Genomic DNA, 72,089 nt, shown 5'->3' on the forward strand with positions numbered 1-72,089 from the left:
GAAGGTTGATTGATACAAATAGACTGGGTTGATTAATCTGGAATGCACGACATGATCGTTGGAATCGGTTATATCATTCAGATAAGTTCTTTCCTTTCCTTTTCCCTAGCATTTGTTCAGAAAGACTTCTTTTTTTTCTATTTTTTGAAATCATCACTTTTTCATTTCTTGGTTTAAAAGACTTACCTTCCCAGCAGTTTGTTTTTGAAAAGAATTTTCAGAGCTTACTACCAATTGCCAAAATGATGCAAAGCAAAATGCGAATAGGACACGCCAAAGATAAGGCGATAAAGAGAAAAGAAGTTGGTCGCAAGACCAAATGATGAAAGGGGCCTAGATCCCAATAAGACCAAATTTCCAGGGGAAGTTGGAGAAAAACAGGAAAACAACAGTTGAGAAAATTGTGGACCTAATTCCAAGAGGGCCCCCGGCAGATCATCGAGATGTAGGAGCATCCCCGACAGATTTTCGACCAAGTTCCAAGAGGGTCGGACAACATAGAGTGGGGAAGGGAGAAAGGGAAAAACCATCCCAGTAGGAGTATCATAACCAACCACCGGGTTTTTAAACTAACAAATTTTGTTTGGTTTGAAACAGGTAAATGGAATGGCAGTGAAGACCATAAGGGAAAATGCAAACTGGGGCAGAAAATTTTCTTTTCAGTTAGAAAATTTTCTGGAAATCAGGTACCCATTTGGGGAAGAATAAAGATAGCACCAAGGAAGTGGTCTTTGAACCAGGGTTTCCCCCAACATAATAAGCTTCTAATGGAGGAAGTTGATCCCCAGCAGACAAAACAAAGAGATGACATTTGTGCTCAGAAAAGCAAAGAGCCATTATCCTCCCCAGCAACTTCCAGAAGAATGAAGCATTGATTTGAAGGGAAGCAGCGTTATCCTCAACAACGTTATCCCAAGAAGATAACACTTTTATCCCCAGCAGTTTTAAGAAAGAAAAAAAAATTGAATTTGAAGGAAGGAAAGAAAGGAGACTCCCCCAGTGGTATTATCCCCAGCAATCAGGCATCCACCTGGAGAACAAGGATGAGTAGTTGAAGTATTAGTAATCAGGCATCCACCTGGAGAACAAGGAAGAGCAATGAAATATCAGAAATCAGGCGTCCACCTGGAGAACAAGGAAGAGCAATGAAAGAAACAGCAATCAGGCATCCACCTGGAGAACAAGGATGAGTAGTTGAAGTATTAGTAATCAGGCATCCACCTGGAGAACAAGGAAGAGCAATGAAATATCAGAAATCAGGCGTCCACCTGGAGAACAAGGAAGAGCAATGAAAGAAACAACAATCAGGCGTCCACCTGGAGAACAAGGATGAAGAAAAGAAATAGCAATCATCTGGAGAACAAGGATGAAGAATTGAATTAACAGTCAGGCGTCCACGTGGAGAACAAGGAAGAACAGTTGAAATATCAGAAGTCAGGCGTCCACCTGGAGAACAAGGAAAAGCATCAAAACTGGGGCAGAAGATTTTCTGCCATGGTCGAAAATTTTCTCAGAAGAACAAGGAAATCAATTCAAGTTTTAAGAGATAGCAAGACAACAAGAGTTGGAGAAAAACAGTCGGAGGTAAGACAATTCCAAGATGTTGAAAATGGGATCATCCGCCCTCGAATAGGATATTTGGGTTCATCCACCCTCGAATAGGATATTCTGGGATCATCCGCCCTCGAATAGGATATTCTGGGTTCATCCGCCCTCGAATAGGATATTCTGGGTTCATCCGCCCTCGAATAGGATATTCTGGGTTCATCCGCCCTCGAATAGGATATTTTGGGTTCATCCGCCCTCGAATAGGATATTTTGGGTTCATCCGCCCTCGAATAGGATATTTTGGGTTCATCCGCCCTCGAATAGGATATTTTGGGTTCATCCGCCCTCGAATAGGATATTTGGGTTCATCCGCCCTCGAATAGGATATTTTGGGTTCATCCGCCCTCGAATAGGATATTTTGGGTTCATCCGCCCTCGAATAGGATATTTTGGGTTCATCCGCCCTCGAATAGGATATTTTGGGTTCATCCGCCCTCGAATAGGATATTTTGGGTTCATCCGCCCTCGAATAGGATATTTTGGGTTCATCCGCCCTCGAATAGGATATTTGGGTTCATCCGCCCTCGAATAGGATATTTTGGGTTCATCCGCCCTCGAATAAGATATTTTGGGTTCATCCGCCCTCGAATAGGATATTTTGGGTTCATCCTCCATCGAATAGGATATTTGGGTTCATCCGCCCTCGAATAGGATATTTGGGTTCATCCGCCCTCGAATAGGATATTTGGGTTCATCCGCCCTTGAATAGGATATTTTGGGTTCTTTTTTGCTGAATTACGGGGCCCTCACAAAATGTATGGTTTAATTAGAATTCGGAAGGACCGTTTAGCGAATTTCACGGTCTTCCCCAAAATAATAACGCGATAGTCTCTTTAGGCGCGTGTTTAATATTTTACTTTCTTAAGCCTGGGTGTGCATTTCATGTGACCCGAATCCAAATCCCAAAACATCAAATAAAACGTGTTCCGGATTGTGGGTGCATTTCATGTAACGCAGTCCAAAGACGTGTTTTAAGCGATGTTCATATTTCTTTTAAAAACAATAATAATAAAGCGGTTAAAAGATAAAATTTGCACATAAGTTCATATTTGTATAAAATCAGACAATCAAGCCGAATATAACAGTTGAGCGACCGTGCTAGAACCACGGAACTCGGGAATGCCTAACACCTTCTCCCGGGTTAACAGAATTCCTTATCCGGATTTCTGGTACGCAGACTGTAATATGGAGTCATTCTTTTCCTCGATTCGGGATTAAAATTGGTGACTTGGGACACCCTAAATCTCCCAAGTGGCGACTCTGAAATAAATAAACCAATCCCGTCTCGATTGTCCTTTAATTGGAAAAACTCCCCTTGCACCCTCGCGGGTGCGAAAAAGGAGGTGTGACAGCTCTGGCGACTCTGCTGGGGACTTGGCCCAGAACCACTGGTTCAGGGTTAGAAATTCGAGCTTAAAATAACTGTTATAGTTGGCTTTATTTATTATCTGATTTTTACATGTTTATGCTTAATATGCTAAATGATGCTTTTACCGCTTTAATATTATCTGAATTGTGTATAAAACTGCTACGAAACTCTTCTTCTTTCTGAGTCTTCTAAATTTATGGTGTACACGTGCGCGTGACCCACCTTTCTGTTAGAAGTCATACCAAATAAGACGAAGTTGGGACAAGTAACTAGGCCGGGCAGACTTTCGTGCTCCCGGTACGTTGCCCCCATTTCGGCTCAAGCTGTCCACTTGGGTAAGCCAGGGCTAGAACAATATGCCTCAGGTTTTTTTTCACTTAGAATAACTCAGCTTCATGCCGGATCCCTAGTAGGAACGTTTGTTTGCATCACGTGCATTTGACTTTGGAGGCTCAACACAGGGGTTGGGTCTGTCTAGGACAGGTGTACCAAAAAATGAAAATGACCATCCTGATGCATCTTACTTGCTGCTATTTGCGCATTTATTTGATTCGGACTTTTGTGTTGACTGACTTTTGAATATCAGGAATAATATTTTGAAATTGAAAAAAATAGCGGTTAGGGAATTGATTGTTTATTTTTGGAAAAAAAAACAATGCCCAAATAACTGTCAAAACTCTGCCGAAATTTTGAGAAAATGAAAAAAAAATATTTTATTAGTTTGTTTTATTAAAAGCAAAGGAAAAATAGAAAGAAAAAAAAGAGTCGTTGTTCTGTCTTGTTTTTAAAAAACAAATTAGAAAAAAAAATAGTTTGTCTTGCCATAAAAAAAATGAAAATGAAAAAAAGTCTTGTTTTAAAATGAGTTTTTATTTATTTATTTGTTTAGATACCAAAATAAAAATAACTAATAAAATAAAAAGAGTCGCGTCGAAAGTGGTTTTATTATTTGTTGCAAATATGTATATATATAAAAATCCAAAAAAGTTGTTCTTTATTTCCAAAAAATGTATATATATCTTTATTTGTTGCAAAAATATTTGTCGTGCCAAAAGTCTAGAAAAGTTTTTTTTAGACTCTCAATTTTCAAAACAAAAAAAAAATCCAAAATTTTTTTTTCCGTTATTGACTTCTTTAGAAAGTCTTTTTAATTATTAAAATATATATATATATATATATATATATATATATAATAAAATAAAATAAATTCGAAAATATTTTCCTTCTTCTTTAAAAATTGAAAAGAAAATTCAAAATTCAAAAAATATTTTTTTTAGAAAGCGTTTCTTTTATTAAAGGTAAAATTCCAAAAAAAAAATATTTTCTTTCTTCTTAAAATAAGAAAAAAAATATCTTCCTTTTACTTTTGAAATTCTCAAAGTTCAAATCAAAAGAAAAGGAATTCTTAGAAATCTTTCTTTCAAAAAGAAAATCAATCAAAAATCCAAAAAAAATATAAAAATACTTCCTTTCTTCTTTTAAAGCAGTTCTTTTACAAAAAAAAAATCATAATTTAAAATCAGTTTATTTACTTTATTCATAACCGGCCCGAACTACGCGGGTTTGATTCTCACCGGATGTGAGATACGTAGGCAACCCTCATCGGGTCCAACCCCCATTTTTGCTAAAATAGCCAAAAACCATCAAATAAATAAAAAACATGTCAAAATTTTAATTTTTTTTCATAAATAAGTCGGGCAGTGTCCAGCCTCCACTTTTTGCTAAAACAAAATAGCCAAAAAAAAAAAATATATGTCGAATTTTAAGAGTCATAAAGAAGTCGGGTGACGTTGTTTTATCAAGACATAGCCGAATGTTCCCGAATGGGACGCCAGAAGGCCGACTTTGCATAAACAACCACCTTTTGGGTCATGTTTAGGATTTTGGTCTAGTTGACCCACACAGCCTTAAAAATCTTCGTCCCCGAGGCGCTGAAGGGCCGTGTTTGCAACACCAGGTTTTTATTGTAATTTAAAAAAAAAAATAGTCGGCGGTCAGGTGAATACCGTTTGAATTTTGTCATAATAAGCCGAGCCAGCTTCGGCCGCGTCTTAAACCGTTCTTGCCGAAATAGCCTCAGAGTATCTTTCAGTTGTCGAAAGGCTATTTTCGTAAAAGAACGGACAAGTGTGTAAAGTGTCATAAAATAATCCTCTCCGGCCTCAAAATTTGGACGGGGCCACATTTGCAAAAATAACCGTTTGGTTGCATTTGTCAAACGGAGAAAGGAAGCTGGCCGTTTGTTTTGGAGTTTGTAAAACTTTTGACTATAATATGTGGGTCGTTTGTTTTTCTAGTTTGTAGGTCATTTTTAAACCTTTGAAACCCAATATGAAAATTGAAAAAAAAAATGATTAGTATTGCTTATCTTTTATTGATCCGAACTACGCAAGGTCTGATTCATGCGGGGTCATGATACGTAGACAATCTCTATAAGATTCGACCACCACAATAAAATATATATAAGAAAATAAAATAAAATAAAAGTGAATAAAATTTTCAAGAAAGTTGGGACGACACAAGCAGTCGAGCAAATGCATAATAGAAAGGGGATATTTGTCTAGGAGCATTGCATCTCAACGTGTAATTATATATGTGTTAAATTCTCAAAAACTAACAAGTTTGTTCATTTCCAGAATTCAAGCAGTTAGTTTCTCTAAAGAGTATACTGGCATATTATCATTATCACACGAGATCAAAAGGACCAATACCCGAAAGTATGTCTATCCCAGAGGTTGACACAGGTATTGAGCTAGAGGAGATGGATGTCGGGAAGATGAAAGAAGAGATGTTTAAACTCAAGCAGCAAATGGCTGAGATGTACCAAGCCTGGTCTACAGGACAGTTACCCCCATCTTGTCATAAATAGTCGGCGGTCAGGTGAATACCGTTTGAATTTTGTCATAATAAGCCGAGCCAGCTTCGGCCGCGTCTTAAACCGTTCTTGCCGAAATAGCCTTAGAGTATCTTTCAGTTGTCGAAAGGCTATTTTCGTAAAAGAACGGACAAGTTTGTAAAGTGTCAAAATAATCCTCCCCGGCCTCAAAATTCATGTGAGATTTGGAAGGGGCCACATTTGCAAAAATAGCCGTTTGGTTGCATTTGTCAAAACGGGGAAAGGAAACTGGCCTTTTTGTTTTGAGGTTATAAATCTTTTGATTAGAATATATGGGTCGTTTGATTTTCAAGTTTGTAGGTCATCTTTAAACCTTTGAAATCCAGTTGTTTTATTATAAAAATTGATAATTCCAAAGAAAAAATGTGTTTCATTGTTCTTACCCAGTCTATTGGTCCGAACTACGCAAGGTCTGATTCATGCGGGGTCATAATACGTAGGCAATCTCCATAAGATTCGACCACAACAAAAAAAATGAAAAAAAAAATGAGAAAGAATGAAAAAAAAGAATGAAAAAAAAATGATGAAAAAAAAAATGAATGAAAAAAAAAATCGAAAAAAAGAAAAAGAAAAAAAGATGATGTTAATAATGGGGACCGACTGAGTCCATTCTAACCTGTTTTGTTTTGAATCGCAAAGAAAGAAGGTGGTTGGTTTGTGGTAAGCCAGACAATGACAAACAGAATATCGCGCGGAATCCTTTACCTGCACATCATGATACACACTTTGCGGGGATTAGGCCTGATAACAGAAGCACTCGAATCCTATTTGGGAATTGTTGACTAAGGATGATGATATCGAAGTTGGAAATGGTCTGGACAATACTGATGCAAAGCTCAGTGGCTAAAGATGCCAATTTTGATAAAGTGGGAGGACGCTCTCTTCCGTGGTCAGCAAGAGAGAAGCTTGTGGTGGCTTATTTTGTTGTCATTTCTGGTGTTCGGATTATTAGGGTTGTAATTCAGATATTGTCTTGTGTCAAACTGTCTTATCTTTCCGTTTTGTCATAACGGTTTGTTTAAGTTTGTCCAGGCTGTGTTAGGATTTTATTCTGGTTGTTTTGTTTGTTTTGTTATTCAAACCATCTCGCTGGTAGTCTAAAGCAAATCCGGTCCTTTATTATTTCCAGTTTTCTTTTGTTTAGTCCTTTTATCATTTTTGTTCAATGTCGATTCTAGGGACATGACATGCGCACACAGTTTGGGCCTAATCTTAAAAGTTAATCATAAAACCCTGGGAATGGGATCAAAGCATTTAAAGGAAATAAGAACGGTTTGAGATTATTTGAAGCCCGAGTCATGTGGAACTGGGGCAAGTAAAACATAAAGAAAACCGTTAAATGCAAGATTCGCCAAATTGACATGAGGGTCGTTCATGAGAATGAGAGTGTCGCCCAGCAGTGCTTTAGAAATGACAAATGAAAAAACAAGTGTTTAACACAATTGTCAAGTCCAGCACCATCGGAAGAGACTATAAATCTATGATCAATTGTGTTGTTTGCACTTGGCATGTTTTGAAGACTGGAATGACGAAGACATTTTGTTCTGCTACCTAAATACTTTATCCTTCGTTACCCCTTTTGAGCCTTATTTATTTTCTTTCATACCCCTCGTTCGGAATCAATAGCAACGACTAGGAAATAAGGGCCTGAAAAAAAAAACGAAAAAAAAATAAGAAGAGAAAAATGATAAAAAAAAAAAGAAGAAGAAAGTCAAATGAAAAAAAGAGGAAGTGGGAACTACGTTTGACCTGATTCCTCAAAGAGGATACGTAGGCGCTTCACGGCTCGGTCATAGGGTGCATAATGACTACAATGGTCACAGTGTGCATGGTGTAATAAAATTTAATTTTTTTTTTAAATAAATAATCCCCAAGCAAGAAACTGGGGCAAGGGTTGCGCTTGTTGTAAACAAATATGGTTCCGAAGGTTGTAATTTTAAACCCCAAATTTATTTTGTTTTTGAGCCTTTAATACCCTTTCTTTCTAGCCTGTCCAAAAACCCACATTACGGTCCAAAGAAAGACCTTCTGACCAGTCTGCAAAAGATGCCAAGTCAGACAAATGCGAGTCTTACCGGCGAACATAACATTCTGTTCCACAACAGAAAGGACTCTAATCTCCAGCAGAGAGAGTCATACCGGCAACACTCCAAATCCCCAGCTGGAAAGTGATACAAATAAGAGAGTCTTATCGGTGAAAATCTTCACAGACACCATAAGGCGATGAAAGCTGAGAGAAAAACCAAAATGAGAGAGGCTTGATAGTGAAAACCCTTCGGGCACTACAAGTCGAATAAGATTAAGAATCAGATGGGAATTGCCAATTGAAGGTCTTGAAAGACGATTGACGACGGAGAATAGGCCACATATGCATGTCATGACCATTAGAGTCGGTGTCTGCGTTTGATAGGTTTTTATTTATAGTTTCTTTTGTTAAAGAGTCATCTTTTTCCGTTGTCTTTTATTCTGTTCCCTTTTATCTTTTCCTTTCATAGAAAATTCCCCAATAGAGTCTGTCTGGTCAGAACAAGTGGGAAATGACTTCAAAATAGGCCATCAGCTTTCCAATTATGCAAGACGAGATCTGACTAGTACATCCAAGTGGTATAGTCAGCAAGGAACAAGCGCGAGGCCAGTGTCAAGAAAGATATCCCCAGCAAAAGGGAATTGACAAAAGGATCGACGAGTGTCAAGAGGGATATCCTTGCCGAAATCAAAGGTTATTAAACCTCAAGGCCAAGGCCCGTGGACAAATCAGGGAGAGCAATGAGCATGATTTGGGAAATTCATGCGAGACTAAAAGGTCAGGGAAATGCCAGTTTCCGAGCTGTGCCATAAAAGAAGAGGGATATCCCCAGCAGAAAGGGATCATTCCTAGCAAATAATATCATCCCCAACAAGTTATAGAACGCAGAGCAAGGAAGGGGAAAGGGAAAGCCATCCCCAGTAGGAGTATCACAACCAACCACCGCGTTTTAAACTAACAAATTTTGTTTAATTTGAAACAGGTAAAGGAAATGGCATTAATGACAGAAATGCATGCCATAAGGGAGACTGTCAAACTGAGGAAGAAAATTTTCCTTTCATTTAGAAAATTTTCTGGAAGTCAGTTACCCATTCGAGGAAGAATAAAGATAACACCAGACTCAAGGGAAGTGGTTTTTGAACCGGTGTTATCCCCAGCAGTGTTGAAAGAAAGAAAATAATGAGTTTTAATAAAAGGAGTTGTATCCCCAGCGGACAGAACCAAAGAGATGAAACTGGTGTTTAGAAAAAGCAAAAGCCATTATCATCCCCAGCAGCTTCCAGGAGAATGAAGCATCGATTTGAAGGGATAAAATTCCCCAGCAGCGTTATCCTCAACAATGTTATCCCAAGAAGATAACACTTTTGTCCCCAGCAGTGTTGAGAAAAAAAAATTGAAGGAGGGGAAGAAAGGAGACTCCCCTAGTGGTATTATCCTCAGCAATCAGGCGTCCACCTGGAGAACAAGGAAGAACAGTTGAAATATCAGAAGTCAGGCGTCCACCTGGAGAACAAGGAAAAGCACCAAAACTGGGGCAGAAGATTTTCTGCCATTGTCGAAATTTTCTCGGAGGAACGAGGAAATCAATTCAAGTTTTAAGAGATAGCAAGACAACACGATTCGAAGAAAAATAGTCGGAGGTAAGACAATTCCAAGATTTCGAAAATGGGATCATCCGCCCTCGAATAGGATATTTTGGGTTCGTCCGCCCTCGAATAGGATATTTTGGGTTCGTCCGCCCTCGAATAGGATATTTTGGGTTCGTCCGCCCTCGAATAGGATATTTTGGGTTCGTCTGCCCTCGAATAGGATATTTTGGGTTCGTCCGCCCTCGAATAGGATATTTTGGGTTCGTCCGCCCTCGAATAGGATATTTTGGGTTCGTCCGCCCTCGAATAGGATATTTTGGGTTCGTCCGCCCTCGAATAGGATATTTTGGGTTCGTCCGCCCTCGAATAGGATATTTTGGGTTCGTCCGCCCTCGAATAGGATATTTTGGGTTCGTCCGCCCTCGAATAGGATATGTCGGGTTCATCCGCCCTCGAACAGGATATGTCGGGTTCATCCGCCCTCGAACAGGATATGTCGGGTTCATCCGCCCTCGAACAGGATATGTCGGGTTCATCCGCCCTCGAACAGGATATGTCGGGTTCATCCGCCCTCGAACAGGATATGTCGGGTTCATCCGCCCTCGAACAGGATATGTCGGGTTCATCCGCCCTCGAACAGGATATGTCGGGTTCATCCGCCCTCGAATAGGATATGTCGGGTTCATCCGCCCTCGAACAGGATATGTCGGGTTCATCCGCCCTCGAACAGGATATGTCGGGTTCATCCGCCCTCATAGGATATGTCGGGTTCATCCGCCCTCGAATAGGATAAGTCGGGTTCATCCGCCCTCGAATAGGATATGTCGGGTTTATCCTCCCTCGAAAAGGACATGTCGGGTTCATCCGCCCTCGAATAGGATATATCGGGTTCATCCACCCTCGAATAGGATATGTTGGGTTCATCCGCCCTCGAATAGGATATTTTGGGTTCATCCGCCCTCGAATAGGATTTTATTTTTTAAAGTTGTTTAAATCTCGTCAACCTAAAGAAAGGAATGGCATTTCGTTTTCAAAATTGTTGAAGTCAGGAGCCCCTCTGAAGAACAGAATGACGATTTATTGGTTGAAGTCAGGAGCCCCCTGAAGAACAGAATGGCGATTTATTGGTTGAAGTCAGGAGCCCCCCTGAAGAACAGAATGGCGATTTATTGGTGGAAGTCAGGAGCCCCCCTGAAGAATAGAATGGCGATTTATTGGTGGAAGTCAGGAGCCCGCCTGAAGAGAGGAAAGGCGTTTTATTTTTAAAAGTTGTTGAAATCTCGTCAGCCTAAAGAAAGGAATGGCATTTTATTTTCAAAGTTGTTGAAGTCAGGAGCCCGCCTGAAGAGAGGAATTGCGTTTATTTTTAATGTTGTTGTTGAATTCAGGAGCCCCCCTGAAGAACAGAATGACGATTTATTGGTTGAAGTCAGGAGCCCGCCTGAAGAAAGGAAAGGCGTTTTATTTTTAAAAGTTGTTGAAATCTCGCCAACCTAAAGAAAGGAATGGCATTTTTAAAGTTGTTGTTGAAGTCAGGAGCCCCCTGAAGAACAGAATAGCGATTTATTGGTTGAAGTCAGGAGCCCCCCTGAAGAACAGAATGACGATGTATTGGTTGAAGTCAGGAGCCCGCCTGAAGAAAGGAAAGGCGTTTTAAAAAAAAAGGGTTGTTGAAATCTCGCCATCCAAAGAAAGGAATTGCATTTTTTGAAAAGTTGTTGAAGTCAGGAGCCCCCCTGAAGAACAGAATGGCGATTTATAGTTTGAAGTCAGGAGCCCCCATGAAGAACAGAATGGCGATGTATTGGTTGAAGTCAGGAGCCCCCTGAAGAACAGAATGGCGATTTATTGGTTGAAGTCAGGAGCCCCCTGAAGAATAGAATGGCGATGTATTGGTTGAAGTCAGGAGCCCCCTGAAGAACAGAATGACGATTTATTGGTTGAAGTCAGGAGCCCCCCTGAAGAATGGAATGACGTTTATTTTCGAAGTTGTTTGTTGAAATCAGGAGCCCGCCTGAAGAGAGGAATGACGTTTATTTTTAAAGTTGTGTTGAAGTTGGGAGCCCGCCCATAGAACAGAGGCATACATTTCAGTCTTTATATTTTAAGCGTTGAAGTTGGGAGCCCGCCCAGATAACAGAGGCATACATTTCAGTCTTTATATTTTAAGCGTTGAAGTTGGGAGCCCGCCCAGATAACAGAGGCATACATTTCAGTCTTTACATTTCAAGCATTGAAGTTGGGAGCCCGCCCAGATAACAGAGGCATACATTTCAGTCGTTATATTTCAAGCGTTGAAGTTGGGAGCCCGCCCAGATAACAGAGGCATACATTTCAGTCTTTACATTTCAAGCATTGAAGTTGGGAGCTCGCCCAGATAACAGAGGCATACATTTCAGTCTTTACATTTCAAGCATTGAAGTTGGGAGCCCGCCCAGATAACAGAGGCATACATTTCAGTCTTTACATTTCAAGCGTTGAAGTTGGGAGCCCGGCCATATAACAGAGGCATACATTTCAAGATCAAATCATAGGACAATAAAACAGAGGGTTACAATAGGAATCCCCAACAGGAAACAATAAAATTCCCCGGCACCGGGAAGCAGAAGGTTGCAACAAGAGGTCCCATCACAAACTTAAGTGCATGTGTCAAAAAGAAGAAAAGCACCGGAAAAAAAATGCAAGCAGACAAGAAAGCAAGGCAACAAGAAAAATTACAGTCTAGCCTAGCTTCTTGTTTTCTTTTAAGCACGGTGCAACAAGGAGATCGGTAAGCAGTGGTAATAGCATGCAACAACAGTAACATTGCAGTCCTACGGTAGTCCCAGCTACCAAAAACTTCCCGAACTACATTGACCTGATTCCTGTTTAGCCCAGGATATGTAGGAAACCTTTGAAGCAAAGGTTCGGTCAAATCTTTTCCAAAAAAATGCTTCACATGGAGTACTCGGATGGGCAAAAATCGCTCGCTTTATCTTTGCACGAAAACCCTTCGTGTCTTCGCGCAAAGAGGGGCAGCTGTAAGCACGTGATTTTTGCCCTATATGAGAATTACTCCCAAAAAATTCAAAAATAAAATAATTTTTCTTGGTGTGCAATTTTGTGATATTTTTGAATAATTATTTGTATTTGTCTGTGCATGTTTATTTGTTAAATTAATAAAAATACAAAAATATGTCACATTTTGCATGTAGGATTTAATTCTACAATTGTTAGTAATTAAGTTTGTTTTACAAAAAAATAAAAATTACAAAAATAGGCATCGTTTGCATTTTTAGCATTTAATGTCCAAATATACAATTTTATGCTTAATTATTACTTAATTGTGCGTTAATTGTTATTGGGAGTTAATTTGCGCTTTTATAACTTAATTTAGTTCTTAATAATAAATTAAGTATTTTTATAATTTAGTTTTAGAAAAATAAAAGAAGAAAAGAGAGCAAAAATATAAAGAAAGTCGGAATTGAGCCTCTTCTTCGATTTCAAGCCACAGGCCCAAAAAATGACCCAATCTTCCCAAACGACCCAGTCCATTTCGAACTGGGTCGACCCAGTCCAATACCAACAACCCAACTCCCCCTTTTCATTTTCATTTTTCATTTTTACAAAACAAAAACAAAACAAAAAAAGAAGAAGAAGAAAACCCTAGACTTAAGCCATCCGCCCCCCTCCTATCTTCATCTTCTCCAACCTCCAAGCCCCACCTCCCATGGCTGCCCTTCCTCACGCCTCCACCACCTCAACACACACACACACGACATTCTCCATCGTCCCATCGACCCCAACACGAGCAGCCATGGCTGCTTTCCCCCCCATTTCCCGTTGTCGAAGCCAAACGACCATTGGAGTAGCTTCACGTCCGCCATTGTTGCTGCGTTTTCTTCCAGTCGTTGCAGCTGCTACTGCTGTTCCTTCGTCATCCATGGAGGTCCTTATGCTTCCATCTTCTCAACCTCAAGTCCAAACGACCAAGCTGCTCCGTTCTCCAAAACGCAGCAATGAGAGATGCTCGAAACCAGCCCAAAAACGAGCTCACATCGCTGCCTCGTCGCTGCTGCCTTCCTCCTCGCGTCCAGCCATTGCTGCTACTGTTCACGCAGCTGTGCCTGCATCGTCACATCATCTTCTTCGCGAAAACCCTCCCAAACGTACCCCAACTGTTCTGTCTCATCGTTCAGCTGCGTCAACTGCGTATGCTTCAGCTTTCTGCTTCATACTCCTTCATCTTCTTCGTGCTTCGTCGTTGTTTTGAACCGGTTAGTTGGTTTTGAGTCTATTTCGTTTTTATATTTTTCGAAGTAAAAGTCGATAAATGTTCGATCCTTGCTTTTTTCATGTCTATCGTTTGAATTAATTTTTAGTTTGTTCATGTGTTTTGATTGAATTAATTTTCAGATTTCAAATGGAAAGTTAATTAGTGGTTTTTCATGTTTATTTCATGTTTGTTTTATTGTTTAGGTAAGATTTTGTTAGTTTGATGTTTGTTAGATTCGAATTGAAATTTAATTGATTATTTCTTCAATTTGTTTCATGTTGTTATATATTTTCCAGAAATTATTAATGTTGTTTGAGTCATTTAATCTGTCATATTTGTTGTTTTAAAAAAAATGGATTCATTCGTGTTCATACTTTGTTTGGTTGATCTTGAATCCGAAATTTGTATAGTTTGATTTCTTGTTTATTATTTATGATTATTTCTTGAATTTGTCTCATAATCTTGTTTAAGTTTAATATAGGAATTGTTGGTTGTAATGTTGTTAGAGTTGATTTTAAGTTCAATATTATTGAATTTAGAAATCTAAATATACTTGTTTGTTGTTATTATTGTTGAATCTGAAAATAGGTTGTTTGTTGCTAAAAATATTGTTCAATCAATCTTTAGTTGTTCTTTGTTGTTCAATCATGTTCATGTGATTTATTGTTGAAATGTTGAAGAAATCATGTTCATGAGATTTGTTGTTTGAATTTATGTAGAAATTGGTCATATTGACTATATTTTGGTTGAGTTTGATTAATTGATTTGTTATAGCTGATGGGGTAGTTTGGTAATTTGCAGTACGTTCAGGGTTAGTTTGGTAATTTCATTAAGGTCGGAGGGGTAGTTTAGGAATTGTACATTTTTGTAATTTTTTATGTGAAGCATGGGGGACAAAATGTAATGAGGTGGGTTTTTGATATAGTTGTTTAATATAAAGGGGGGACAAGACAAAATTTAGTGGGGAGGAATCTTGTATTTGTTTAGTGAAGCATGGGGGACAAAAGATAATGGGGTGGTGATGATATATTTATTTAATGTAATGGGGATGAGTGGGAAGAATAATGGGTTTGGTAGGAAAAAGTATTGATTTTAATTGATTAAAAGATTTATGGGATGGGATATATATAGAAGTCTTGAATCTGATTTAGATAGACAATAAGAGAGAAGACAGAAGAGAATAATAGAGAGGAACGAATCTGAAGAAAAAAAAGAACAGATAGATAGAACAGAAAAACACAAACAGAGAAAAAAAAAGAGCTGAATATTTAAGAGAGAAAAATTCCGAAAAATCTTCAAACCTTCAAATAAAGAAAAACAAAAAAAATATTCTGCTTTCTTTCATTGTTTGAAATCAGCATTAATTGTTGTTGTTTCATAAAAGTTGGAAGCATTTGTTTTGGGATTACTACTCCACCGGTCTGTTACTGGGTTGTTACTGTTGCTGGGCTGTTGTTGCTGTGTTGTACTGTTGTTACTGCTGCTGATTCTCATCTTCATTTTCTTTTGCTTCCAATATCAGGTACACAACTGAAAAGCTGGTTATTGTAATCCGAATATGAAGCATGAATACGAAAAATGAAGAGTTGAAATTCTGAATTAGCTTTAATTATATTCTGATTTTTATTTATATGTACAAATTATTTAGCTTGCAAAAAATCAGAATCATGTAGCTATTTAATACACATAGTGGAACATTCGACGATAGCTTAACAGTTGAACTATCTGCATATATTGCCTAAATAAATAAATGGTGTAGTAACTTCGTCGAGTCAAAAATCAAACGAATAGGCCATCTAGTAGGAACTTGGTAGAAATATTGTTTAGAGTAAATATTATTGGTTAATTTCAGTATGTAAATAAATTAAGACATTTTTTTATTTTATTTTGTAAAGACAGATTTAATAGAAAATAATGTAGGCATTTTAGGATTGTCTTTTAAAAATAAATGAGATGAGCCTCGCCCAATAAAATGCACCAATTGCGGGGCCCTCAATAAATGTTTAATTGAGTATTTAGAATTCGGGATAGACTGTTTAGTGAATTCCACGGTCTTACCCATAAATAATAATACGTTAATCGCTTTAGGCACGATGTTAATAATAATACATTCTTAAACACGGGTGCGCATTTTTGCGACCCAAATCCAAATCCCAAAACATTGAATAAAATGTGTTCCGGATTGCCGGTGCATTTCATGTGACGTAATCCAAAGACATGTTTTAAACAATGTTCACATTCTTGTAAAAATAATAATAATAACAATAAAAGCGGTTAAAAGTTAAAATTGCACTATAGTTTTTGAACATGTATTAAAATCAGATATTTTAGCCATTACAACAGTTTAAGCGACCGTGCTAGAACCACGGGATTCGGGGGTGCCTAACACCTTCCCTCGGGTCAACAGAATTCCTTACGTAGAATTTCTGGTTCGCATACTTCATTTGGAAAGTCGAATATTTTCCTCGATTCGGGATTAAATTGGTGACTTGGGACACCCTAAATCTCCCAAGTGGCGACTCTGAAATAAATAAACAAATCTCGTTTCGATTGTCCTTTAATTGGAAAAACTCCCTACGCTCCTAGCGGGGCGGAAAATGGAGTTGCGACAGTTACAATACCCTCAAAAACACATTTAGAAACTTTCTGACAAGTAATCAAATGTATGTACCTCTTCCATCTTGAGAGACTTACTCCTCCAAACATAACAAAACGCGGCGGCAGACGGATAGACAACCACTTTTTCTTCGAATAAGGAGTAGGATGCATTGCGGACTTGTATTCTGAAAATTGACATAAAGTGAGCAACAGATAGCCGAGGGGTCAAAATTACGTCATCCAGATAATAAAAAAACCGAGGCTTGAACTGCTTCTCCGCCTGTAAAGTACAAAATATTGCGTCAGTACAAATAAGCAGCGTATCAAATGAATTAAAATAAGATTTACAACAAAGCAGCCTCCCACAAAATGCAGTTGGAATAAGCCATTATCAAGTTTTTATCTACAGAAAATCTCACATCAGCCAGACGTTCATGAAAATTGCAATCGCACCACCACGGCTGTTGTACTCCCCCTACACTCTTTAACAACCCCTTGAAAGGGGGCTCAAAGGAAGTTTCCCAAACTTCTCTTGCACAGCCGCACCTGGGGAACTCCACACGTGATGTGAAGAGAATCAGTGTGTTAGAAAATACAATCTGCCTTCCACAGGCATCGACATATGACCCACTCTCTAGAATCTGTAGGAAAATGTCGTAGAGTGCAGTGTTTGCTTTGTCAACGTTATCAAACACTAACACACAGCTCGAAATAAGACGGACTGTTGAGTCGCTAGCCCCCTCTGACTCGTCAACACTGCAACAAAAGATACGAGTAATAAGCTTATAAATGTTTCAATCCACCCTCTGAAATATGGAAAAGGGAGGAATAGAACACGTACACCAAGAACGGACATGAGAAAAGCCGTACTATAAAATCATTTTCTGTTAAACCAGCCACCTTATATTCGACAATCCTATTATCAAACATCTCTTTTGCAAGCGCCTCAGCAAGTGCTGTCTTTCCATGACCTGAAGGACTTAACAAGAGGAAAGAGTACAAAGGGCGTGATCCAAGCTTATGGATTGACATTGCATTTATTATGGCCCTAAGTTGATTATCCAGACCCACAAGTTTCCTTGACAATCTTTGCACAAGGAGTTCAACGGGCAACTGGAACGGAGCAGGAAAGAAATTTCTTGGAACACCCGTGATTGAGCTAGCAACCTGAAAATTGAAATACTTATTCTTTGTTGGAAACTTCAAGAATAAAAAAGAAAGTATCCACGGTATCATTGACTAGATCGAAGTAGGAAAAACAAACCTCTGCAACGATGCGAGGAGTGACGGTGAGATGCTGTGCAAACCTTATATCTATAGTTTCCGAAAGTGCAGAAAAATCACCATGGAGATCTCGAATGGCCTTGGTGAAACCGTCCCAGTTACCCTGTTCTTGGGCACCATAAAGAATACGGAGCAGATGTGCTAGATGTACTAAATATTTATGTCTAACCACTGTGTTGTGATGTTGACCTTGACCACGTAGAGGGGCAGGCCTGCGGTTTGTAAAAGCTTCCAGGGCACCTTTCACCTCCTCTAGTTCTTTTTTCACCTGGGAAAGTTGGGTAATGAAATGATAAGACATATAGGAAACAATGGACAAGAAAGAGGGAGATATAAGGTGCCTTGTGCAACATGAAGCAGAAAATTTGTCACTTACGCAAGGAAGCATGTCAGACAGTGAAGGATCCTTCTCCTTCATCATCTCCCTTGACTCAACAAAGGCACGATTAAACAGAAACTCGTAGAAATCAAGGTCTTTCTGTTCTGAATCGCAGTCAAAGTCTTTCCTCAACTTAGTGGCAGCTTCTTCCAACAGCTGAACCACTCCAACTTTTGGCGAGATGCGCTCAAGGATTTCACAAGCGGCTTGCATAGCATCGAGGGGAATTTCAACACCGTAACGTAATTCTAAGCTCTTCCGACTGTCTTCGTACTGCGCAGTGGCAGCATGCACAGCAGATGGCACAACATGCTGGGTTGTTTCGTGAGATTCCAAGATCGCATCAAAAATAGTAGACTCAAAAAACTTTGTGCACCGTACAGGGTCCATGTCAATGGCAGCCTTTGGCAGTAGTGTGTAACAAAATCAAACCCTAACCCTAGCCAAAAAAAACAAAGATATCAGCCATTTGGTAGTAATTGAAACAGAAACTCATATCACACGGGGGAGGGAGATCTATGTTCAACTCCAAACAATTGATGCGGGTTCAAGCGATTATTTATATTTAAGGGAAAAACCCTAAACTTCAAGACCTCATGGGAACAAAAACACAAGTTGAGAGAGAACTTCCAATAAACGATGGCGCTGAAAAATAGCAAGGGAAACCGTATCAAATCAAGACAGGGCTTTTGATTTTCTACCCATTATACATTGATTATATACAATTATACACATATAATATATAAGTTATGCATATATTATATATTTATTGGCTATTTTTAATTTAAACATTTGGGTGGTCGGTTATTTCGATTAATTCTTCTACTTTTTTTTGAAATAGATCCAATGTTATTTTTATTAATTTCAACTGATTCTATTCTATTTTTTCCGTTTTTAGTTCATTGGTGAAGATAGTAAGTTTAAAATATGGCCTTGTATCTCTGTATATTGTAGTTTTCACTTATAAATAAAACACTTCTTTTAAAGAGTTCGCTACAGGATTCATTATGATTCCAACTTTAACAAGGTATGCATAAATAGTTTAAAGTTTTGTTCTTCTCTTGATGTAATGGATTTTGTAGTTATTATAATTTTGTTTTCCAGGAATCGCTTATATTTTGAGTTTTTTTTTTATGAGCCAACGAGGTCCAAGTGATATATACATGTTTACATTGTATATAATAGCGGCTAAAACATTTTACACTATAAAAAAAATTATATATTAAGATTAGATATTATTCGCTTTTCTTATTTATTACAGGTTCTTTGATCATGACAAAGCAATCGGATTTGAAGGAATAATGTGTCCCAATAACTAAAACTTTTGAATTTTTTGATTTTCTTTTTTATACTTAAACAAATTTGTATTTTTCAAAAAAATTGACAGTAAAAAATTTATAATTTGTAAAGATAAAAATTTGTAATAATTGAAATGGGATAACATATAAAATTATTTAAGCTGCATTCCTAATATTTAGAATTTTAAAATAGACTAAATTTTTAGTTGGTAAGTCTTTCCTTATTAAAATTATGTAGGAAGTCATAAATAAATCGACTAAGATTCTACCTAATATAAAAAAAAATCTTATTACAAAAAGCTTAAAAAATATATTTCATATTGAAGAAAGGATGTTACAAACCAAAAAAATATGACTAAGAATACTAATTAATCCGTTGAAAGATTAGTCCATGCCGACACCAACTTAGTCTCATAAAGAATTCTCGGTGATTACAGAATACTAACATCCATTGTTGGAGATTAGTCCATGAAAATATAAATATTTGTACGAAATTATTTAAAGTAGAGTTATTTCATAATTAAATAATTACAACTTAAATATAACATAACATTTTATTGGATAAGAATATAAGATTCAAAGCTACAGTTTTATCTCCCTTTTCTAATGACTATTCTAGAAAGTATTTTTTTGGAGTTTGTTTTCAGGTAATGGCTCCAAAAAAATATTTTTGGCATACCAATACATTTTACTGCGTATTTTTTCTTTTATGTTATTTGTGTGTGTTGTTGAATTTGCACAGAACAAATACCTTGAATTTTGTAATATTTTGAGGAGGATTTACGGTACGAATGAGATGAAAGAATGCGTGCACAAGATGATGTACCAACGATAAATTATGATATAAACATGATGGATCGGCTTTGTTGCTTCTAATTCGAGGACTTTTGTTGGCGAATTAATATTCATCAATTTTAAAAACTTTACTTTATAACTTAAATCCATTTTAATATAGTACTATCTAACAATGTAATTTTAAGAAATTTATATTCATTAATATAGGGTACACGTGTAACACGCGTACCCTAAAACTAGTGAATAGAAAAGAAGACGGATGTTTCTACATAGGAAGCGAGCGCTTTAATAAATGCAAAATGACAGTCTTGCACTTGGTCGACAGGTGACACCAAAAAAATAAAAGCTCTATTGTACCCTCTAGGGTGGCGTCGGTCGGTTCGGTCTTTATGAAGTTCGGTTTGTTCGGTTTTCGGCCAATAACCGAACCAAAATTAGTTCGATTTCTTCGGTTTTTGCTTATTCGGTTCGGTCGATTTTCGGTTCCATTCAGCCGGTTTTGAACAAATTACAGTACGTGCTTGCCAGTACAACGAGAAAGTTGCATTCAACTATAATAGCCTTCATTTGGTGTTCGAAATAGAGTCTGGTCGTAGAAATGATTTTAATTGCTCCGTATTCACACGATGCAACGTGACAATGCATGATTTCTGGTAAATATCTGGATATGGTATTACATTTGTATAATTTCTATTTTGTTTCTTCTCTCTTCCCCCTTAGATAAATGTTCAGTAGTTTTCTGGTATTTTATAACAACACATATTTTGAAGTAAACTATCTCAACTTCCGTCCAGGTTGCTATGGTAGGCATTTAGTTTGCTAATGTTCAATGATTCAATGAAGAATACTGCATGAGATTTCATCTAAAGTTGAATAGAAATATTACTACACTACATTTGTTTGAAAGCGGACAGACATGGTCGATAAAAATATGTCCTCTATGAAAACTTCGGTTTTTCGCCGAATTGAATACCGAAATTATAGAAAACATAAACCGCAAACCGACCGAATAAGCCGAAAAACCGAAATTTACGATTCGGTCGGTTTTTTCGGTTCAGTCGGTATTATGCCCACCCCTAATACCCTCCAAGTAGAAAGGAAAACATGTTTCTATCTTGTTTCACAAAGTTAGCGATTTCCTATATAAAATTTAAATTGACTTCATGTGGGATCACATTATATGTCGATTGGGGATGCCCTCTGAGATTGTATGTGCTAATGGGAAGCAATTTATCGGCATCAAACTGACTAAATTTCTCGAGGAACACAAGATCAAAAGAATCCTATCGACGCCTTATCATCCCAGCGGGAATGAACAAGCTGAATCGACCAACAAAACCATCATTCAGAACCTTAAGAAGAGATTGACCGACGCCAAAGGGAAATGGAGAGAGATACTGCCCGAAGTTCTATGGACATACCGCACAACATTGAAATCTAGTACCGGATCAACATCGTTCTCATTAGTTTATCGTGTCGAAGCTCTAATCCCGGTCGGAGAACCCAGCATCGGATTTTGATATGCAACAAAAGAGTAAAATAGCGAGGCCATGAATACGAGCCTAGAAATGTTGGACGGAAGACGCAAAGCTACCCTCATCTGATTGGCCGCTCAACCCTACTTGGTATATATACATGAAAAAACGGTATTTTGAAGGGGGAGGACGTTTTTGAGAGGAAAACACAAGCACAAAGCCGCCGTGGAGGCCGGGTTTCATCTTTTCTTCCATCAAACTTTGTAATTTTTATGTTTCTTTGTATGATTTGTTGTTTTGCTACCATGTCCATGTGGAGCTAAACTTCACGTGCTAGGGTTGTGGTTCTTTCATGACTATTGTTATTCGGATATTGATTTTGATTTCTTAGTTTATCATATTGGTTTATTTATTCAATCATGTACTTAATTATTTGATTGCTTGATCACCAATTAAATACTATCTACGAATCTAGAGTTGAACTCGAAAGTGGGAATTCTAGATTGCATATAGGATTGAGTAGAGCAAGTTCTTGAACCTGGGCATCGGGGAACGGATTCGCGGTTAGGATAGACATATACCTAATTGCCTTGCTTGGTTGATTTACAGGAATTATAAATGCGTTCGTGTTGATTCTAACTCCATAGACATATAGGCGTTAGGTTAGCTTGAATAGGCGAGTAAGAACTCAACAGATTCTTATGAGTAATATTAACCTTATCAACCAATAAACTAAATAAATTAGTTAGTCAATTCAATTGAAGAATACAATAGGAATGTTAGATAGCCCATAACTTTAGATCGTTTTCATTACATTGATATCATAAAAATTTTCTTTTTCTCTGTTCGACGTTCATTATTTGTTTTTCTTTATTTAATTAGTTTAGAATCGAATATTTCTAGGTTTAATTCTTGTTTAGATAATTAGGATAGTCTAATTTAGTTAATAATTAATCACTAGTCCTCGTGGGATCGACATCTGACTTTTAGTCATTTTATTACTTGACGGCCGCGTATACTTGCATGTGCGTTTGGCCGCAACCAGTTTTTAGCGCCGTTGCCGGGGACTTAGAAATTAACTATTTTTCTAGATTAGACTTTTACTTTTATTTTTACAAGTTTTTTTCTTCTTTTTTTGTAAATATTTGTAATTTTATAACTATTTGACTTTTCTCTTAGTGTATTTCTAGTTCTCTCAACATGACATTTGGGGATGAAATAGTCGGAGATAAGGTTATTGATGAAGACGCTTGGTTGACGGAAGACTTTTATGGCCCGTATTTTTGGGCTTGTCATGACCTGAACTCTGGGAGGTCTGAACTTGAATATAGAGTAAAGGTTGGTATTGGAAAGAATAATTCTCAACTAAACGAATATGCAAAAAGACGTTGTCTTCTAACAACGTTGGTGAACGATTGGTCTAAGGAGAGAGATGAACTTGCACATAAAATTGATAATTTTGGCTTGGTTGTACATAACTTAGATGCAGATTTGAGTGCAAAGGTTGATGCGTGTAACACCCAACAATTTAATAATGAGTTGTGTGAAGCTGAAAAAAATCTTCTAGACCAAATTCAGGAGCTAAAATGAGAATACCAATCACTAGACCATGTTTTTCTTGAGGATGCCAATATTGAGAAGAGTGCTCTAAAGTCATATGAGGGAGTAGATAATATTACTTTGGGAGACTTGAGTGTGTGTAAATATGGGGATGCAAATAGTAGTAAATTTCATGAGTTAGGGCGCATTAGACCTCATTCCAATCATTTTTCCACATTGTGCTTAGATAGTAAGATAGTAATCGAGCCATCTGAGCCTATGGAGGAGTCAAAGAGTGAGGATGAAAGTGCTTATATTCTTGAATTTGTTGTGTCGAAAAGCAAAAATTACATTCCCCATTTAAAGGCCAAGAAGTGCAGAATGAAAAAATTATTACTTGGGCGGGTTATCATTGTAGCCCCACCACTTGAGCATAGCCGCAGACTGGATTCCATGTTAGAGGTACAATTCATAAGTTCGAGGTGGAGGAAAAAGTGGTTCGCGTTGTGCCGCGACGTTAAACTAGGCACTTGTTGGGAGACAACCCAGCTTTACTGCTTTCTTTTATTTTTGATTTTTTTTCTTATTGTATTATTCTTGTAGTGTTGTTTTATTTTGTAGGATTTTGAGCATACGGAGTCAAAGCCAATGGGCATGTGCAAAAGCGAGCAGGTGGTTGAAACTAAGTGTGAGGTACCCGCACAAGGGATCATACCTGGGAGAAGTCTGAGTATCTCGTGAACTGTTAATTCTTAGGCCTTTGGCCTACTAGGGAGTCTCTTTTACCTTCTTGTTATTCTCAGTGTGCATTGAGGACATTGCACAATTTTAAGTGTGGGGTGAGGGGACTGTCTGGGTAATTTTCTATGCTATGTTAGCTTAGTTAGAATACTCGTTCTTAGTGTAGTAATTTTTATTTACAAAAATAAAATGGAAAATAAGAAGACTCTTCCTGATGACAGATCCTTTGGACAATTTTCTTGATGGAAGTAAGTCTAAAGAAAATACAAAAATGATTTATTGTTTTGTTTTAGGTAGTATAGTAACTCCCCCTTGGTTTTTCTTTGGGCCACGGTTCTTTTCCAAGGGTTTTATTTGAACCGGGTGTAGTTAGTTTTTTTGGGGAGTTGGAGCCATGGTGTTATGCTTTGAGTTGAAGCAATATCTCTTGACTTGGTTATGCCTTGAGAATAGTAAGTACTTTGGTTGTGACGCTTGGGCTCAGTTTTAGACTCTCGTAGAAGTACCTTAAATTTTATTATCTTAACTTTGCTTAACTGCTTTAACTAGAGTGTCTATGAATCCAATCCTGAGTGAGTTATGTGCCATGTGTGTGTGAGGTTTTGCATTATTCAGTGCATTGTATTTGATGTCTAGAACTTGCCATGTGTGTGGAAAATGCGCGTCAATAGCACGATTGCGCTCAGGTCGCGCTCGTCAGGCAGAACACTGGAACATGCGCGAAGTGTAGCGCGAAGTTAGCGCGAGCTCGCGCTAGTCAACCCGGAAAAAGTGTCATTTTTCACATTGGAGAAGGTATAATTATTTGGGCCCAACCCTACTTGGTATATGTAACAACAAATTTTCGCGTCGAAAAAATTAAATAATCAAGACTGGAAAATTGCATGACAAATATAGTATTTGATTTCAATAAATGAAAATGTTACAATCTCTATGGTATTCCTCTGATTCTTCAAGAATGTAAATTATCTTGATGAGCTTGACTTTGATTTGATTCAAGGGCTTGTAAAGCTTGATCTTGAATCTCCTCCTTGAACTTGAATTTGGATTTGATCACGAACAAGTAATTTGATCTTGAACGCTTTGGTATTTGATTTAGCTTCGTTCTTGATCTTGAACTTGAACTTGTAACTTGTAGAGAAATCTGCGGTGTTTGATCCACGAGCTCTCTGCTTGCTTCTTGTTCTTAATTCTGGTGTCTTCTAGCTTTATGAAGACCTCTATTTATAGTTGTAGGGGTGGTGTGACTCTGCAATTTGATTGGTCAGTTTGAACGGACCAATACCACCTTGACATTTGGCATGATTTAATTACCTCATTTATTTGGTTTGGATTGCCACATCACCTGACACATGGCATGATTTTATTGGCTCATTTATTTGGCTTGGATTGCCACGTCACTTGACATGTGGCATGAGCCTGGGCTTTAAGACGGGCTACTAGCCATTTGGACTTTGGGCTAAGGAAGTGTGCTTATCATTTGATTTGTAGTCCAATTAAATGGACTAGCCCAACACATATATTAAATTTGAGCCAAAGATTATACTTTGTCTAAAGCGAAGACCATTACACCGTCTAAGCTGAAGACTCTATCTTGTTTGAAGATTTAACTTCATTTTATCTGAGGCATAGACCATTACACTGTATGGGCCAAAGATTTATTTTGTCTTAAGCGAAGACCATTACACCGTCTAAGCTAATGACTTCATCTTGTTTGAAGATTTAACTTCATTTTATCTGAGGCATAGACCATTACACCGTCTAAGCGACAGATTTTACTTTATCTTAGGTAAAGATCATTACACCATATAAGCCAAAGAATTTACTTTTATCTGCGGCGAAGATCATTACACTATATGAGCCAAAGATTTATTTTGTCTGAAGCGAAGACCATTACACCGTCTAAGCCAAAGACTGAATTTTATTTGAAGCGAAGACAATCATCCAAGCTGAAGACTTTACTTTGTCGACCATTACACCGTCTAAGATGAAGACTATACATTGTCCAAGGCAAAGACAACCCTCTAGGCTGAAGATTTTACTTTGTCCGAGGATAACACCGTTACACTGTCTAAGCTGGAGACTATATTTTGTCCAAGACGAAGACCAACAAAGTCCATTATACAGTCTAACTTGAAGATTTTACTTCACCACCAAAAGATTTGACCTTTTGGCGCAAAGGAATGAAAACTAATCCTCATTTCGAGATACATGAATCAGAGATTGTATGAAGCATAATTTATTTATTTTCAAAAAGCTGACCATCAAGAATATCTCTTCAACTTCAATCTTCACAGGTAACTTTATGATCTCCTTTATATAGATATATTTCTCCTTTTTTTTTGCAGGTAGAAGAAGAAATCAATTCCAAAGATACTATTTCAGTAAAGATAACCTCACAGTCGAAGAATCCTTTTTACATTTCAACTTGAAGACATGGCAGACTTGAAGATTTCTACTTGAAGACTTGACAGATTAGAAGACTTCGACTTGAACACTTAGTGGATTTGAAGACTTTAACTTGATGATTCAACTTGAAGGTTAAAGTATAAGAGTTAAACTTGAAGATGCAGCCACTTTGAAGAATTCAACTTGAAGACGTGGCATATTAGGATAGTTGAAGACTTAGTGAACTAGAAGAATTTATCTCAACTTCAACTTGAAGATTTAGCATGCAAACTTCAAATCAATGATATAGAAAATATGAAGAATTCAACTTGGCGATTTGGCAAACTTGAAGAATTCAGCTAAAAGACATGAGGGTCTTGAAAACTTTGCAGCATGCTAAAGACTATAATTGTCTTGAAGATACCAATCTCGGTGAAGAGGATCAAGTTATTCTGCAGTTTATAACGAGTGAGCTTCTTTTGTTTTTAACACTGTATGGATTTAATAACTTGACACACTTGAATACTGCAACTTTAAGACCTAGCATGCTTGAATACTTCAAATCGATGATGTAATAGACTTGACAAAATCAACTTGACTTAGAATTGGAGCTTTCAACTTGAATATTTAGCCTCTTATTAAAGAAACTACAATCACTCCATCAAGGACCTCAATTTGACATAGAGAACTTGCTCCCGCTGAGCCATCAAGATAAGACAGAGAGTTCAATGAAAGAATACATATACACCCAATTTTCAAGTGTCAATCAAGTGAATCATATTCCATCATACCTCATTTGAAGAATGACTTGGGTAATATGTACTTTTTGAACTCATATGACTGAACTTAGAATGAAACTCTAAGCTGCCTACGTACCTCGGTAAAGAGAATCAAGTCATTCCGTAGTTCGAAATGGGTGAGTTTTCTTTTTCTTTTCTTTTTTTGCATCCTAACTCTTGCCTAGGCCGCCTCTTTCGAGGTTTTCAACCTAGCGAACTTTTTTTTTATGTCCTAACGTTTGTCTAAGCCGCCTCTTTCGAGGTTTTAAATCTAGCGAACTTTTTTTTTGTTGGACCGTGCAAAGTTTATACTCTTGCGGGCCAGGAGTAACATGCAGTTTATGCTCGTGCTCAAGGAGCATATTTGTTTTCTTCAAGGATAGTATCCCTTCATGAATTTCCATTTATGGGGCCAATCCGCAAACTGTAAGGCCCCGAAAAATGTTTCCAAGTAGTGTGAGATTTCGTCGTGCCAAGGTAGGCTAATTATTTTATTTTGTGTGCAAATGAGGATTCATGATATAATGGGTATCAATTAGATGTGTTAATAAGCATATAAGTCATGTTAGAGGTGAATTGGGGTCTAAGGAGAGGCCTAAGTCTAAGCCAAGTTGGAAAATTTCATATTAGACGAAATTTGTAAATGAGTGCGCACAAGACCTCACTTTGAAAGATCATATCTCCAGTTATATAAGTAGTTGTGTGATTCATAACCTATCAAATTAAATCTCTTTGAGTCTAGTTTCCAACGCAATAAACCGTTCGTCATTTGGAGGTGTATACAGAAAGTTATGATCATTTTACTGGGCATGTGTCACTAGCGCGCCCAAATGCGCGCCCGCGCTAAAATGTGCGCGCCCAAGACAGAACACTGGGAAAATTAGCGCGCCCAGGTGCGCGACCGCGCTGGTAGAGGGCCTCTAAATACCCCAAGACCGGGTCTAGAGAGTTCCCAAGTCATTTTGGGGTAAGGGCTCTCTCTCTCAAGGGGATTTCGTCCCAAACTTCATTCCTATGATCCAAGGTAAGGTTTTTTGGAGTACTTTGAGTGATTTCTACCCCTAAACACTTATACTAACAAGGATTAATCTTCAAAATCTTTAGATTTTCCTTCAAATCCTTGAATTCATCAAGAACACCACAAGTGGGGATTCTTAAAAATTCTTACTACAAAAGGTATGTTTATCATCTCTAACTACTCTATGGTGATTATTCATGTATGGTATATACATTAGAACTCATGGGATGGTGATTGGGAGCCATAGGTGCCTAACCTAGGTTGTGTTGGTATTGTAGAGATTGTGAGATGGGTCATTGAGGTATGATTCTTGGTATAATAGTATTATGTGTGCATGCATGTGCAAATAGGGTTGTGAGAAGATTGATGAACATAAATAGGTAAAGATTGGGTTGGGAAATTAAGAAAATCTTGTAAAAGAGAGTTAAAAATGAAGATGCTCAACTAGTGTTTGATAAAAAGCTCCAATGAGCTGAAACCATGAATACCTTCCTAATCTGTGTTAATTTTGTTATGTCTCAAGTAGATTGGGATTGCTAGAATTTCCGAAACGTCGTAGTAACTTAAGGAAAGCTTAAACGAGGTATGTATGGCTAAACCTCCGTCTTTTAGAAATCAAGCTTCATCGATGTTGTGTGAATATGGTAAGATTAAAGTTGAATTGTTGAGTCGATTATTATTTTCCATGAATTGGTGTTGTACCTCATAGGTGTGAAATATGTGTCTCAACATGATTAACGTGTTATCTTGTTAACTTGAAAGGGGCAAAAGATATGAATTATGTATTGGAATGCTAAAACCTTAAATTTAAATTGGAGTTGCATATATTATGTCAAACTATGTGAAATCCTATGTGTATAGAGATGTTGAAATAAGTCAAATGAGTTTGGAAAATAGAGTGTGGCCAATGTGCCGAGAACTTTAACTGAAATTGTATATTGTCATGAATGGAAAACAAGGATTCAAGAATAATTGGTGTAGTTGCTTTCTTGTTCCTTGATCTGTTTTATTATGGGTTGGTGTATCCCCTCTATTGATTGGGAAGAATCCCTTATGTTTGATGATTCTATTTCTATTGAATTTGAAAATATGTGATCCATGGAGTATTTGTTACATTGATATTGATTGGTGAACCTTGGAAATAAAGTGATGAAAATGTGAAAAACCGAATACGGCCGCCGTGCCAGGAATAAAGAATTTTGTGAATGGCCAAATGAGCCAAGGAAATACTGTTGTTGTTGGTGACCAAAAATACTAATTGAAATCTATAAAATGTGAAGGATATTGAGGTAAGCGTGGTTGCATTCATGCTATATTTGTATACTTGTGTTCATATCACAACTGCGTGCAATATTAAATTGAACCAAATTTTTTTTTGGGGAGGTATCATTAGTAACACCGAGGAAGGGTGTGTCATAAGGCTCACTCCTGAAACTACATGTGCTGGTGTAGGGATGTATCATGGCTATTCCCCTTAATTGAGATGAACCTGGTAACATTTCTGAATTTGTAACGCCAACCCACACGGCATAAGTGGGAAGGCAGCCTAGCCGATCGGGTCGTGATCGGACGCCATGCCGCACACATAGTGGTATTGTGCTGGGAATCAAAAAAACTAGAAATTCAAAAACTGGAAATTGTGATTGTGGTACATGTCTCCAAAGGGACGACCTAGCCGATCGGGTCGTGATCGGACTCCGTGCTAACAAAGGCGGTGGTATAACTCATATCGGTGCTAATGATCTCCCAACCAAAAAAACTATATATTTATATTATTTTTCGTAAACTAAAGGATTTACAGGTTTAAAATTTGTTGCTAGTATAATGTTGATCTTGACTTACTGTTTTGTGGAAATTGTATGATTCTTTAATTTGATGAGGTGGTGATTGTTAAAGCTTTTGAACTAAGTTTATGATTCCTATATTATTGTTGATAGTTCTTTCTAATTATATGGTGATTAGTTATATATACTAGTGCTATTCATTGGCACTAACGTCCCTTTTGCCGGGGACGCTGTATCGTTTTATGATACAGGTAGTTCCACAGCGAGCAGCATCGGCCAGTGATAGCAGTACTCTCTTCCCAGCGGTCTTGGTGAGCCCCACTCCATCCCGGGGTCATGTTATGTATTTTTTTTCATTTTCTCATTACATTTTGGGGTATAGTCGGAGCCTTGTTGCCGACATTTCTATATTACTCTTCTCTTGTATTTAGAGGCTCCGCAGACTATTGTGGGTGGTGGTTGATGTTGGGAGTCCGGGCTAGAACTGTTGGTACTTGATAAACATGTTTTTCGTTAAACTTGTAAAATTTTTGAAAACTAAATGAAGTAATTAGCGGGAATGAAATGAATGTTGCTAACGGCAGATTTCTTAGTGTTTGATCAAATGGGATAATATCCCCTCTTTATTTATGGACTAGTTTGGGTAGAAGGTAATCTAGGAGGCTTGCTCGGCCGGGTTTACTCGGTTGAGCGTCGGTCACGTCCTACAGTTTTTGGGGCGTGACACAAACCTTCCGAGTCAACTATTTTGTAAGTGCCACTTGAGTATACCTCTTGTACGATATATGGTCCATCCCACTTAGCAGAGAATTTGCCCCCAGATCAACGAGAGGTAATAATAGGCATTTTGACCACAAGAACTTGGTCGCCCACTTGGACAGATCTAAGGCATACCCTTTTGTTAAAAGATCAAGACAGGTGAGCTTGATAACATTCAAGGCTTTGTTGAGCTTCTAGCCTTTTTTCATCAAGAGCTTCTAATTCTTCAATGCGCAACCGGGCATTTTCTTCATCTGTGAGTCCTTCTTGAATGGCAAGACGTAACGATGGGATCTGACGCTCAAGTGGAAGGACTACTTCAACTGCATAAACAAGCGAATAAGGGGTCGCTTGCGTTGGTGTGCGATATGTGGTCATATATGCCCAAAGAGCTTCTTATATCCTTTCATGCCAATCTCTCTTAGACTTAGAGACAGCCTTTTTCAACAAGTTGCAGAGCATCTTGTTAAATGCTTCAGCAAGTCCATTGGCAGCAGCATAATACATGGAGGAATTGCATTGCTTGAAGCCAAAAAGATCACATATTTTATTCATCAACTTGTTATCAAATGGCTTACCATTGTCTGTCAATATATATCGAGGAATGCCAAAGCGATAGATAATATTAACTCGGATGAAGTTAGCCACATTTTCCTTCTTTACTTCCTTAAGAGAAACAGCTTCAGCCCACTTCGAGAAGTAATCAGTTGCGGCCAAAATATATAAATGTCCACCAGAAGACTTTGGCAATGGACCAACAACATCTAAACCCCAAGCATCAAATGGCCAAGAAGCAACAGTTGGGTGTAATACTTCCAGTGGTTGATGTATGAAGTTAGCATGGAATTGGCAAGCTTTACACCTCCGAGCATAATCCAAACAATCTTTCACCATGGTTGGCCAATAATACCCCATTATTTTTATGTGAAAATGAAGTTTTGGCCCAGATTTATGCTCACCACATACTCCAGAGTGTGCCTCTTGCAATGCTTGAAGGGATTCATCAGTCCCCAAACAACGTAGGAGCACTCCATCAAATGATCGCCTGTAGAGCGTATTCTTGTAATAAAGAAAACGAGGGGCTCTCATTCGGATTTCCGTTTTTCTTCGGGGATTTTCTGTAAATATACCGTAATAGAGATAATCTATTAGTGGTTGTCTCCAGTCTTTAATTTCAACCTTAAGAACAGAATATTCTCAGCTTCGCTTTCTTCTTCCTCATAGTCATTTGGTGGAGGAACTACCCATCCTTGGCAAACAACGACTTGTGTCTGACCAGGCAAAGATAATGTAGAAGCTAAGGCTGCTAATGCATCAGCTCTCTTATTTTTCTTTCTCGGCACGTGTTGAAAAGTTACCTCTCCAAGCCAACTTACCAATCTTTGAGCATATTTGTGATATAGCACCAATTCTGGCTTCTTAACCTCATAGCTACCCAAAATCTGATTGATCACTAATTTGGAGTCTCCAAATACTTGTAATTGCAATTGTTTGATATCCACAGCCATTTCAAGCCCAAGTATGAGCGCTTGATATTCAGCAACATTATTGGAGCACCGTTGTGTCAAAGTGAAAGAATATGGCAAAACTTCTCCTTGAGAAGTGATAAACACTATTCCAGCGCCAGCTCCTTCACGATGTGCAATGCCATCAAAATACATTTTCCAAGTAGGCTGAATTTCTATGACCATTGTATCTTCATCAGGAAATATATCAAAAAAATCTCCCAATCATCTGGAATTGGATGGTCAGCCAGGAAGTCTGCTAATGCCTGTCCTTTTACTTTCTTTTGAGGAACATACACAATTTCAAATTGTTGAAACTGGAGGTACCGCCTCGCTAATCGATCACTTAGGACTGGTTTAGACATGACAAATTTGACATGGTTCGCTCTTGAGACGAGTCGCACAACGTGAGCTTGGAAGTAATGCTTCAGCTTTTGAATAGAGAAGACAAGTGGCAAACATAACTTCTCAATAGGCGAATACTTGAGCTCATTTGGCGTCATCATCCTACTCAAGTAATAAAGCGTATTTTCTTTGCCTTTATTGTTTCCTTGAGCGAGAAGCGCTCCTACTAACCTTTCATGTGCTGAAATATATAATAATAATGGCTTTCCAGGTATGGGGGCTGCCAGTACTGGAGGTTTCATTAGATAAGACTTAATGCTTTCAAAAGCATTTCTGCAAGCTTGGTCCCATTCAGAAGGAATCCCTTTCTTCATGAGGCGACTAAATGGTTGGCATCTTCCAGCTAGATTTGAAATAAATCTTCTAAGATATGCCAACTTACCTTGCAAGCTTTTTAATTCATGAATATCTTTAGGCTCGGCATTTTCAAGATAGCGTCCACCTTAGCTTGATCAATCTCGATACCTCGATGTCGAACAATAAAACCGAGGAACTTCCCAGAAGTAACTCCAAAAGCGCACTTCAAAGGGTTCATTCTGAGTTGGTATCTCTGAAGGCGTTCAAATACCATCCTCAAATCTTGCAAGTGATGATACTTCTTCCTTGACTTTACCACCAAGTCGTCAACATAACACTCCACATTTTTATGAAGCATGTCATCAAAAATATTTTGCATGGCACGTTGATATGTAGCACCAGCATTCTTCAAACCGAAAGGCATTACCTTGTAGCAGTATATACCTTTAGGGGTGCGAAAGGCAGTAAGTTCTTCGTCCTTCGGTGCCATGCGAATTTTATTATATCTAGAGGAACCATCCATGAAAGACATCGCCTCGTATCCAGTTGTTGCATCAATCATGAGCTCAGGGATAGGAAGAGGAAATTCATCCTTAGGACAAGCGTTATTTAGGTCCCTAAAGTCAACACAAACTTGGATTTGGCCATTCTTCTTTCTTACAGGGACGATGGTTGAAATCCATGTAGGATATTTAACTTCACGAACAAAACCATCCTCAATAAGCTTGTTAACTTCGGTTTCAATCAAGGGAACCAGATCAGGTCTGAAGTGACGTTGTGCTTGCTTTACAGGACGAGCACCTCGTTTGACAGCAAGATGATGAACAACAACCTTGGGGTCTAAACCTGGCATTTACTTGTAGCTCCAAGCAAATACGTCTTTGAACTCCTTAAGTAGCTCAATATATTTGCTCTCTTCATCAACAGTTAGAGAGGCACTTATATATGTGGGCTTTGGATCTTCAACTACTCCGAGATTGACTTCTTTTAGTGCATCAACCGTTGTCTTCACCCCTTCTTCAAGCTCTAGTGGTGCATCTTTAGCGTCTTCATCCTCTTGAGGATCACCATCATTGAAAGATATGTGATGACATACATGATTATCAAGGCACTTTCCCTCAATTTCCGTATAGGGTGAAGCATTTTATTCATCACGAAGGGTGATATGATATGATGCCCCCATACTTTCTTTATCTTCCTCTCATTCCTTGGGGTGGACTATGGTATGAACCTTTGCTTTAAGGACCTCTCCACACGAAAATACAAGTTTTGTCTCTCGCCTCATTCTAGAAGGAATCAGACGTGGGTAGTCTATGGTCAAAATCTCCTTTTTAAGGGAGTTAGGTGCTCCAATCCTTCTATTACTTCCATGGCACTTGTTTTCCTTCTTCAGCGGTCCCAACCTGTCAAAGACTGAGGTCCTTGGTTTCGTAAGTAGGTCAAACACAGAAGGCTTGTTATTAAGCATCGTAGACACTTCTTTAGCAGTAATGTAGTTACAACTTGCCCTTTTAATGGAGATATAGATTAGCGGGGGTTGTTTGTAACCCAATCCTTCACGTGATTGCTTCAGTGGGTACCCTTTCTCCATCATCATCTTTTGAGTAGTGTTTGAAGCTTCAGACGGGAGCTTTCCCAACTTGGATGGTTTTTTGGGATCATATCCATCTTTTGCCAACAACTTGTAGGCGTTTGGGTCAAAACCCTCATTTGTGCACTTTGTAGGAAGTGCTAGATTTGGAAGCGAATTGTGGCTTGATGATTTGACAAACCCTTTAAGCAATTTTGTACACGACTTAACTGCGTCAATTCGCTTGATAGGAAGGGTCAAGTCTCCTAACACCTTACCTTGTAGCTCAGAAGATGGATCTTGGACCTTCCTTGCCTTTGGGACATAACGGAGAACATGAGTCACTTTCTTAATTGAAGATGCCTCATTCATCTTGTTCCTATCATGAAGCACCTGATCTTTTTCAACTGTAATATTTTGCTTGCTAGTTGTTGCATCAACCTTCTTTGCAACACTTTTGGTCAATATTACATCATCAACCTTAACCTCCTTTGAGACGTAATTCTTCAAGTAGAATTTTGCATCAACAAAGTATGATTCAGCCTCGGTAAAAGGCTTATCATCAGCAACTATCCACCTTCATAGTATTTCAAGCACTGATGGTAGGTGGATGAAACCACTTTGTTCTCGTGTATCCATGGCCTTCCTAACAAGATATTATATGAGGTCTTTGCATCAATCACGTGCATCCATGCACTCGAATGCAAATCTCCCATATTTATTTCCAATTTGATAGCCCATATAGCTCTTTGCCCCCCTTGATTGAACCCTTGAATCATCAAACGAATTTCACATAGTTCATCCATAGGTATGCCAAGCTCTTTGACAGTACGAATTGGGAGAATATTGACACCAGACCCATCATCGATCAAGATTCTACTTATTCTCTTTTCTCGCACAAAGCCAACCATAAATAGGGGGCGATTATGGTATGTTTCACCAAGTAAAAGATCATCATCAGTAAATGTGATTTTTGCATCACAAATGTCCACTTCTTCAGAATTCCTAGTGAGTTTTTCAGGCAAGGAGGCGGCAACAAAGATGGATCCTCTTTATTTGTCTCTTCTTTATCTATCTTACAACATGAGGCCTTGATATATTCACAGGAAGCTTGCGGGTGTAACCAGCTTCGCAGGAATTCCTCGAATGTCACTGGAAGACGTAGCCTTTGGTAGTGATTCTCCGCTATTTTTGTTTTCTTCCAGTTCTTCTTTATCATTTTCTTCTTGGGTCTTTTCACCATTTTTACCCAAGTCAACTGCTTATTTGACTCCCTTTGTGAATTTGTCTTGCAGTGTCTCCGCTGAGTCACAAGAATCTAACCTTCATCATCAGTTTGATCATCACGTGATTCACTTTTCTCTTGAGATCTTTCCTCCACTATTGGTTTATACGCCATAGGGGGAAGCAATGGTTTGCTCACATCGATAGGTTCAAAGTCACCAAATTTAATCATATTTAGTGATGATGCAATTTGGATGTCATCACATTCATGTACTTCGACAAAATTGCAAAGGACAATGGGATCAAGTGAACCAAAAGCGAAAGAGACTTGATTCAAACTGTCTTTCTCACCCTCAAGCAAGATTTTTCCTTCAGCGGCCAAGTCCATGACTTTCTCCTTGAAGACAAAGCACTTTTCAATAGGGTGGCCAATTAACCGATGGTACTTGCAATAATTTGGATCATTAGTCTTTCCAGCTTCATCTGGCCGCTTCATTTCGAGTAACTCAATGAGTTTCAACTCAAGGAGTTCTTCAAAAATTTCTGGGACATCAGAGTCCAAGAATGGATATTCTTTCGCTTGCATTTCCTTCAGAGTTAACTTTCGGCCAACTTTATCCTGTAAGGATGTTGTCTTCACACTTTGCTTCTTACTCACTTTTGTAGTAACCTTTAATGGTGAGGCATTAACATTCATTGATTCCTTGCTCTCAGACTTCGAAAAAAACTTGCCTCCTTTGTTTATTTCTTGTTTATCCTTCACTTTGCGAGGTTCATAAACATGTGACCCTTGATTTCCACTTGAAGACATACTTAGCTCCATATCATGAGTATGTGTAGCCAATTCTTCAAAAGACTTAGGCTTGATACCCTGCAGGATGTAGTAAAGTCCCTAATGCATCCCTTGGATACACATTTCTATTCCAGAAGCTTCATTAAGTCTGTATTTACAATTGAGGTTCACATTCCTCCATCGATTGATGAAATCTACAACTGGTTCGTCCTTCCATGAAGTTGTTTCTTTGAAGAGAAACCATATATTTTAGAATGAATTGAATTCCAACGGAAAAAGTTTACTTAGTCCTAATCCAAAATTATATTTATACCCATTATTAAAGTACTGTATAAAGGAAATATTAACTTTAAAGGGCAAAAAGGTCGATCAACTTTTCGAGGATATTTTCATCTCTCAACATTTAGCTTCCTAACATTCGTGCTTTTATAATAATATAGATAGATATATATATATAAATGTATAGTTAATGTATAATCTATGTGCGGTTACGAAAAGTATATTTTAAACAACCCTAAAAGTGGTTATTGGTGCATTTAATCCACAAAATATTTACACGGCAGGTCCCCCAACGGGACTGTTCTTGGTGGAATATCCCTGTTAGCAAAATGTCTCTGTTTTTTACTTGAACTCCATAGTCTTTAATATTTTAAAGCTGGAAATTTTTATTTAGTGGTGGAAAGTAGAAAGTTAACGATCCATCATTGTTAAAATCGTTTGAATGTTAATATTTTATGCTTAAACTTTAAGTTCAAACACAAATTTGGTAATTTGCCATAAAAAACTTAAAATTCCATTATTGGACCTTAAAAAGTGTTGAAGAAGATAAAGTTGGTCTTTTTATTTTGGTGTTATTTGCCTAAATTGATAATTGAGGAGCAAATTTAGGATGATTTGATCAAAATTGATGTTGAAAATTCGAAGAACACTTTATAGACTTCGATGAAAAGTTTAACAAATAGATGAATAAATATAAAATAAACTCTAACAATCCCATGAAGAAATTCATGAAGAGAAATAATTGATTGGTCCAGGCGTCATTTTTTAAATACCTCCAATTTTACAGGAGAGAAATTCAAAAATAGCCACATTTACAATTGATCATTAAAAAATAATCACACTTTCAAAAGTAATCGAAATTTAGCCCTTTTTCAAGTAAAGATAAATCTAACGAAAACACTGTTCAAAATCCGGAAAATATTTTAGTATATTATACTGGAGTTGCAACATAAATATACTGGAATTCCAGCAAAGTATACCGGTCAAGTATAATATACTGGAAGTTCATGCACAGGTGCTCGAATCTCCAGTATATTATGCTGGAACTTTCCGCGTGTTGGAGTTATAGCATAATATGCTGGAAGTTCATACACATGTGCATCGAACTCCAGTATATTATGCTGGACCGGTCTCTGTTGCAGCAAAATAGTGATTATTTTTCATTGACTTGGCAAAAACTTACTATTTTTGAATGATCAGTCCATGCTATTTTTATATTTTAAAGACATTCGGTCCAGTCCCTTACGGGTCGTTCCTGTCAATCATCCCTTAATCCACGATTTTGAAAGTCAGCCCAATCAAATGATGGGCCTAAATGCAGACCAGCCCTCAAAATTAGGTTTATAAACACATGCAGCCACACCTACCAATTTAAACTCCATTCGATTCACCTTCCAATTCATCATCTCCTTTCTCTTTTTTTGCTTTAATAGGTTTTAGGATTAGGAATTTAGGAGTCGAATATCTGAAGTTTTTTCTTCTCCAATTGTCTCTGAAGTTTTGTAATTGCTAATTATTTACTTGGTCCGGTGCCACGTCGGCGGTAGCAAAAAAATAGCAGTGACCGGCGATGCTATGATCGGACCAACATCAAGTTTTTTTGACGCTTCGCATTTTGATAGGAATCTGTGGATGAATATTTGGTTTTTCCACGGAGCCGTTTTGTGCGATTACATTTTTTTTAAAAATTATTGCTTTATTTTTTTAATTTTTTTGAAGAGATAATAATTAATCATAGTGAAGCCAATGAGGATCAAAATTTTGATATTTGGAATTACCGTCTGAACATAATATTGATGTCAGATCTACTATCTGAGGCTTCCTTCTTATTTTTTCATGAATTTAAGTCTAATTTATTGATCAATATAATATTATTTCCCATGAACTGTGCAGAAATATTTCTTAATTTGTAGTATATTTCTAAGACTTATTTTAAAAAAATATTTGTTTTTAAGCAGGTAGTATAGTGAAGTCAATGAGGATGAATTTTTTTGATATCTGGAATTACCGTCTGAATATTACATTGATGTCAGATTGACTATCTGAGACTTCTTTATTTCTTAATTATGAGGATTTAAGTTTAATTGTTTTAAACATCATATAGTATTTTTTACGAATTACTATGTGTTTATGTGGAACTGCCAATGTACGCATATATTAATTATTAATATAACCATGATGCCACCTTATTCTGCCGATTCATTAACTATTTTTGGGATAGAAAATAATCTTAAATTTTTTACTAAAAAGCTGTTCGTTAAAATTAAATATTTTTTCTATTTTTGTTTCGTACCGACAAGCAAAGAGAATTTAGTTTGAATGAGGACATCATTAAGATTTTTAAAGTTTTACTTAGAAGTATTTGCTAATCCTAGAATTTTAATAATCGATTATTGTCGAAATTGTTTGAATGTGGACAATTTGTGCTGAAAATTTTAGTTCAAACTCTAATTTAGTGATTTGGTCCTTAGAAAACTTTGAAAAGACAAAGTGGATCTTCTTGGCGTTGTTTGACTAACTTTGGTGATTGGGGATGGTTTGTGTTGGTATTTGAAGGTGTATTTTCAAATTTGTTATCATGTAGAGCAGATTTAGACAAGAGGGCTTACGCGATGGTAAGCAACCTCCACTCCTGATTAAGAAATTATACTGTGTTGTTGTTGTTGTTGTTGTATAGAGCAGGTGGTCAATTGCAATTTCGGAAAATACTTTGTTAGACAACTTGAGAAAATTGTACTAATCTGATTTATAATTTAACAGGCAGGTTAATTGCATAAAACATCAAGTCATATCCCACAAAATCATGCAAACTAGGTAAAGTTTGTGAATAATCAAACAAATAAGTCAAATGCAATTAACACAAAAACATGTCATTGGATAGAGTTTGTAAACAATTATTCCCTCCGGTCCAAAATAAGTGATTTTTTGGTTGTTTTCATACATATTAAAAAACTCACTTTTAACATTAATTAGCAATGAAATTGATCATATTAATCTCTATTATCTCTTCACATAAATATTTCTAACACATAACACTATTTACTCCAAGGTCAATGTAGGAAAAAAATAATTAATTCATTTTTAAAATCTAAAAAAATTACTTATTTTGGACCACAAAGAATAGCCAAAAAATTATTTATTATGGATCGGAGGAAATATCAATATATGTAGAGTAAATATAACATAAAATTTATCAATCCTATAAAGAAATCCATGAAAAGCAATAAGTAATTAAGTATGTGTGAGTTTGGTGTCATTTTTTAAAATTTTCCAAAAATGGGACAATATTTAAAGACCAACCCTTATAGGGCCTTGCAAATGCAGTGTATAATTGCACAATCGAATTGCAAGAACCCTTTAGTTCACTAGCAAGCATATATCTACATTTTAATATTTTTCAAGTTTTATTTTTAAAATCAAGTAATTTATTAACCTTAGCATTAAAAAATTAAGCAATTAAAGGTTTTATTGGCCTATGCCTTGAGCCTGCCCTAATGCCACGTGAATCAAACTTGCACATTCCCTCCTTTCCATTTTACTATTTTGAAAGTTTCGCCAGAGATATTTCAATTAATTTAAGGTCTTCTTTCATCGCTTTCTGATTTGTCAAGGTGTGACCAATAACCTATTACATATGTGTAAAATTAAATATATCCTCGAGTATCTATATCTCTCATTTTTATCTTATCAGAAAAAAGAAAAAAAGGCAAGACAACTAGCTGAGGGAAAATTGAATTAAAAAGGAAAAAGTTTTCGTGATTTGATCCTTGATAAGACTCGGGAGAGGACAATGGGAGGTGACTGAGATCACTTCCCAGTAGTGATGGTGTTGCACCAGGGATCGGCTCTTAGTCCGTTCTTATTTGCTCTGGCGATGAATGTGCTGACGGGGCACATTCAAGAGTAGGTGCCATGGTGCATGTTATTTGCCGATGACATAATGCTGATTGAGACGAGAAACAGGGTCAATGCGAGGCTGGAGGTCTGGAGGCAGATCCTAGAGTCTAAAGGTTTTAAGTTGAGCAGGACCAAAACAGAATTCTTAGACTGTAAGTTCAGTGACGAGACTCATGAAGCTGACAGAGATGTGAAGCTTGATATCCAAGTCATCCCGAGGAGGGGTAGTTTCATGTATCTGGGGTCTATAATACAGGGTAACAGGGAGATTGATGATGAGGTCTCCCACCTTATCGGAGCGGGGTGGATGAAATGGAGGCTCATATCCGGTGTTTTGTATGATAAAAAGGTGCCACCAAGACTTAAGAGTAAGTTTTATAGAGTGGTGGTTAGACCTACTATGTTGTATGGGGCTGAATGTTGGCCAATCAAGAACTCCCATGTTCACAGGATGAATGTAGCAGAAATGAGTATGCTGAGATGGGTGTGTGGGCATTGCAGGAGAGATAGATTAGGAACGAAGTTATTCGGGACAAAGTGGGAGTGGCCTCCGTGGAGGACAAGATGCGAGAGTTGAGACTGAGATGATTTGGGCACGTGCAGATGAGGAATACATATGCTCCTGTTAGGAGGTGTGAGAGGTTGGCTGTGACGGGGATGAGAAGTGATAGAGGAAGGCCGAAGAAGTATTGAGGAGAGGTGATTAGGCAAACGGGGAGATTGATGATGAGGTCTCCCACCTTATCGGAGCGGGGTGGATGAAATGGAGGCTCATATCCGGTGTTTTGTATGATAAAAAGGTGCCACCAAGACTTAAGAGTAAGTTTTATAGAGTGGTGGTTAGACCTACTATGTTGTATGGGGCTGAATGTTGGCCAGTCAAGAACTCCCATGTTCACAGGATGAATGTAGCAGAAATGAGTATGCTGAGATGGGTGTGTGGGCATTGCAGGAGAGATAAGATTAGGAACGAAGTTATTCGGGACAAAGTGGGAGTGGCCTCCGTGGAGGACAAGATGCGAGAGTTGAGACTGAGATGATTTGGGCACGTGCAGATGAGGAATACATATGCTCATGTTAGGAGGTGTGAGAGGTTGGCTGTGACGGGGATGAGAAGTGATAGAGGAAGGCCGAAGAAGTATTGAGGAGAGGTGATTAGGCATGATATGTCGCTACTTCAGCTCAATGAGGATCAGGGGCGGATTTATGCTTATCGAAGCGGTGTCACGCGACACTGCTTCGTCGAATTTTTTTATTAAATATATGTATTAATACTATAGGAAACCGTTAAGTAGAAAAAATGACACCACTTGATATAAATTGTGTGTTGGTGTGTTGGTAATGTGCTTGATTTTTCTACAAGAGGTTAAAAGTTCAAATCTCAACTAAGATATTTTTCTTTTATAAATATTTGCTTAAGACTCAACAAAATCCATAGATTAAGACTATTTCTTGTCTAAAAATATGACAATCAAAGTTATATTTCAGTTTTTTTTTTATAAATTTCGACATCGCTTACAAGAATTCCTGCGTATGTCCCCTGATGAGGATATGACCCAGGATAGAAGGATGCGGGTCTCGAAGATTAGGGTAGTTGCTAGTAGGTAGTCGAGAGTTCCCCGTTCTTTTTAGTAGTATTAGTAGCTCCCTTATTTTTTTTCATTCGCTCTCTGTATCGTATTTTCTAGTTTGTTACTATGTGATGCTATTTTTTTCTTTTACTTGTTGTTTCGTTGTTGTTGTTGTAGTTGTCTTTTCCCCCTTTTCCTTATCATACTTTATCCCCCTATTCTTTCTTTCTCCTTCCTCTTCTTCCTTTCTCTCTTTTCACCTTTTCTTGAGTAGACGGTCTATTGGAAATAATCTCTCTATCTCGCCAGGTAAAGTAGGGTTTGGGTACACATTACCCTCCTCAGACCTCACTTATGGGATTATACTGAGTATATTGTTGTTGCTGATTAGATCGTTGATAAGTAAAGGTCACTTAGCACAAATGTGAGTATGAATATTTTCTCTCAAAATCAATTGTTGTCGGAATCTAGAAGCTTTATGTTTCAATGAAAATTTACTCACACTCGATATCACTAAAATAATACTCTATTATAATTAGATGATAAAAGAGTATACAGAAGACATACATCGTGCTATTATTGATGTGATATGCACATTAAATACGAGTAAATATTTATGATTATTTCCTCCGTGGTGAAGACTCAAAAAGTATTTATAAAACACTTCAACCTCCCAAACTCCCAATTCAATAGCAATATCACATAGTAATTCTTTATTTAACTTCACTTCCATATGCATATCCTTTTCTAAATACTTTAGTACCCTTTCCATTGGAAAAGAATACAAAAGAAAATTAGAGTGAGAGAGACTACCATCTACATATCTGGGAATTTTTTTTACCTATAACGTACTTTCACTATAAGGAAGAAAATATAAATATAAAAAAAGTACCTTCGAAATTGGACTGCAATGGCAAGTTGAATCACTTGCTTTTATAATCGGTGCTGTATATTATATAGGAAGACTCAAGATCTTGATAAGCGCTTTACTAATTAATTCTTTTGACAGGATCTAAGTTTAGTAAAAAAAAGAATATTCTTTTAGCTAGTTTTTAGTAGAAAGCAGAAAGTGCATCGCACCTGTTTTCAATAATAGCGGGATTCAAAATTTAGATTTAATAGGTTCAGCATTTGTGTTTTTACCATTGAATTCATTACTCCCTCCGGTCCAAAATAAGTGATTTTTTAGCTGTTTTCACACAGATTAAGAAATTTACCTTTTAACATTAATTAGCAATGAAATTGACTATATTAACCTTTACTATCTCTTCACATAAATACTCCTAACACATACTCCAATATTATTTACTCCAAGGGCAATGTAGGAAAAAAATAATTAATTCACTCTAAAACCCGGAAAATCACTTATTTTAGACCACAAAAAAAGGCGAAAAAATCACTTATTTTGGACCGGAGGGAGTATAATTTAGAAATTACAGGTTCAAAAAGTAATATTAACATTTTAAATTTTAGTAATATTTTATATACATTTATATTCTATGTCAAAAATATTAAGTTCAATTGAACCCGTGATTTACACGCTATATCTGCCTCTGTTGCCAACAGTGCGCATCTACCTAAGGCCGATTTATGCTTTCGAAGTTCAACTTTTATACATTGTAGTATAAAGATTTTTTGTATTATTAAGTTATTTCAATTAGGGGTGGGTGTTCAGGTAATTCAGATTGGATATGAAAATTTCGATTTGAATTTTCCTCATAGGTGCCATTGCAGTGTCAAGTAATTACTTCCTCTAATACACTACGGGGTCGTTTGGTAGGATGCATTAGATAAGTTAATGCATGCATTAGCTTTGTGTATTAATAATGTATTGTTTGGTAGACATTTTGAACCTATGCATTAGTTATGCAAGCATTAGTTATACATCCTATTTGGTATTATCCTATGCATAACTAATGCATAGAAAACAATGGTATTAGCAATGCAATGGGTTTTAATGCATGCATTAGCTTAGTTAAAGACAAAATTGTCCTTCAAAATTTATGCTTGATTAAAATATGCTAGTTAATATATTAATGCAAGTTCAAAATAATCCAAATAGTGAGAAATAAAATTATATCCCTAGTAAATAAATAAATAATTTTTTTATAAATAAATATTTAATTTTATTTTACAATATAGGTAGACAAATAAAATAATTTTTTTAAAACTTTTTCATATAAAACATTTCTCAACATATGTTTCTTTTAAAATGTTAGAGTGTGGGCTAGTTTTGAGGGCATTTTTGTAAACAAACAATTCTTTTAGAAATTGTGCAATGCTTTAATACATCAAACTAAACAATGGATAAGAAATATGTCAACATAACTAATACCAGCATAACTAATGCAAGCGTAACTAATACCAGCATTACTAATACACCATATTCATCATTATTCTTATGCACCCTACTAAACGACCCCTACATGTAATGTAAGTCTGAGTCCTATACTGAGATATCTAAACCTGCAAATGACTCTACTAAACCCTGCTCATGATTGTAGCAACTATTATAATTCAAGCACAACCTTCCCGATGGTTTTTTAAATTTTTGAGTTTCTTGAGGACTTTTTTGAGCTTTACTATTAAAACTTGGGACATACTATTAAGATAGAAACAAAAGTGTATTGGGAAAAATTGAGTTTGCATATTGGAGGTGACGTGTCATGACACATGGATTATTCAAATGGTCAAAGAGTTATAATTAGCCAAGAGGCACGAACAACAACAGATACAAGAGAAGGTGATGAAAGAGACACGGGCAGTTATTCAAATAGTTCGGCGCCCGTACCTATTTAAGTCATTTAAAGCTCAAAGATCAAGAAGAATCAAGGAAATGAATCTGACAACGCATGAGAGTCCAAATTCAGTATTTAACATATATTAAATACTGAGTACGTTAGAGAATTTGTATTTAATATAAATGATTGAGTAACGTTTCTTTTATTGTCATTTATTACCATAATTGCCTTATTAAGACAAATGCAATACACATATCTCCAAAAAAAACCATTATAAAAGGGAGAATGCTGAACATTTGTAAGGACAGGGAATACTATTGGAATATACTAATTTACTTTGCTTTCTTCTGATCATCTTGTTGTTGTTGAAAGTCAATTTCTTTTATACATTCTTTTGATTATCAGTAACCTGTGTTCTTCTAAATTCTAGCTTTGACTAAAATTCTATTTTTTGGTTAAACAAATTGGTTCCGTTATCGAAAATCTGATAATCTATTTTCTTTTCACCTAACCTTCCTTGTTGCATCAACTATGTCGAATAACGATGACAATATTCAAGGAAACCAAGAAAACCAACAAAGTCAGGGAGATCCACAAAATATCAACATTCAAGTTCCTGCTCCGCAAGACTCTCCACGACAATCTCGCAAGGGTTCTTCTGATGAATCTCAAACAAACGAGTATGCTCAATTTCAAAACATGGAAGCCGCTGATGAAGCTTTGCAGAAATTAATTACTGCTCAGGTCAACAGAGCTGTTGCAGCACTTATTAACCAGTTACCTGTTGCAACACCCGCACCTACTCCAAATAATAACACTATAGAAAACCCTCGTTCTGGTCTTGTTAACTCAAGCAGCGGTAGAACTCCCAGTAAATCGCAGGAGAGAGAACCAGGTAATACAATTAATTCTGATTTGCAAACTTTAGTACTAACCTTGCAGAAACAACTCAAGGAGCAAAGTGAACGCATAGAGCAGATACCTAGGGTGCCACCTATAATCAAGGGGGTATATATGGATAGATATTCACAACAACCCTGGAAGCCAAGTGCTGCTCCACTCCCAATCCCAAAAAAGTTCAAAATGCCTGATATTCCAAAGTATAATGGAACAACAGACCCACGAGACCACGTGACTGCCTTCACAACGGGTGTAAAGGGCAACGATTTGACTAAGCAGGAGATTGAATCGGTACTAGTCAAGAAATTTGGGGAAACACTCATCAAAGGAGCACTAACATGGTATTCTCTTCTACCTGACAATTCTATAAATTCTTTTGCTGAGCTTGCAGATTCTTTCATCAAAGCACACTCGGGGGCCCAAAAAGTGAAAAAAAGAATGGAGGATATTTTCAAAATTAAGCAAGGAGATTCAGAATTGCTTAGAGAGTTCGTGGACAGATTTCAACGTGAAAGAATGATGTTGTCACGTGTACCTGACAACTGGGCAGCTATAGCCTTTACAAGCAATTTGAATGAAAAAAGTTCGGAAGCTACGAGGAGGCTCAAGGAAAGCTTTCGAGAATTCCCAGCTACAACGTGGAATGATGTTTATAACAGGTATAGCACGAAGTTGAGGATTGAGGAAGATACTGTGCCACGATCTCAAAAAGAAGAAAATATACGTCCAAGACGGGCAGAGACCGACAAAAGATCCGGTAAAAATAGGTACGAGCCTTATATTGGACCTGCGGGAAAAGACTCACGATCAAAACAGGACAACCAAAGGCACGATCACATACCAAGGAATAGAGAATCAGGTCCTTCATCAGGATTTAGGAACGAGCGAAACAACTATGAGTCACGGGACGATGATAGAAGTTTAAAAGCGAGATTTAGAGGTTACAACTTTAATGTCAGCACCTCTGAGCTCGTAGCCGTTTTGAGAAGCGTGGGAGATAAGGTTCGATGGCCAAAGGAAATGAGATCGAATCCAAACAGGCGCAACCCTGACCATTGGTGCGAGTTCCATAATGACCACGGGCATAAAACAGCAGATTGCAGATTTTTACAAAGTGAAGTTGATCATTTATTAAAACAAGGATATCTTACCGAGCTATTCAGTGAGAAAGGCAAGCAAGCTTATATGAAGAACAGGCAGGAACCTCCAAAACCCCCTTCTCCCAAAAGAACCATTAACGTTATAAGTGGGGGTGAAGACATCAATGGTGTATCATATACTGCAGCCAACAAAGTTTCCAAAGTAACTATTACCCAAGGGAAACAGGTGCGGCAGGTTCTGGAAGAAGACAATATTACATTCAATGATGCATATGCTGACGACATATTAACCCCTCATAACGATGCACTGGTAATATCTCTAATTGTGTTGATACTAATGTGAAACGAGTTTTGATTGATCCAGGTAGTTCCGTGAACATTATTTTGCTAAGAGTATTACGTGAGATGCAAGCTGAAGAAAGAATAATACTAAAGGCGCATACTCTATCTGGATTTGATAATTCCAGTGTCGTCATGAAAGGAGAGGTAACACTCACCACATTTGTTGAAGGGATCGTGAAGGATACAAAGTTCCAAGTAGTAGACATGGAAATGGCTTACAACATGATTCTTGGGAGACCATGGATCCACGAAATGGATGTTGTTCCTTCAAGCTTGCATCAGGTTATTAAGTTTCCTTCGCCATGGGGAATCTGCCAAATTCGTGGGGATCAACATACGTCCAGGGCTATCAACTCCGTTGCAGACACAAGCACGAGAAGTGAAGGTAAATAGCAATCATGGAAGGCAGTTAAGGACATCACAACACAAACCTCAATTGAACAAGGACAGACAGATGTAGATTCAAGGCCTGACACCATTCAAGAACCAGAAGAGAATGAAAATATCAAAACAACAATATATGAATTAGAGCATGTCGTGTTATATACTTGATGGCCTGATAAAAAAGTCTATGTTGGAGCTAATCTTGACCAAGGAATGAAAGGTAAGTTAATTGAATTTTTGAAAACTAATATGGATTGCTTTGCTTGGTCCCACTCAGACATGACTGGAATTCCACCGGAGGTGATGACTCATAAACTAAATGAAGATCCATCATATCCTCCTGTGAAGCAAAAGAAGAGAAAGCAAGGATCTTTCAATAATCAGGTGATTCAAGAAGAAGCCCAAAAAATGTTAAAAATTGGTTCCATTCGAGAGGTAAAGTATCCTAATTGGTTAGCTAACACTGTTGTGGTTCCGAAGAAAAATGGTAAGTGGCGGGTCTGTGTAGATTATACAGATCTTAACAAAGCCTGCCCTAAAGATTCTTTTCCGCTACCTCATATAGATCAATTGATTGATGCAACTGCAAGTCACGAATTACTAAGTTTTCTAGATGCATATTCAGGTTATAATCAGATTAAAATGGATCCGGGAGATGAAGAAAAAACTTCGTTCATAACAGACAGAGGGACTTACTGTTATAAAGTAATGCCCTTTGGTCTAAAAAATGCAGGGGCAACGTATCAGAGGTTAGTAACCAAAATGTTTCAGGAATATTTAGGAAAGACTATGGAGGTATATATAGATGATATGCTTGTTAAAACTCAATACTCGAAAGATCACATATCACACTTATCTGACACATTTTCAATTTTGCGCAAATTTAATATGAAGTTAAATCCCGAAAAATGTGCATTTGGTGTTGCATCAGGTAAGTTTTTGGGTTTTCTCATTTCTAACCGTGGAATTGAAGTAAACCCTTCACAGATTAAAGCCATTGAGGAAATCCCTGATATACTTTCAAACAAAGAAGAAGTTCAAAGATTAACAGGGAGAATTGCGACTATGGGAAGATTCATATCAAAATCATCAGAGAAGTGTTTCAAATTCTTCTCAGCTCTAAAGAAGCAGGATCATTTTGAATGGAATGAGGAATGTCAACAAGCACTTAGGAATTTGAAAACTTACTTATCAAATCCACCTTTATTGGCAAAACCAAAGGCTGGGGAAAAGCTACTCATCTACCTCGCTATTTCGGAAGTGGCGGTAAGCGCTGTTTTGGTCCGAGAAGAGCAAGGTAAACAATCCCCTATCTATTACGTAAGTAAATCTTTGTTAGATGCAGTGACGAGGTATCCTCAATTACAAAAACTTGCCCTTGCATTAATCATGGCATCTAGAAAGTTAAGACCTTATTTTCAGTGTCATCCTATTATTGTGGTAACTACCTACCCTTTACGTAACATATTACATAAGCATAAGTTATCAGATAGGTGAGCTAAGTGGGCAATAGAGTTAAGTGAATACGAAATTGCATACCAACCTAGAACTGCTATAAAATCACAAGTATTAGCAGATTTCGTGGCTGATTTTAGTTATGGAATACAGTTAGAAGCAGAGAAAGAATTGCAGGTGTTCAATGGAGCTAACCCAAGAACTTGGACTTTATTCACTGATGGCTCATCTAATGTGAGAGAAGCAGGTTTGGGAGTGTATTGGTACCACCTATGGGTGAAACCATTCGACAAGCTATCAAATATCATTCCATAACTAACAACGGGACAAAATATGAAGCTATGATTGCAGGTTTAGAATTGGCAAGGGAGCTTGGAATAAATCAGATTATAATCAAAAGTGATTCACAACTCGTAGTTAATCAAATGCTGGGGACTTATACAGCCAGGGAAGCAAGGATGCAGCAGTATTTGGAGAAAGTACGGGAATTGATAAAACAATTTCAAGATTGGAAAATTAGATAAATACCCAGGGACGAAAATCTTGAAGCAGACGCCCTAGCTAATCTCACATCTGCGGTCGACGTGGCAAACGATGCAAATGCCTTAGTGATACATTTATTTCATTTAGTTCTTGATCCTGATGTTAACGAGGTAAATTTTAATAATTTAACTTGGGATTGGAGGAATGAAATTGTTGCTTTTTTGCAGTACGGAACCGTTCCTGATGACAAGAAAAAGGCTCTTGCGCTTCGAAGAAAAGATGCTCGGTACTGCTTAAAACAAGGCAATTTATATCGTAAAATATTCGGTGGTTCATTAGCAAGATGTCTTGGACCTTCGCAAACAGAGTATGTAATGAGAGAAGTACACGAGGGTCATTGCGGGAATCACGCAGGTGGAAGATCACTGGTAAGAACCTTGATTTGTACAGGTTATTACTGGCCTAAAATGGAAGAGGAGGCAGAAAGTTTCGTTGCCAAATGTGATAAATGCCAAATGTACGATAACAATATGCATAGACCTGCGAAATTGTTACATCTGTTCATTGCACTATGGCCATTTATGAAATGGGGAATGGATATTGTGGGTCCATTACTGCAAGCAAAAGGGCAGGTAAAATTTTTGCTTGTTCTCACTGATTATTTTACTAAATGGGTAGAGGCAGGCACCTTCAAATAGGTGCGAGAAAAGGAAGTTAGAGATTTTATTTGGAAAAATATCATATGTCGATTCGGCGTACCAAAGGAGATCGTATGTGATAACGACCCTCAATTAATTGGAGCTCAGATCACAAAATTTTTTCAAAGCTGGCAAATTAAAAGGATTACGTCGACACCATACCATCCAGTGGGTAATGGGCAGGCAGAGTCAACAAACAAAATTATCATTAACAATTTGAAGAAGCGTTTACAAGAAGCAAAAGGTAACTGGCCTGAAGTATTACCTGGGGTTTTATGGGCATATCGAACAGCTGTTAAAACAAGTACGGGCGAAACACCATTCTCGTTGGTTTACGAAGCCGAAGCCTTGATTCTAGTTGAGATAGGAGAGCCGAGCACATGGTTCATGCAAGCAATGGAGGAGTCTAATAGCGAAGAGATGCGGTTCAATCTTGATTTACTCGAGGGAAGAAGAGAAGCTACATTAATAAGGATGGCAGCACAAAAGCAAGTCATTGAACGATATTACAACCGAAAAGCGCGCCTCAGATTCTTCAAATTGGGGACTTCGTGCTTAAAAAGATCTTTCAATCTACAAAGGTAACTAACTCAGGGAAATTAAGTCCAACATGGGAAGGACCCTACAGAATTCGTGATGTTGCAGGAAAGGGAGCATATGAACTGGAAACAATGGATTGCAAGATACTGCCTTCACATTGGAATGTTGTTCATTTGAAGAGATACTATTTCTAAGGAAAACCCACGGTCAGGTATAACCATTTTAAATTTTATTTTTGAATTATTAATTTTACTAACGATTTTAGATGATAGGCCAAAAGCTAGACCGTACTAAATGATGAGTCACGACCTGTAAGGCACACAGAGTAACCTAAAATTCCTGGCCTAGGGTTACAATTATTCTGATAGAAACGAAAACGGGTTATGCAGTCTTCATCTATAATCGTCCCTCCGAGTCCCGTATGTTTTTTCTTTTCAGGAAAAGGACCAAGATGAGAGAAACAAACAAGTGCTCGAGGCTTCAAACTTCAACGCTCAAACACTTGGGGGACTACATAATATACACAGACATATGTGTAAAAATCAAGCAAAGATTTGAGGAAAAAATCAAGCTTAGAAGAAACAAGTGCAGAGCAAAAGTTACGAAGTTACGACATTTATAACATTCACCATAGTGTTCTTTCCCATTAAGACAATGAAGAGCTATGGCATTCATCATAGTGTTCTTTCTCATGAGAACAATGGAGTCACTTCTCAAACCCTTCCTAATACATGGAGTTAGGGGTAATAACTATGTACTGAAACGGGTTATAAGGAAAAGCCTTGTGTGTATTATTTTTTTTTTTGTAAAAATCTGTTACAAGAAAAAGAGTTACGAGAATGCTATAGATGTAATCCAAATACATGTAAAGTATTATTCAAAAACTTGTCAAGGTTCATAAATAAAAACATGTCAAAGTTATTTCAAACAAAACATGTGTGTTCCTATTCCTTTCATCGTATTATAACACCATTATGAAGTTGAGACGTCTTCTTCATTAAGTGTCGAAAATATAAAAGGGCTCTCTTTTATAAAACTCATGTTATTAAGTCATGAGATTAATCATAGAGAATTTTCAAGGGATAAAAAATAAGCTATTCTTTAATTCCTTAAAAATAAAAGGCAAGAATAGAACGAATAGAAGTAATAAAAACTTCTTAATATATTTAAAATCTAAAGACAAAGTATAAACTTAGTCATCAAAATTGTTTTGTATAGATGCCCCATAATAAGAACTGGGGACTTTTTCCTTCTAAAAAATCTTTAAAAACAAACTAAGGGTTTGATCATTATCTTCCAAAAACAAAAAAAAACAAAAAACCAAGTTAAGTTATAAAAACTGGTCACTGGGAGGCAGGAGCATCAGAAGTAACGGTGCCAACATCAGAAGGAGCAGCCACAAGAACGGTGTCAACTTGACTTGAAACAACAGGCTCGATGAGGTGAACAAGAGTCACGGAAGCTTCACCTTCGGGATCTTGATCCACGGTAGCTTCAACTTCAGGAATTTGAGCCAAGGCTACATCAGTTTCGGGAGCTTCAGCCACGGGAGCCTCAATTGCGGGAGATGGAAAGTCCAGTGGTTGTTGAGCCTTCTCAATAGTCTCCATGACTTTAGCCAATTCTGACTCTAAATAAAAGTTCTCTTGGCTAGCCTCGGTTAAGGCATCACGACGAGAGTTCAGAAAAGTCCAACTTACCTCAACAACCATTTTATCCTCGAGAAGCTCGTAGTCTCTTTCCCAAACAACAATTTCACTTTTGAGTTCTTTATTTTCAGCCAGGGTGGAATTGAAGGAGATTTGAAGAGAGGCATTGGAACTTTCCAAAGCATGGATTTTATCAGTAGAGGCCCTCAAGTCCATTTGAGTTTGAGTCAAGATCTGTGCAAGATTCTTTTCATAAACCTCCTTTTGACTCAGAAGTGCTTTCAACTCTTTAATCTCCTCATCTGCCTTAGATAGCTGATCTAAGAAAGAAGACTCAAGGCATTCTTTGTCCTTCTCTGCTTGGCTTGAAGAAGCCTTGGACACTGCCAATTCCAAAGTCAATGCACGCACCTGCTGCTCCAGGTTACTCCTATTCTCTTGCATATCTTCAATGGCAATTTGTGCACTATCAAATTGCCCTTTCCAGTTAGCCACTTCTAGTTGAGCTTCACGAGTCACTTTCTCGGCCTCAAGAATTATTTTCTCAGAGTCACAGACCACCTTTTCTAAAAGAGAAATTTTGCCCATCAACTCTGTACCAATGAGGTTGGCCGGAAAATAATAAAGAAGGAAAGTAAAAATCCAAGAGTAAAAAGAAAAAGAAAATTTTTTAAATAAAGGAGGAAAATACCTTCAAAGTAGCATGAACAATGTCGTTCATCAAAGTCAAGCAGCTATGGCTATTCATCTTCTCTTTTTTCAATTGAGCTAATTAAAGGCTCAAGCCAAACGTCTGCCTGACCAGATTTTCTCAAAAGGCTGCTATTGGCGGGAACTTCAATAGTCACGCTCCTCATGACAGTAGTTCTGCTCGTAGAACCAACTTCAGTATGATGAACAATAGGAGGGGGAATAACCAAAGGAGGAGCCGGAGAAGAGGTGAATGCAGTAGAAGAAGGAACGGAAATAACTGGGGCCGGTAAAGAAGGAATCACAGGCACGGGTGATGAAAAAGTCGATAAAGGTACTTTATCTAAAACAAGCCCGAGATCACCACTATCAAAACCACTAGCAAAAAGTTGGTCAGTGGATTCACGAGTATCTTGGGGGGTAACATCGTCATCAGAGACGAGATGAACAGGCTCGGCAGAAGAGGCACGGGGAGAGACTTCAGCCTCATCATCGAACATAACACGTCTCTTAGCCCTTAGCCTTTATCAAAGAGCCATTTTTATCTTCCTCCTCGGAATCTTCTTCAGCGGTTTTCCTCTTCACAAGTATGTCCTGAGCTTTCCTTAAAGTGAGTTGAGCTCCTGTAGAGGTTCGAGAGGCCGCAACTGCTTCGGCAGAAATGCCTCGAATTAAAAATCCTGACAAAAAGAAGGATGAAAATTAAGGCAATAGATAGAAGATTTTACACACGAGAAAATATAAAAAAAAACTCTTACCATGAGTTTTCACTTTCCAACCGTACTGATTGGAGATAGATTTCTAGGACCTGGCCTCCATAGGCTCGGCCTTCAATAATTTGTCTACCTAACCACGAAAGTTGGGAACTTTATCCACAACTCCTATGATTGCTACAAAAAGGAGAGGGAGTGAAAATTAAAAAAATATCAAAATTGAAAGAAAAAGGTACGAGAAGAATAAAAGACTTACGTGCAAAATTTCATTTCTCGGGAAAAGGAACGTTTTCTTCACCCACTAAACCAACAGTGGGGGCAGCAACGAATCGAGCATACCAGCCACGATCTTTATCACCTTCTGGGCTTAATAAAACCCTTTTACCTATAGCTACTAAAGTAAAAGCACCGATGCGATAGAGCCTGGGGGAGTAAAGATGACTTAGATGAGGAAAAGTAAAATCAACACCCGCCTTGTTTGATAAATGTCTTAAGCAAGCCACAACTCTCCAAATGAGTGGGCCGATATGTGCTGAACAAACTTGGAAAAAATGGCAAAAATCAAGAATTACTGGATCAATGGCTGGTTTAAATCCTAGAGTAAAGGGATAAGTATAAACGAAAGAAAAATCAGTCATATAAGAAGTAATTCTTTAATTTGGATTAGGAACAACAATTGGGAAGTCACTATTCAATGACAGTCGTTACAAACTATGGGGGTTAAAACCTCTGTAATCATGGTAGGGTAGGTATCGACACGACTCAACTCAGAAACTTGTTTTTGAAGTGATTCTCTGTCATGGGTAAAAGATAAGTCGCTAGGAACTATCTCTTCTATCAAAGGTTCTTGTAAATGTTCAGAAATTTCTTTACCCTTAGAAGATGATTTCTGAGTAAAAGAACCTCTAATTCTAGAGGGAGTACCAGAACTAGAGGAAGGTATAGAAGAACCAGCAGAAGAACTGCCGCCGCGGGCAAACCCTAAACTACGGAGTCTACCACCCCTACCCCTTCTATGTCTACAGGGGCATTGGGGAAGTTATCCGAGATAGGAACTCTTATAGGGTTAGGATTTGAAAAAGACATGATGAAGAAGGTCGAATTAAGGAAGAAGTGAACAGTATCGAAGAATAAAGTATTCAATAAAATTTTATGAAGAAGAGGATAAGAGAAAAAGGTTATATTTATGCGAGAAAACGACCGTCAAAGGCAAGAAGTGTAATGATGGAAAGCCTATAATAAAGGCAACTAGCTCTTCGTGAATAGTGGATCTGTAAAAGCCTTGAAAAAAGGCTGCAAAACTGCAGAGCCGATGGGAGAATGACACGTGTATAGAGCATTTAATAGAAGAGACAATTGAAGCGTCAATGTTGTCATAGCATTAATGATGACATAAATTCCCTTTTTAATGAAATCCACTTCCCAAATATTTAATTGATAAATAAATGGAAAGTGGGGGGATTATCTGTATTGGGAAAAATTGAGTTTGCATATTGGAGGTGACGTGTCATGACACATGGATTAGTCAAATGGTCAAAGAGTTATAATTAGCCAAAAGGCACGAGCAACAATAGATACGAGAGAAGGTGATGAAAGAGGCACGGGCAGTTATTCAAATAGTTCGGCGCCCGTATCTATTTAAGTCATTTAAAGCTCAAAGATCAAGAAGAATCAAGGAAATGAATCTGACAACGCATGAGAGTCCAAATTCAGTATTTAACATATATTAAATACTGAGTACGTTAAGAATTTGTATTTAATATAAATAATTGAGTAACGTTTCTTTTATTGTCATTTATTACCCATAATTGCCTTATTAAGACAAAGGCAATACATATATCTCCAAAAAAACCATTATAAAAGGGAGAATGCTGAACATTTGTAAGGACAGAGAATACTATTGGAATATACTAATTTACTTTGCTTTCTTCTGATCATCTTGTTGTTGTTGAAAGTCAATTTCTTTTATACATTCTTTTGATTATCAGTAACCCGTGTTCTTCTAAATTCTAGCTTTGACTAAAATTCTATTTTTTGGTTAAACAAAAAGGAAATCTATCTGCACTTATATGGCAAAGACCGGTATATTGTAACAAAATTTGGAGTCCACTATATTTGATTTGTATAGTGTAAATAAGTGCAATTTTACATTTACCAAGTTAAGGAAAACCTTTTTCTTAATTCGATATATATCACAGTGTAGTAAAAAAATAATTGGGTAAGAAAGATTTGACTGAAACTGTAGTTATGAGAATATATACTGATATTCGAACTTGTATATGCTGGTTAAAGTTTGACTGATGACTGTGTTTTTTGAGTTTAAAGAAAAAAATGCATGACATACAATATGTTCGTAATTGTATTTCTTTATGACTTCATTCTATGAATATTCATTGCATTTACATGTTCCAAAAATAATAGCATTTCCACGCTCCTTTATATTTACCGTATTTTTCAATATACATTTTCTTATGAAAATATATATTTAATATTCTTCGCGCAACGCGCTAGTATGGATACTAGTTTATATAAAGGGAGAAAGATATGGCCCTTCTCATTCCTCGTCGTCTTCCCCGACAGAGCCCCCATTTGCTCCACATTCAATTCTCCATTTCCTCTGTCAAAAAATGAAGTTGGCATGGGAGGCCAACCTCCATTGTTGGTCGACCTTGAGATGCCATAAAGAGAAGAATAAGAAGATTCTAGAAAGGGAGAAATTGAGGATTCTTTTCTATATATTGTAATTGCTGAAAGACAGTACATATATACACGTGTGTGAAACAATCATAGCTAATGACTATACTACCCTTCTATGACTAACTAACTAACTATTAAATACAATACACTGACATACTACAAAAATACATTAACCTCAATACCCCCCCTCAAGTTGGAGGTGAGGAGTTCACTGCCAACTTGTGTAGAAGGTCTGAATGTTTGATTCCTGTGAGAGCCTTTGTTAGAATATCAGCTAATTGATCATGAGTGGAAATGTGATGAAGCGTAATCAGACCATCGTGTAGTTTATCTCGCACAAAATGACAATCAACCTCTATGTGCTTTGTATAATGAGACAGTAGATAATGAGACAGTAGTTTGCTTTTTTGACTTCCAACTGATGGGGCTACCTCCAAAGAGCACTAGATACCCACTTACAGATCTCCTTGAGTCAGGACATGCTGCCCAGTCTGAATCACAGTAGGCTATGATCTTTTAGGAAGGATCATTGGACAGAAAAATGCCCAGAGTAGGGTCTTTCTTTATATACCTGAGTACATGTATAGCAGCTTTCAAGTGAGGCTCTCTTGGTGCCTGCATGAATTGACTTAGGTGTTGTACACTGTATGCAATGTCTAGCCTTGTGTTTGTGAGAAAGTTGAGCTTTCCAACTAGCTTTCTATAGTAGTATGGATCAGACATCAAAGGGCCCTCTTCAGCTTTCAGCTTGGCTAATGAATCCCGTGGAGATGAAACAGCAGAATACCCCATGCAATCATATTCTTTCAAAAGATTAGTGGTGAACTTCCTTTGGGAGATCAACACTCCATCATCTTTGTAAAGCATCTCTAGCCCCAAAAAGTAATGTAATTTGCCCAAGTCCTTTATTTTGAACTGATTGTGTAGGTAAGTCTTCAGTTCTTTAATTTCCTCAAGATTGGTTCCAATAAGGATCACACATCAACATATACAGCTACAAACACTGATGACTCACCTTGCTTTTTGTAGAACAAGGAGTAATCATTCGTTGAATGCCTAAAACCTTTAGAATACAGGGATTCTGCTAGCTTGTCATACCACTGTCTACTGGCTTGCTTAAGACCATATAAGGACTTCCTTAATCTGCACACAAGTTGTGTGTCCTCTACCTTCAGACCCTGTGGAATCTCCATGTATACCTCCTCATGCAAGTCTCCATGCAGGAATGCATTGTTGATATCCAGTTGATAGAGGTCCCATCCTTTCTTCACTGCAATGCTAATCAGGGCTCTAACAGTGGTCATCTTCACCACTGGGGAGAAAGTTTCTGTGTAGTCAATCCCAGCTTCTTGTGTGTATCCCTTTACCACAAGCCTTGCCTTGTATCTTTCCATACTACCATCTGCTTTGCGCTTTATCTTGTACACCCACTTGCACCCTATGACATTCTTTCTTGCAGGCAACTTAACTAGATCCCAAGTATGGTTAGCATATAAGGCTTCAAATTCTTGTGTCATTGCTACTTGCCAGGCAGGATTCAAGGTTGCCTCCTCATAAGAGTATGGTTCACAATCATGTGATATGTTCTTAATTAATTCCTAACTATCATGGCTCAATGTATTAAAAAATACAGAATGGTGATTTGAGAAAAGGGCAGTTAATGAATTATGAGGTGACTGGTGTTCAGGATTTGTGGTGTTGTTCAAGTGACTGTTTGTCTGCAAGTTTGGTAGTGTATAGATATAGTTTTTGAGGTGTGAGGGTGTGCTAAGGGTCCTGCTTGACCTTCTGTGGTAATTGGTTGCTTGATCAACAATAGGTTCCATGTCATGTGGTGTTTGGTTGGATGGTGTTATATGTAATTCTGGGTGCACTTCAGGTGAGGTATTTGGTTCTGGATTTTGATTTTTCATATGGAGTGTGATTTGGTATATCTGTAGAGTGTGACAGATGATTATTATCTGGTGTATCAGATATGGGACTTTCAGTGACAGAATCTGGTGCATCCCTATCATGGTAGCAATGACAGTCAAATGAATTTACTGTGGAATAGGGACAAGAGTAATTGTGATTTATCATGTGCAACACAGAAGGGAAGGAAAAGTGTTTAGGAGAAGTGGCAAAAGGAAAAATGTTTTCATGAAATATAACATCTCTGGACACATGTACCTTCTTTGTGGCTAAATTGAAAACTCTATATCCTTTGGTTCCAAAGGGATACCCTACAAATACATGAGGAGTAGCTCTAGGTTCAAATTTGTCTTTGTGAGTTTTGAGTATAGTGGCATAACACATGCAACCAAAGTTTCTAAGGTGTGAGTAGGTTGGTTTTCTGTTATAAAGGAGTTCAAATGGGCATTTGTTGTTAAGAATTGAAGAAGGCAATCTATTTATCAAATATGTAGCAGTCAGAATACACTCTCCCCAGTATTTCATTGGTAATTTGGATTGATAAAGTAAGGCTCTGGCTGTTTCTAATAAGTACTTGTACTTTCTCTTAACCACACCATTTTGTTGTGGTGTATATGGGCAAGTTTTCTGATAGATTATACCCTTTTCTTGGAAATATAACATGGCTTCATTGTTCATAAATTCCAGCCTATTGTCTGACCTAACAGCCTTGACTGATGCATTGAACTGGTTTTCAATCATGGAAATAAGGGATTTGATGGCTTGGAGAGTGTTACTTTTACTACTCAAGAGATGAGTCCAGGTTGATCTACTAAAATCATCTACCACTGCAAGGAAGTATTTGTAATTGTCATAAGTTGTTATGTGATAGGGACCCCATAGGTCTATATGCAAGAGATCAAATATTTTGGTGGTAGATGATGTTTTTTGACTGAAGGGTAGTCTTGTCTGCCTTGCCATGGGACAGACATGGCAAGTGAATGGCTGTTTGTGGGAAAGTTCAACGGGTATAGTGGAAATAGTTCTCATTTTCACAAAAGGTACATGACCTAGTCTGTTATGCCATAGATGTTCATTATTATCTTTATGAGATGATAAGGATAACAGAAGAGAAATCTCATCAGAGGAAAAGTCAGTTTTATTGCTTGAGTGAAGGGTATTTACATTGACATTGACATTGTTGTGTGACTGAGATGACTTATTTACACTTGACAAGGACTTCATAGGTGAATTGTGACTCTTTCCTGTATATACAACATCAGTCAATGCAGGAAAATAAGGATGAGAACAAAGGTTCACAGAAACAGAAAAAGAACCAGATTCTGAACATCCATGACACTCAGGGCAAAGGAAGTACAATCCACTTCTTGCCTTACCAATCTCCAGAGGCCTCTTCATTGAAGGGGCCTGCATCATACAAAGGTATTTGCTGAAGTTAACTATGCAATTGAGATAATCAGTTAAGGAATGAATAGAGATAAGGTTGTACTTGAAAGTGGGTACATAGAGAACTCTAACTAAAGTTAACATAGGACCAAGGAATGCATCTCCAATCTCTGTCACTTTCATTCTATATCTATTTGGTAGGGTGACCAGGAAAGGATAGGGTAAGGTTCTGACATTTTTTAAAAAGGACTTTCTATATGTCATGTGATTTGAGGCTCCACTATCTAATATCCATAGGTCAGCAATTGATTTAGAACATCTACACACAGTTGTTTCAGCAATCTCATTATAAGTGGAACAAGCTAGAATACATGCAAAGTTTACAGCTCCACAAGTCATGTTGTTGTCGAGGCCCTCTCATGTGTTTCTCCAAGGAAATTTCTCCAGTAGGCTAAGCAATTGATTATACTGCTCCTTTGTCAAGCTCTGAAGTCCCTGGCTTTGATTTCCTTCTTCCATTTCCTCAGAATCTACATGAACATTTGCAGCAGATGCGACATTTCTCCCCTTTGTGAATTTGAAGTCTTGTGGAAATTCATGAATTCTATAGCAATTGTCCCTGGTGTGTCCTGGATTTTTGCAATAGTCGCAGAACATCCGACCCCTAGGAGGTGGGTAACTTGATTTGTTAGAATTGTGTGAGTTTGCCCCAACATTGCCTCCCCTCTGATTGTAGTTTGTTCTGAACTTGGCATTTCCAGGTCCATTTGCATTTAATGAAGTTGATTCCATAACTAATTTGTTGTTCGGCCTAACCTCTCTCTGTTTTTCCTTCTGGATCAGGATAGAGAAAGCCTGAGCTATGTTTGGTAATGGATTCATCATCAATATACTACCTCTCACAACTGTATAAACCTCATTCAGGCCCATCAGGAACTGAATCATCCTACGATCCTGCTCAGCCTTATGCATATTCGCTTTTGCACCATAAGTGCATTGACAATTGCACTGTGTATGTGCATTCAAGGTGTTCAATTCTTCCAAAAGTCGTTTCATTTTTGTGTAGTACCCTGTGATATCCAAAGTCCCTTGACTAAGATCATTAATTTCTTTCTGCAGTTGATACAGCTTCGCTCCATTAGTCTGATCATACCTATCCTCCAGTTCCTGCCACAATTCCTTAGCATCATTGACATATTGCAAGCTGTCAGCTAGATCCTTCGAGAGTGAGTTCAAAATCCACGATGTAACCATATCATCGCAACGAGCCCACTGGTCGTAGATCGCTTCATCGATATTAGGTTTCTTACACTTTCCATTGACGAATCCGACTTTGTTCTTTACTGACAAAGCCCTAAGAACTCCTCTTCTCCAGGATCTATATCCGGTTCCGTCGAAAACAACAGGAACTAGTGTTTGTCACACCTCCTTTTTCCGGCACCGCTAGGGTACAAGGAGTTTTTCCAATTAAAGGACAATCGAAATGAGATTTGTTTATTTATTTCAGAGTCGCCACTTGGTAGATTTTAGGATGTCCCAAGTCACCAATTTAATCCCGAATCGAGGAAAAGAATGACTCTGTATTACAGTCCGCGAACCAGAAATCCGGATAAGGAATTCTGTTAACCCGAGAGAAGGTGTTAGGCATTCCCGAGTTCCGTGGTTCTAGCACGGTCGCTCAACTGTCATATTCGGCTTGTTTATCTGATTTTATATACAATTATTAGCTTATGTGCAGATTTTAACTCTTTATGTGCAGATTTTAACTCTTTACCGCTTTCATTATTATTATTATTATTTTACAGGGAATTGCAACGTTGTGAAAATGTATTTCGAACCGCGCCACAATCAATGTACCCGTGATCGTCGACACACTTTGACTCCGTTGAGATGTGGATTTGGGTCACATAAATGTGCACCCGAGTTTAAGAAGATTAAATTATTAAAGGCGCGCCTAAAGCGACTAGCGTATCATTTACTTTGGGTAGGGCCGTGAAATTTTGTTAAACGGTACATCCCGAAGTCTAAGCAATTTTAAAGAAAATATTTACTGAGGGCCCCGCAAATTTGTATTTTTTATTCGGCGAGGCTCATCTCATTCTTATTTTTTAAAAGGAATTTGCAACGTCATGGACACGCATCTCGAACCACGTCACAATCAATGTACCCGTGATTAGAGACACATTTCGACTCTGCTGAGATTTGGATTTGGGCCACATAAATGTGCACCCGAGTTTAAGAAAGTAAGATTAATTAAGACGCGCCCAAAAGAAACTAGCGTGTTGTTATTTTGGGTAAGGCCGTGGAGTTCGCTAAGCGGCCTATCCTGAGTTCTAAGTAATTAACACATACATTTTGTGAGGGCCCCGCAATTTGCATTTTTATTTGGCGAGGCTCGTCTCATTTTTTTTTTTTAAAAAAATTTAAAAAAAAAAGATAATCTTAGACTGACTACATTTTTTCTATTAAGTTTAGTCTCTAAAATAAAGAAAGAAAATCCTAATTAATTAGGAGTTAGAAAAATTAAGAACATGTAACATACTAATTGCTAAATTAGAACCAATATTAAATGAAAGAATTTTAAAGAAAAAAAATCGAAATTATAAATAAAATAAGAAATTCGACAACTAATATTCAAAAGAAATCAAATATAGCTAGATTGAAGCTCGCATTGTTATATATAAAAAAACAACTATTGGAATTAATTATTCATAACCATTTGAAACTAGATTTAACCACAATTACTAAAGCTTATTAGAAAGATTATTAAACTTAAACATTATCTAGTCTTGTTTGGCTTTAACTAAATTTAACTATCCATTCATGATTGACCTACCGTTGACCATATTAAAACTTTCATAGCTAGTGAATTAACCCATTTTGCCAAGCTGATTCACTAAAGACCAACTTATGTTATTTTTCTCTTATTCCAATTATTAAACAGTAATACATGAAATAGCCTAAATACAATCAGTAAAAGAAACGAAGAAAAAGCGAAATTAAAACTTCAAAGTTCCATTCTTCATGTATTCATGCTTTCACATTTTTCAGCTTGCAATAGCTAGTATTACAGTCGTGTACCTGGTATTGGAAACAAAAGAAGATGAAGATGAGAATCAGCAGCAGTAGTAACAATACAACACAACAACAACAGCCCAACAACAGTAACAACCCAGGAACAGAGTTTTGCAAACCGGTGGAGTAGTAATCCCAAAACAAGAAGCTTCAAGCTTCGATGAAACAACAACAATTAATGCTGATTTCAAACAATGAAGGAAAGTAGAAGATTTTTTTTTCAGTCTTTGTTCTCTCCTTTAGTTTTGAAATTTCTCTCCCAAAATTCTTCCAAAAATCTCCCTTTGCTGGAAATTCTTCCCCTTTCATTCAATCCCCTCATCCCCTTTTATATACAAAGCAAGACCCAATCTTCTTCCACTATGTGCATCATTTAACTTTTATTATTACCCACACTTTTACTTTAGTAAAAGTAGTCAACATGGGCCCCCCGTGTTCCCTCTTTTTGAAAAGTAGTCAAAGTGGGGCCCCATGTTTCCTCTTTTTGAAAAGTAGTCAAAATGGGCCCCCTTGTTCCCTCTTTTTGAAAAGAAGACATCATTATCCACCTTTTCCTTTTTGCTTTTATCATTACGTCTGGTCCCCACCATAATTAAATAACCTGTAATTGGTTAATTCCCGTTTTACCCCCTAAAACTACTGTTACGCCCCAATTCAAAATCTGTTTAAACTAAGAAGTTAAAATTAAATTACCAGCTATAACCAATCCTTAATCCAGTTCAATCAACAAATTCAAACTTAAACGATGAACAACAAAGCAACAATCGGAATTATTTTGACTGAACAATATTTTTAACAACAAACCTATTTTCAGATTCAACAACAATAACAAACAAGTATATTCAAATCATTGAGCTCAAATTCAAATTAAATTTAAACAAAACAAATAAACAGATTCAAATCACTAAACTCAAATAATCAATTGATCTTCAAATTAAATCCAACAACATTACAACCAAGATGAATGATTCAAACTAAATCAAAAACTAAGGACCAACACATAAACACTCACATTAAATCACTTGATGAAAAACTAACAAGCTTCAAACAATAAAATGAACACGAATTAAATCTAAATTAAACAACAAAGATGAATGATTCAAACGATTAAACTAACACATTTCTATATTAAAACTAAATCCTTTTAAATTAATAAAACAAACTGAAGAAATAATTAATTGAACTTCAACTTAAATCTAACAACATTACAATTAAACTAACAATTTCTACCTAAAACATAAACGAAATAAATAAATAAAACAAACTCAAGAAAAATAAAAAAAATGATAAATACGAATTGGTTAAACCAACTAACCGGATCGGAACAACGACGAACTCGAACGGAAATGGAAAACTTGAACCAAGACTGCCAAAAACCTAACGGATTTTGACTTCAACGACAACCCACCTTCTCTTTTAACCTCGACGAACTCAGAACGACAAACGACTGCGTATGAACTGTTTCGACAACCCCAACCAAAGCTTCGAACAAATGACGATGCTATTCCGTGGATATAGCAGAAGCGACGTTACTGGATGCTACTGGACGACGATGGTCATTTGGACGTGACGACGACGAAGAAACCGGTGAAGCTAGCTGAAACTTGACGATGGTTCGACGCTCGTGGAAGAAGATGAAGCTGGAGCAGAAGAAGCAGCAGTCATGGGAGGTTGGAGCTCGACGGACTATGTTTGTTCAACAGATGGTCGTTTGGGTGGACGTTCATGGTTGGACGTGGAGGTTTCTTGGTGGAGCAACGTTCATGGAACGAAGAAGCAGATGATGGTGGTTTGGGCAGTGGTGAGCGTGTGTGTGTGTCGACGAAGAAGACGCGGAGGGCAGCCATGGATGAGCTTGGAGAAGCTGTGCGTGGTTGAAGACGATGGAGGGGGCAGCCATGGTTGTTTGGACGAAGCTGCAAGGGGCAGCCATGGGAGGTGGGGCTTGGAGCAGAAAGAGAGGAAGAAGAAGAAAGATGGGGGGCGGGTAGTTTAGGGTTTTTTGGTTTATTTTTTTTTTGTTTTGTTTTTGTTTTGTGAAAAATGAAAGAAAAAAATGAAAAGGGGGTTTGGGTCTTTTTGGGTTATGGACTGGGTCGACCCAGTTCGAAATGGACTGGGTCGTTTGGGAAGATTGGGTCTCTTTGGGCCTTGTGACTTGAATTTGAAGAAGAGCCCCATTCCGATTTTCTTTGTATTTTTGCTCTCTTTTCTTCTTTTATTTTTCTAAAACTAAATTCTAAAAATCCTTAAATTATTATTAAGTTATAAAAGCGCAAATTAACTCCCAATAACAATTAACACACAATTAAGTAATAATTAAGCATAAAATTGTACATTTGGACATTAAATGCTAAAAATGCAAAAGATGCCTATTTTTGTAATTTTTAATTTTTGTAAAACAAACTTAATTACTAACAATTGTAGACTTAAATCCTACATGCAAAATGCGACATATTTTTGTATTTTTTTATTAATTTAACCAATAAACACGCACAGAGAGAAATACAAATAATTATCAAAAATGCCACAAAAATTCTAAAATTGCACATAAAGGAAAATTATTTTATTTTGGATTTTTTGGGAGTAATTCTCTCATAGGGCAAAAATCATGTGCTTACAGCTGCCCCTCTTTGCCCGAAGACACGAAGGGTTTTCGTGCAAAGATAACGTGAGCGATTTTTGCCCATCCGAGTACTCCGTGTGAAGCATTTTTTGAAAAAGATTTAACCGAACCTTTGCTTCAAAGGTTTCCTATATATCCCTGGCTAAAGGGGAATCAGGTTAATGTAGTTCGGGAAGTTTTGGTAGCTGGGACTACCATGAGACTGCAATGTTACTGTTGTTGCATGTTATTACCACTGATTACCGATCTCATTGTTACACCGTGCTTAAAAGAAAACAAGAAGCTAGACTAAACTATAGTCTATGAATTACAAAATCTTACCTAGATCTTCAATCATGCTCTTGTGTCTCTTGTTGATTTGATGTCTTCAACTTGTTCTTGTTGCCTTACTTTCTTGTCGGCTTATGTTTCTTCCGGTGTTTTTCTTCCGAGAATTTGGGGATGACACTGGCCTTTTGCTTTTTCTGAATACCAGTTTTCATCATTTTGTTCGGTCTATTGGGGATATGGCCTCCTTCATTAAGCTTTTCGGTGGTTCCTCTGGGGATACGACTTTCTTCATCAGATTTGTTATACTGGGCATAATTTAATGTTCACAGGCCGCTTCTTTCAAGACGCGTCTTTCTTCCTTTTGACTCATGCGCTTGAACTTATGCTGGGACCTCTTGTTGCAACCTTCTGCTTCCCGGTGCTGGGGATTTTTATTGTTTCCTGCTGGGGATTCCTGTTGTAACCTTCTGCCTTCCGGAAGGGTCACTGATTTCAAGACCTGAAGTATAAGACTGAAAAGTATTCCTCTCGTTATATAGGTGGGCGCCTGAAACATGAAATGTAAAGAGTGAAAAGTATTCCTCTCATTATACAGGTGGGCGCCTGATACATAAAATGTAAAGACTGAAAAGTATTCCTCTCGTTATACAGGTGGGCGCCTGATTTTAACAACAACTTTGAAAAATAAAATGCCATTCCTTTCTTTAGGCTGGCGAGATTTCAACAACTTTTAAAAATAAAACGCCTTTCCTCTCTTCAGGCGGGCTCCTGACTTCAACAACATTTTTTAAAATAAAATGCCATTCCTTTCTTTAGGCTGGCGAGATTTCAACAACAACTTTTAAAAATAAAACGCCTTTCCTCTCTTCAGGCGGGCTCCTGACTTCAACAACTTTGAAAAATAAAACGCCTTTCCTCTCTTCAGGCGGGCTCCTGATTTCAACAACCCAAAATATCCTATTTTGAGGGTGGATGAACCCAAAATATCCTATTCGAGGGTGGATGAACCCAAAATATCCTATTCGAGGGCGGATGAACCCAAAATATCCTATTCGAGGGCAGATGAACCCAAAATATCCTATTCGAGGGCGGATGAACCCAAAATATCCTATTCGAGGGTGGATGAACCCAAAATATCCTATTCGAGGGCGGATGAACCCAAAATATCCTATTCGAGGGCGGATGAACCCAAAATATCCTATTCGAGGGCGGATGAACCCAAAATATCCTATTCGAGGGCGGATGAACCCAAAATATCCTATTCGAGGGTGGATGAACCCAAAATATCTTATTCGAGGGCGAATGAACCCAAAATATCCTATTCGAGGGCGGATTAATCCAAAATATCCTATTCGAGGGCGGATGAACCCAAAATATCCTATTTGAGGGCGGATGAACCCAACTAGGAAGTGCGTCTCCTATGAGTAAAACTTGTATGAACCAAGATCAGGAAGTGAGTCTCCTAGTGGTAAACTCTCATTTTTAGGAAGTGCGTCTCCTAAAGCAAAATATAACCTGAACGACCCAGACTACGAAATGCATTTTCTAGGGGTGAAACTTCAATGATTCAAACTAGGAAGTGCGTCTCCTACAAATGAACTTAAATGAACCAGACTAGGAAGTGCGTCTCCTAGGGGTGAAACTTAATTTAGGAAGTGCGTCTCCTATGCATGAAATTAAACTTAGGAAGTGCGTTTCCTAGCATGAAATTAAACTTAGGAAGTTCGTCTCCTAGGGGTAAAAATAAACTTAGGAAGTGCGTCTCCTAGGGGGTAGGAATAAACTTAGGAAATGCGTTTCCTATGGTGTAAAAATAAACTTAGGAAGTGCGTCTCCTATGGGTAAAACTAAACTTAGGAAGTGCGTCTCCTATTGGTAAAACTAAACTTAGGAAGTGCGTCTCCTATTGGTAAAACTAAACTTAGGAAGTGTGTCTCCTATGCGTGAACCATTTCCTTAAAAACTTGTGTTGTCTTCCCTCGTAACTGCTGGGGATAACACTATTGGGGAATTATTTACTTACCTGTTGGGGGATAAAATGTTATCAGCTGGGGATAACGTTGTCGAGGATAACACTGCTGGGGGATTCTGATTCCTTCAGAACTAATGCTTCACTCTTCGGAAGGCTGCTGGGAATGATACTGGCCTTTTGCTTTTTCCGAGCACAAGTTTCATCCTTTTGTTCTGTCCGCTGGGGAACAACTTCCTCCATTGAAACTTATTATGTTGGGGGCAATACTGGTTCAAAGACCACTTCCCTTGAGACTGGTGTTATCTTTATTCTTCCTCAAATGGGTACCTGACTTCCAGAAAATTTTCTAAATGGAAGGAAAATTTTCTGCCCTAGTTTGATAATCTCCCTTGTGGCATGCATTTCCGTCATCAATGCCATTTCCTTTACCTGTTTCAAATCAAACAAAATTTGTTAGTTTAAAACGCGGTGGTTGGTTGTGATACTCCTACTGGGATGGCTTTTCCCTTTCTCCTTCCCTGCTATGCGTTCCGAAACTTGTTGGGGATGATATTATTTGCTGGGGATAATCCCTTTCTGCTGGGGATATCCCTCTTCTTTTGTGGCATAGCTCGGAAACTGGCATTTCCCCGACCTTTTAGTCTCGTATGAATTTCCCAAATCATGCTCATTGTTCTCCTTGCTTTGTCCTTTCTTGATTTAGACCATTTGGATGTTCTAATCGGATCCGGTCTTGCATAATTGGAAAGCTGATGGCAGATTTTGAAGTCATTTCTCACTTGTTCTGACCAAACAGACTCTACTGGGGAATTTTTCTATGAAAGGAGAAAGATAAAAAGGAACAGAATAAAAGACAAAGGAAAAAGATGACTCTTTAACAAAAGAAACTATAAATAAAAACCTATCAAGTACAGATACCGACTCTAATGCTCATGACATGCACATGTGACTTATCCTCCGCCGTCAATCGTCTTTCAAGCTCTTCATTTGGCGATTCCCCATCTGATTCTCAATCTTATTCGACTTGTAGTGCCCGAAGGGTTTTCACTATCAAGCCTCTCTCATTTTGGTTTTTTTTTCCAGCTTTCATCGCCTTATGGTGTCCGTGAAGATTTTCACCGATAAGACTCTCTCATTTGTATCACTTTCCAGCTGGGGATTTGGAGTGTTGCCAATATGACTCTCTCTGATGGGGATTAGAGTCCTTTCTGCTGTGGATCAGAGTGTTATGTTCATCGGTAAGACTCTCATTTGTCTGACTTGGCATCTTTTGAAGACTGATCAGAAGGTCTTTCTTTGGACCGTAATGTGGGTTTTTGGATAGGCTAGAAAGAAAGGGTATTAAAGGCTCAAAAACAAATCAATTTGAGGTTCAAAATTATAACCTTCGGAACCATATTTGTTTACAACAAGCGCAACCCTTGCCCTAGTTTCTTGCTTGGGGATTATTTATTTTTGTTATACTACGTTACACTATGCACACTATGCACACTTATGCACACTATGCACCCTATGCACATTATCCACCCTATGACCGAGCCGTGAAGCGCCTACGTATCCTCTTTGAGGAATCAGGTCAAACGTAGTTCCCAATTCCTCTGTTTCTTCTGACTTTCTTTTGTTTTTTTGTTATCATTTTTCTTTTCTTCTTTTTCTTCATTTTTCTTTTGTCGTTTTGTTGATTTTTTTTTCTTTTTCTTTTTGTGTTTTTTTTTCTTATCTTATCTTTTTATGTTTGTGTTTCTACTTTTTGCTACTGATTCTGAAAGAGGGGTATGAAAGAAAACAAATAAGGCTCAAAGGGTTAACGAAGGAGAAAGTGTTCAGATAGCAGAATAAAATGCCTTCGTCATTCCAATCTTCAAAACACGCCAAGCACAAACAACACCATTAAATATTCGCCATATCTTCTGATTGTGTCAGGCTTGATAACCATGTGCATACATTTGCCTTTTTCTTTCGTCATTTTTAAAGCACTGTTGGACAATACTCTCACTCCCATTATCATGAAAGGCGAATCTTGCTTTTAACGGTTTTCTTTGTGTTTTACTTGCCCTAGTTCCGTATGACTCGAGCTCCGAATAATCTCAAACCGTCTTTCCTTTTAAATGTTCTGATCACCTCCCAATGGTTTTATGATTATCTTTTAAGATCAGACCCAAACTGTGTGCGCATGTCATGTCACCAGAATCGGCGCTGAACAAAAATGATAGAAGGACCAAACAAAAGATGATGGGAAATAATTAAAGACAGGATTTTGCATTAGATTATCGGTGAAATGGTTTGAATAACAAAACAAACGAAAACAAACCAGAATAAAATCCTAAAATAACCTGGCCAAAACTTAAACAAACCGCTATGACAAAATGGAAAGATAAGAAAGTTTGACACAAGACAATATCCGAATTACAACCCTAATAATCCGGAGAACAGAAACGACAACAAAATAAGCCACCAAAAGCTTCTCTCTTGCTAACCAAGGAACGAAGCGTCCTCCCATTTTATCAAAACTGGCATCTCAGCCACTGAGCTTCGCATCAGTATTGTCCAGACCATTGCCAACTTCAATATCATCAACCTTAGTCAACAAGTCCCAATCAGATTCGAGTGCTTCTATTATCAGGCCTGATCCCCGCAAAGTGTGCTTCTGGGTCTTGTATTTCCGGCTTACCACAAACCAACCACCTAACTTTCTTTGTGATTCAAAGCAAAACAGGTTAGAATGGACTCAGTCAGTCCTCATTATTAACAACATCTTTTTTTCTTTTTCTTTTTCTTTTTCATTTTTTTTCTTTTTCTTTTTTTTCCATTCTTTTTTTTTTTTGCTTTTTTGTTGTGGTCGAATCTTATGGAGAATGCCTACGTATCATGACCCCGCATAAATTAGACATTGCGTAGTTCAGACCAATAAAAGATAAGTAATAATAGAACAATTTTTTTTTGGAATTTTCGAATTTTCAAACTTGATTACCAAGTTTTAAAAACTGACCATACTAACAGATTTCGACGAAAAGATGACCTACAGACTTAAAAATCAAACAACCCACATACCCTGATTAAAAGAATTACAAACTCAAAGACAGACGGACACTTTCTTTTCCCTATTTGCTAATTTTAACCAAATGGTTGTTTTTGCAAACATGGCCCCCTCTTAATTCCATGAATTTTGAGGCCGGGAAGGATTGTTTTTTAAAAAAACTTTGTCCATTCTTTTACGAAAATAGCCTTTCGACGACTGAAAGATACTCTAAGGCTGTCTCGGCAAGAACGGCTTAAGATACTGCCGAAGCTGGCTCGACTTATTTTGACCAAAAATCTAAACGGTATTCACTTTGGCCACTGACTTTTTTTTTTAAAAATAAAAATAAAATAAAAGGCCAGGTTTTGCCAAGACGGCCTTTCAGCACTTTGGGGGCGAAGATTTTAAGGCTGCGTTAGCTAACCGGCCAAAAATCTACAAAATGACCAAAGGTGGCCGTTTATGCGAAGTCAGCCTTCCAACGTCCCTTTTCGCGAACATTCGACTATTTCTGGCAAAAACAGCATCACCAGCTTATTTACGAATCTTTTCTCCTTTTTTTTGAAAACAGAAAACTAGATATTTGCAAACACGGCCTTTCCGCGCATCGGGGACGAAGATTCTAAGGCTGTGTGGGTCAATCGACCGAAAATCTAAAAAATGACCAAAGGTGGCCGTTTATGCAAAGTCAGCCTTCCGGCGTCCTTTTCAGGAACATTTGGCTATGTTTGACATAAACGGCATCACCGGACGTATTCATGACATAAATTAAAATTGACATTTTTGCTATTTTAGAAAAGGGGAGGTTGGACCCAATGAGGATTGCCTACGTATCTCACATCCGGTGAGAATCAAACCCGCGTAGTTCGGAAGATCATGAATAAGTAAATGAACTAACTTTTTTTATTTTATTTTTTTTTATTTTTTGAAGGAAAGACTTATAAAGAAGAATGGAGCATTTTTGCAAAGAAGGATTTTTAAGAAAATATTTTTGTTTTTGCAAAGAAGGATTTCTAAAGAAAAAAGATTTAATTTTTTTTTTGAATTTCGAAAGAAAAACTTCTAATGAAGAAAGAAAATATTTTTGAATTTTGAATTTTCTTTTCAATTTTGAAAGAAGAATGAAAATATTTTCTGACTTTTTTGGAAGAAATTAAAAGAAAATATTTTTTATTTTTATTATTTTTTTATTATTTTTTTTCTTAAAACAATTAAAAAGACTTTCTAAAGAAATCAATAATGGAAAATATTTTTGGATTTCTTTTTTTTTTTTTGAAAATTGGAGGTCTAAAAAAAAAATTTCTAGACTTTTTGGCA

At 37.5% G+C, this 72,089-nt stretch overlaps 4 protein-coding genes and 3 non-coding genes across 7 annotated transcripts; 3 read left to right on the plus strand and 4 right to left on the minus strand.

Annotated features, from left to right (window-relative positions):
• Window positions 1-16,685: 16,685 nt before the first annotated feature.
• LOC107821299 (uncharacterized) lies at window positions 16,686-18,394 on the minus strand. Its single transcript, XM_016647734.2, has 4 exons — window positions 18,002-18,394; window positions 17,606-17,893; window positions 17,183-17,508; window positions 16,686-17,097 (listed from the first exon to the last, which is right to left on the minus strand). Exons 1-4 carry the CDS (start codon window positions 18,392-18,394, stop codon window positions 16,686-16,688), a joined length of 1,419 nt encoding a protein of 472 aa, XP_016503220.2.
• Window positions 18,395-31,728: 13,334 nt separating this feature from the next.
• Window positions 31,729-32,241, minus strand: LOC142163469 (uncharacterized). Its single transcript, XM_075220756.1, has one exon. The coding sequence runs from the start codon at window positions 32,239-32,241 to the stop codon at window positions 31,729-31,731; it is 513 nt and encodes a 170-aa protein (XP_075076857.1).
• A 1,399-nt stretch (window positions 32,242-33,640) lies between these two features.
• LOC107821301 (uncharacterized) lies at window positions 33,641-35,600 on the minus strand. The gene is made up of 4 exons (XM_075220757.1): window positions 35,482-35,600; window positions 35,009-35,362; window positions 34,019-34,934; window positions 33,641-33,898 (listed from the first exon to the last, which is right to left on the minus strand). Exons 1-4 carry the CDS (start codon window positions 35,598-35,600, stop codon window positions 33,641-33,643), a joined length of 1,647 nt encoding a protein of 548 aa, XP_075076858.1.
• A 2,576-nt stretch (window positions 35,601-38,176) lies between these two features.
• Window positions 38,177-38,331, plus strand: LOC142163706 (small nucleolar RNA snoR2/U65). Its single transcript, XR_012694648.1, has one exon. It is a non-coding gene; the product is annotated as a small nucleolar RNA snoR2/U65 (small nucleolar RNA).
• A 62-nt stretch (window positions 38,332-38,393) lies between these two features.
• Window positions 38,394-38,477, plus strand: LOC142163697 (small nucleolar RNA snoR77Y). Its single transcript, XR_012694639.1, has one exon. It is a non-coding gene; the product is annotated as a small nucleolar RNA snoR77Y (small nucleolar RNA).
• Window positions 38,478-38,622: 145 nt separating this feature from the next.
• Window positions 38,623-38,707, plus strand: LOC142163696 (small nucleolar RNA snoR77Y). Its single transcript, XR_012694638.1, has one exon. It is a non-coding gene; the product is annotated as a small nucleolar RNA snoR77Y (small nucleolar RNA).
• Window positions 38,708-60,227: 21,520 nt separating this feature from the next.
• LOC107821304 (uncharacterized) lies at window positions 60,228-61,064 on the minus strand. Its single transcript, XM_016647738.2, has one exon. It carries the CDS (start codon window positions 61,062-61,064, stop codon window positions 60,228-60,230), a length of 837 nt encoding a protein of 278 aa, XP_016503224.2.
• Between the last annotated feature and the right edge of the window lie 11,025 nt (window positions 61,065-72,089).

Source organism: Nicotiana tabacum, chromosome 8, assembly GCF_000715075.1.
Source record: "Nicotiana tabacum cultivar K326 chromosome 8, ASM71507v2, whole genome shotgun sequence".
In the NCBI taxonomy this organism is placed as follows: domain Eukaryota; kingdom Viridiplantae; phylum Streptophyta; class Magnoliopsida; order Solanales; family Solanaceae; genus Nicotiana; species Nicotiana tabacum.

What these genes read in the sequence shown, in the direction of transcription:
- LOC107821301 (XM_075220757.1), bottom strand. Translation starts at nt 35,600, where the DNA reads ATGGTGAAAAGACCCAAGAAGAAAATGATAAAGAAGAACTGGAAGAAA. An exon ending in GAGGAATTCCTGCGAAGCTG is followed by an intron (nt 35,363 to 35,481) that starts GTTACACCCGCA and finishes AAAACTCACTAG; the next exon opens with GAATTCTGAAGAAGTGGACA. An exon ending in AAGACCTCATATAATATCTT is followed by an intron (nt 34,935 to 35,008) that starts GTTAGGAAGGCC and finishes AATACTATGAAG; the next exon opens with GTGGATAGTTGCTGATGATA.
- LOC107821299 (XM_016647734.2), bottom strand. Translation starts at nt 18,394, where the DNA reads ATGGACCCTGTACGGTGCACAAAGTTTTTTGAGTCTACTATTTTTGAT. An exon ending in TGTCTGACATGCTTCCTTGC is followed by an intron (nt 17,894 to 18,001) that starts GTAAGTGACAAA and finishes CAACTTTCCCAG; the next exon opens with GTGAAAAAAGAACTAGAGGA. An exon ending in TTCTCATGTCCGTTCTTGGT is followed by an intron (nt 17,098 to 17,182) that starts GTACGTGTTCTA and finishes CTTTTGTTGCAG; the next exon opens with TGTTGACGAGTCAGAGGGGG.
- LOC107821304 (XM_016647738.2), bottom strand. Translation starts at nt 61,064, where the DNA reads ATGGTTACATCGTGGATTTTGAACTCACTCTCGAAGGATCTAGCTGAC.
- LOC142163469 (XM_075220756.1), bottom strand. Translation starts at nt 32,241, where the DNA reads ATGTATTTTGATGGCATTGCACATCGTGAAGGAGCTGGCGCTGGAATA.